The following is a 72,089-nucleotide window of genomic DNA, read 5'->3' on the forward strand; positions in this document are numbered from 1 at the left end:
AGCAAGCTCAAATCCATGATTGTAGCAGGGAAAAGATCAAATGTATGTCATGCCTGTCATTTGCCTGTTTATTCTCAAATCCATTCCCTTCCATTACACTGCTCAGCTCTGTATCACAAGGGGCTGATCCTGCAAACTACATTTTTCTGACTCTCTTCTCAACCAGGAGACACTGACAGGATACTGAAGGGCAGGCAGATGGGAGATTTCAGGGTGTTTTCTTCTCCTATTCTCTCTTAAGGCAGCATCTTTGGCAGTGGCTGCCTCCTTCAGGGTTCCAACTCCCACTAGACGGCTCCTGCTCTGTAGTCCCACCTTTGCTTGGCAGCCTCCCGGATGGTTCCTGGGTTCTGGTAATATCCTGGGTCTCACAGGTTTGGAAGTGGTAGTGCCTTCCTGCTGTGGCTGGGTTGCTTCATCATCCCATGTTTGGCTCTTTAGTAATTCCAGTACCTGTGTAACTAGTTCCCCATATTAGATTCCTTCAGCCTTGAATGCTATTTCTAGACTGGACCTTAATCAACATATGTCTGCACTAATATCTACATAGAACACAATATAGTGAAACGTGTATATAAATTTACCAACAAAATAATTGCTCAGTAATTATTTGTTGAATGAGTGAATAAATGTGTCGAGGTGATACTTGAAAACTGGAGTGAAAAAGATATTTTAATCGTTCCAAGTTAAACTTAGAAATTCCTATTAAAATTTAGTGTAACTATAAGCTGATGAGAAAATTTTAGTAAGAGGAATTAGGAGTGCTAATAAGTTTGAATGGAACCACAGGATTAAAATGGTAGCATATCAGAAATTCAAAAATGAAGGAAGTCTAGAGGCAAGATTGCAGTCAATATTAAAGCAATTTTTTTTTTTTTGAGGAAGATTGGCCCTGCGCTAACATCTGTTGCCAATCTTCCTCTTTTTCTTCCCAAAGCCACAGTACATAGTTGTGTATCACAGTTGTAGAGTTGTAGCTCCACTATGTGGGCCGCCACCTCAGCATGGCTTGATGAGTGGTGAGTAGGTCCACGGCCAGGATCCGAATCGGTGAATCCCGGACTGCTGAAGTGAAACGCACGAACTTAACTGCTACGCCACTGGGCCAGCCCCTAAAGCAAGTAGTTTTTTAATCTTTTTCACTGTGCTTTGCAGTAAGAAATAGATTTTATACTGAGAATGAGTACAATCATATGTACATGAGATGCCTACTGTATTTTCTATTCATTTTCTTCTATCATATCCTATCCAATGGGACATGCACAGTTTGAAAAACATCGATCTAGGCATGTTATAGGAGCCATGACAGTCTTTGCAAACTTATCCAAAGGACTAAGCATAACCCATCTTTTGTTCACCCTTTGTCTTTCTCTATAGTGGCTATCTATTGTTTTTGTTAACTCAGCATGGATTCACCCACTTTCTGGTAATGGCAGCATAATTTTCCTCTTGGAAACTAGTCCTCTTCTTATCTCAATCCACAGGGTTCAGGTCAATTTCCTGCCCACCTCTCCTGTCCCCCACCACTAATTCTACCAGCTCTGGGGGAGGCATGTCAGCTGATTCTGGTCAAGCAGATTAGCCATCTCTCTGACCACAAAGACTGTCTCAGTAGTTGGCACCTATGCTAAGCAAGGCCAATGAGCTCTGTTACCAAAAACAAGTCCTTGTTTTGCCAGACTGGAGCCTGGTGAGAATCAGGCTGTAGATCCTGGAACCCGTCATATGGAGAGAGCTACCTAGGAGGAAAGCTAACAAGAGGAAAGAGGTGGAGGACTGATGACGACATTTGTGACCCTGGATCCAATCACCTTTTCCCGTGCAACAGTAAATTCACCTTCTGAAATTCCAATGTAAGAAAAAAGCTACACTTGAAATGATATTTAGTATGTGAAATGACTTAAACTTTATTAAAAATTTACATTTTCACATCTCTTCAGTATCCTAAATTTATGAACAGATAGAGCAAAAACAGACAGAAATCATCACATAATCACTTGTATCTTAAATGGTACTAGTATCTAAAATTATTTTTATACAGGAAAATTAAGTTTGTTGGACATTTCAATGTCATTATCGAGTCTCAATGTTTTTTCAGTGTCCACATATTTTTAGTTTTGCGGCTCTGGGAGCCCTATTTCATTTATTATGAAAAATACACTTGAAAAAAATACAAATTATTTACATTAGGATATTCACTGAAAAGTACAATGAAGAAAACTAAGGCTACCCCCCTCCCAGATTTAATATTTATTTTTTTCTTAACAAGTATATAGAGATATCATATAACATAGATTTATTTAAAGCTATTTATAGAGGATAAGTTTTAATGTAAAATAACTTTTTAAAATATAGCATCTTTTTCAGTTTTACTCAGTATTTTTAAATGTCTGCATAGTTTATTGATTTGAAAAAAATTAATTCAAAGCACAATGTCTATTGAAGGCTGCCAGTACAAAGAATTATCCATAAATGAAAAGTTTACGCTTTCATTTCATACTGAAAATGTTACAGTAGAAAAATAAGTAAGATAAGTGATACTCCACATATCTCTATCATTCACTGGTCACTGCCACAATGTACAAACAAGTGTGTGCCTAATTATACAATTTATCTCTATTAGATGGTCACTGATGTTCATTTCTTGGTGTTTTTCAAATACATTATGTGAACATCTAGACAACAGTTATTCATATTCAAATTGCTCTTTAAAAGTGAAGACAACAGTTCTTAATGGCAGAATTAAAACAGAGCAAGATCTGACAACACTCCAGTACCTCTAGGAAATCCTTATCAATCTCACATGAATGGATTTTGCTTCAAGCTGGGAGCTCTGGAGTTGGCAGGCAAAGTCATCACTTCTACAATATTTCTATGAGGAAATGATTGATTTGGGAATCTCGTGCTTTCAACTATTATTAGCACTAATTATTGCTTGCAAATAGTTTTACACAAAGCAGGTGCGTTGAATGATCCTATCTTAAAATACCTGACAGGGAAAACAGCAAACATCACAGCTAGTTTTACTTCTTGTTATTTTGGCTTTGAGCCTACAAAAACATTTCCAGTTGAGGCTGTGACAAAATTGGTTTCTTCTCCTCAACAGCTATACATAGAACACTAAGTAACTTCTGGAGATTGGAAAACGAGTTTTATTGACAGGTAGGCACTTTTGAAATCAGTACAAAAAAGTAATCTGAAAAAAATTACATTCGTATTTTTTTTCTTAGTCAGTATATCTTAAACATAACATTGTAGGAGCATTAACTACCCTTTTTGCTATAACTGTTAAGAGTTTCATTCCTGAGATTTTTGGAGTCAATTACAGTTCTTAAAGTAAAGCAAAGAGGAAAGAAATGTTTTTCCCAGATGGGAGGCTGAACTATGGATCAACACCTCAGCCAGTTACTTTCTGTCATTTTTCCATACATCAGATTTTTTATTTGGGATATATTTACATTGCAATTGATTCATTAACTACTGGCCCCCAAATATACCACATCTTTAAAGAACTGAAAGATGGTATATAAGGAAAAGTTATTGTTACTAAACATTTGCCATTGTAGGTAGTCTCCCTCTTTAAAGTAGGAACATAGAAACAAAATGAGTTTTTTACATCTGGTTTGATTTAAATAATTCAAGTATCTCCTTTAAAAAATGATTCTGAAAAATATTAATATTTATGAACCACAAATTTAAATATATTTTCTTAAAGGCAGAATATTCCTTGAATATCCTTTGTTTTAATCATTACTTAGACTATAAAGAGCAAAACCTGGCTCTGGTCTACATCATATTTTTGATAGTTCCTAATTTTTTTTCTCTCTATATAGTTAACTAATCATTTAGAAAAAAATTAACATCAAACGCATGAAGGAAAGCTTCAAACGATAACATTTCATTTAAAAAGCTATATTCAAATGAAGATATGGTCTGCATATGTTATTTGTGCTTATTTTCAGTTATGGCTATATAACTGAAAAGTTATGGATATATAAGATGTTCACTGAGTTTTTGTGTGAAACGGAGTTGTATCATAGTCTTGAAAATGAATTCCCTTAGAAGTTGTGATCTTCATAATAGCGCCATTTAAAGCATCATCTTCAATGAGTGTTATTAATCCATTGGCAATCATTGATGGGCTGAAAATAAAGAAACATTGGTGTTTTAAAACTAAAGATGAGGCATAATTATCACTTCATTTTGAATTCTTTTTGAAGAATCTACTACCTTTAACATGTAATAGGGAAATGTATATCATGAAGCTATTGCTACCTCCATTTTTTATTCAGTTAGATATTAACTACATTATATGATAAATTTAGTGGTAGATTTCCATGCCTAACCTTCTGTCATTTTGACAGGAAGGATTTGTGAATTTATATTTGTTACATATATTGAGAAAATAATTATTTTCTCATCTTTGCCCTATCAGTAGAAGTATGTAGAGTAGAAGTATGAATAATTATAGCTAACATTTACTAAACGTCTATTATATGTTGCTGTTTTAAGTACCATACATGTACCAACTTATTTGTGGACTTTTAAAAGTCCCCTAAGTTTGTTTTAGTATTATCTCCATTTACATGTGAGAAAATTGAGGTGCCTAGAGGTTGACAGATAAGTTCATGGTGAGTGGTGGATCCAGGACTTGATTCTAGATGGTCTGGTTCCTTCAGCACAATAGCTATGACTCTGTACAGTGAAACTCTAACAGCTCTAACTCAGACATTGTTCACCAAACACCTGTGTGGATCAACTATTCCTTATGAAAATGGTTGAAGTCAGGGGGCCATATGAAATTTCACAAAGGGAATATGTGAATATTGCTTGGAACTTAGGCAGATAATGTATCATTGCTTCTAAAGGTAACTAAGCATCACCTTATAAACATCTGATTATGGCTAAAAAACATCTGATTATGGCTAAAGGTATTGATGCATTATTTATATCTCAAAGCACAATTCATAATGTACAAACATATTCTATTCAGAAACCCAGAAAAAATATTTTCTTTCAGAGAGTTCACCAAACCAAAACTTTGAAGCTTGCATTACTTTCTCAAATTTAAAAGCTTATTTTTTCCCTTTTTATTGCTTATGTCTAGATAATACTTTGCTCTACCATATAAAGGAAGAAAGGTATAGTTTTACTTACTCCAAAATTCCATAGAATTTCATCATATCCTTGATATGATCCTTATATTCTATATATTGTCCCATGTTTTCCTCTTTTTCAATGGATTCAAGGATGGGCGTATTAACAAAGCCTGGGCAAATGGCATTCAGTCTCACACCACTGTTCATAAGATTAGCTGCCATCTGCCAATTATAAGTAGAAGGTTGCAGGTTTCAGTAGTTTTGTAAACGTATAGCATAGGACAAACTGATAAAGCTATTTAAAAGACTCTGATGTGAAAAATACTAGTCAGATATCTTTCTAGTTATATAACAATGACAATGTTAAGGTTGACTGATAGCAGAAAGTAAAAGAATATATATCTAAAGTGCTGAATTAATCCCTGAAAGCCTCACTTACTTAATTTTTTTAAATCAATACTATTGGGAAACTCCTGAAAATACTTAATTACCTAAGCTGCTCTTATCTACTGAATGCTGCAGGACCTGAAAGTAAGAAGCTGAGGCTTAGAATTAATATCACAAAGTGTTTTTTCAAAGATTGGGGTTGTATAACAGAGAATATTTGCTTAAAAATCACTGTTAGTGGAAAGTTTTAGGACTTTGATTGATTCTACATATACTCTTAATAATCTGCACTATCCAGAAGACGATTTCAGTATTTTCAGGTTAACATTCTTTGGCTTAATTTTGAACCTACTGATTTTATTTGAACTATTTGTAAAACAAAATGTAGTCAATCCTCATGATTTGTGGATTCCATTTGCTTACTTGCTAAAACTTATTTGTAACCCCAAAACTCAATACTCAGGGAGCTTTGTGGGGTCATCTGTGGACATGCAAAGAGCATTGAGAAATTTAAGTTGCCTAACTCGGATGTTGCAGCTGAGGTCAAACAAACAACGTTCTGCTTTCTTGTTTCAGCTCTTATAGTATAAACAAGTGTCCTTTCTGCAGTATATTTAGTCCATGTTTTTCTCATTTTCCTTGGTGATTTTGCAATTTAAAATGCCCCCCAAGCATAGTGCTGCAGTGCTGTCCACTGTTACTAAGTGTATGAAGGCTGGGCTGTGCTTTATAGAGAAAACACTTAGAGAAGCTTCCTACAGGCATGAGGTATAAGCACTGTTGGCCTTGAGTTCAATGTTAATACATTTTAATTAAGGTATCTTTAAATAGAAATTCACATAAAACTAGATTACGTATTGATTGGTTGATCAAAATGTTGTGACCAGAGGTTCACAGGAACTTAACCCTGTATTTCCCCTAGAAGCAGTGGTTCAGTATTTGCTATTCAGTGTTTGCAAGTGATTTTATAGAACTATTGCAAATAATGAGAACTGACTGTACAAATTTCCAGTCTTGTAAATATAAAATTTCTGGTCTTTAAGATTTAATCTGCTTTTTTTTTTTTTTGTGAGGAAGACCAGCCCTGAGCTAACATCTGATGCCAATCTTCCTCTTTTTTGCTGAGGAAGACTGGCCCTGGGCTAACATCCGTGCCCACCTTCCTCTACTTTATATGGGACGCTGCCACAGCACGGCTTAACAAGCGGTGTGTCGGTGCACACCCAGGATCCAAACCGCCAAACCCCGGGCTGCTGCAGCGGCAGAGTGTGCGCACTTAACCCCTTGCACCACCAGGCCAGCCCCTTAATCTGCTTTTTAATAGCTTTATGTCTTTGCAAATTAAATAAAAATTTCCAATCAATTTAAATTAAGATTGTTGAGAGCTGCTTCTTTTCCTTTTGAAGAAGTGTGTGAACATTTACCATTTACCCATTGGTTTTCTCCATCCCTATGTTTCTTCTCTTGTTGATATTTTCCTCTTCCTCTGTCTGGCCCCTCTCTTTGTCTCCCAACTGTTCTTCCCTCTTCTACCCTTGCCCTCTCCAATACATTCTCCAACTAGCAGCCAGAATAATCTTCTTAAAATGGAAATCTGATCTTGTCACTCTTGTATATAAAAGACTTATTGATGGCTGCACTTAGAATAAAATTTAAGCTCATTACTGGGGCCCCTAACCCCCTTTCTGTCTGGCTCCTGCTTACATCTCCAGTCATCCCTCATCCTACTTTCCCCTTGCTCATCCAGCTCCATTGAAGCTGCCCTGTTTTCAGTTATTATGAAAACGCAAGCATTCTCGCGTCACGCTATCAACGCATGTGGTCAATTAGGTCTAAAATATTTTTCCAAGCTCTGTGCACCTTTCACCCTAGGCCTCCGTGGAGACATCGTCCTTGACCACTCTACCAAGTGAATGCCCGCCGCCCTGCCCCTCCTGCCCACCTTCATGCTCTCACTCATTTTTATCACATTCCAGCAATAGGTAATGTCTGGAGCACACTGCATACTCTACTTAGGAAGCCTGAAGTTAATAATGAAGCCTGAAGTTAATAATGTTTAAATTGGGGGTCAATTTTATTCTTATTATTTTTTTGTGTATGTGAGGAAAATCAACCCTGAGCTAACATCCGATGCCAATCCTCCTCTTTTTTGCTGAAGAAGATTGGCCCTGGGCTAACATCCGTGCCATCTTCCTCTACTTTATATGGAATGCCGCCACAGCATGGCTTGACAAGTGATGCATCGGCGAGCGCTGGGATCCGAACCTGTGAACCCTTGGCCACTGAAGTGGAGCGCGCGCACTTAACCACTGCACCACCGGGCCAGCCCCTGGAGTCAATTTTAAAAATAAAGAATATCTTCCCATTATTTATCCTTAGGATATTTTTCAATAACACATCATGTTTAGAATCTACTTCATTTAAAAAATTCTTGATTTGGTCCTTCATGTGATCTGAAAACTATTTTTTATAATAAAGATTGAAGTATAATATTACTTTTGTGTCTTTTAACCAGATGTATTGAACTCTGCATTTATTCCCCTGTACTTTATAGAATGCATGTCTCATATTGTACAGAAGGAGAAAAAGAGATATCGCGCTTGTTATGTCCTCACCGCTGCTGAGCGTGTGAATCCAATTATGCCATGCTTCGAGGCACAATAAACAGGCTGTTGTGCAACAGGCATGAGCCCTGAAACAAATAAAAAATTTAAACAATTTTATTAAAAAATAAGCAGACAAAACCCAGTAATTGCAACATAAACGAATAATTTGTGCCTGTTCCCTTTTAAGATCAATCTAGAAAATACAATAAAACAATCACCAGACAACTTTGTAAAACTCACTAGTCGTAGCATAGTTTATTCCTTCCCTGACCTCTACCGTACTGTCCAGAATTTATGGTAGGGAAGTTATAGCCTAGGGATGCAGCCAAGAGTGATATTAAGTTTTTCTGTCTTCCTGACTTTCTGTCAAGAGAAGTCAATGTAATCTAAAACACAAAAATGATCATCTTTATTTATTTATTTATTTTTTTGTGAGGAGAACTAGCCCTGAGCTAACATCCGATGCCAATCCTCCCCTTTTTTCTTGAGGAAGAGTGGCCCTGAGCTAACATCCGTGCCCATCTTCCTCTACTTTATATGGGACGCCACCACAGCATGGCTTACCAAGTGGTGCGTCGGTGCGCGCCTGGGATCCGAACCTGCGAACCCCAGGCTGCCGAAGCGGAGCGCACACACTTAACTGCTTGCGCCACTGGGCTGGCCCCAAAAACGATCATCTTTAAATCCAGTAAGTTACCACCTAATTTTCAGTTTTTAAGTCCAGATTTTAAAAAGTATATATTTTAGGAGCCGGCCTGGTGGCGTAGTGGTTAAGTCATGTGCTCCACTTCAGTCGCCTGGGGTTCGCAGGTTAGGATCCCGGGCATGGACCTACGCACTGCTTATCAAGCCATACTGTGGCAGGCATCCCACGTATAAAGTAGAGGAAGATGGGCACGGATGTTAGCCCAGGGCCAATCTTCCTCAGCAAAAAGAGGAAGATTGGCAACAGATGTTAGCTCAGGGCTAATCTTCCTCAGCAAAAAAAAAAAAAAATAATATATATATATATATATATATATATATATATATATATATATATATATTCTACATTTTTTAAGACTTCCAAATGGCTGAGTTTAAATTGCTTAAATGAGATTTGGAGATTATTATTTGTCTTTGCTATAAATTAGTATGCATTTCCCTGTCACCAATGGCACTGAATGATGCCTCTAAGTGTTTAAGAATATTAAAATTTAATTTGGGCCGGCCCTGTGGCTTAGCAGTTAAGTGCGTGCGCTCTGCTGCTGGCGGCCCGGGTTCGGATCCCAGGCGCACACTGACGCACCGCTTCTCCGGCCATGCTGGGGCCGTGTCCCACATGCAGCAACTAGGAGGATGTGCAACCATGACATACAACTATCTACTGGGGCTTTGGGGGGAAAAAATAAATAAATAAAATCTTTAAAATTTAATTTCTTTTGATTTTGGTCTGTAGTAGATACCAAGATCTTCTCGCCCTATGAACTGAGAAAAGAAAATAAAAAATAAAAACGTGGTCCTATTTTATTTCCATTCATAATTATGTACTTAACAACAAAATTCAAGCAATTTTAGAGTTGGTTTAATTTTCCATATATACACAATAGTAACTGTTCAAAAATATGATTAAATTCATAGGTCTGGAGAAAAAGTAGTACTACAGCAGGTAAAGCATCTTCCCCTACCTACTGGCTCAACCCTCCAAAAAGGAACAAAACAAGAAAAGCCTATTTTACTGTAGTGACTATTACTATCAAGCTTATTTCTCATAATAGTCAATTCTCTATCTAATCAACAGTGAAACCTTTAACTAGAGCCATTTGTATATTTCGGTTTTTAACCAATTTCTTGAATTAACTCATTTTAACATTTTAAAAATTTTTGATTTCTCTGAGTCAGGAAACAGTGATCCCTGATTACTATAATTTTATTAATATCAAATGTCATGCTAACAATAGTAAATTAGTCTGCTGAGACATGCTCATCTCCATCCAGCTAACTAGTCCTAGAACACCCACCAGTCAGTTGAGCATGTGGTGCCAAAGTTCAGCAATAAATGCAGACCTCAACCACTCCCTGGGTGCCTGCCAGGTCTCACTTTATAAAGAATGTTTGCTCAAGAGCAGTTTAAATCCCTGAGGATGGTAGATCACACGTAGTGGGTCCACCCAACGATCTCCAAGTACTGTAACATGTGGCTCTTTCCTTGTTTTGTTTTTTTTTAGATTAAGTAAAATATATAAGTTAATTAAGTTCGTTGGTGTCAGTCAACAAGAATTTATGATGCCTCCACAGGGTAACCAGGTGTATTAGGAGTTTGAGATAAAGGGAATAAATAGGTACAGCCAGGCATTGCTGCTTCTTGCTCTTCGAAGCTAGTCATCATTTTACTCCTTAAATGTTTATGAGACAAAAGCAGTGCTTGTAGGATGGTGTTCATGGACTGCAGGAAATGCAGAGTGAACCTTAATTAGAGATAAGCTAGTTGACACAGCCAGAAAAAGCGCAAGGACGCTGTTCACAAATGTTGTCAAAGATGAATTTGGAATGAATTTTTGTTGCATATGTGGAAGTACTGAACTTCTGAACCCAAGCTAGTTCAAAGTGTCACAGAAGTGAAATAAATCAAATACTGTTATGTTAGTTCTGTTTAAAAAGCAAGCACAAAGCATACACTTTCCTTTCAAGGTAGAACTATAAATGCAACCAGAATGTGAAAGAATTTGTCTGCATTTTTAAAGTGGCGCTTGCTTTTATGAATCTTGTTGTAACATTCTAATGACATTTTCCCTGTTATCCTGCAAAATGTTTACCTTGCATTGCTTTCACTTTCTAATATTAGATCAAAGCTGCATAAATCAATTTCAGACATTCAGAAATCAAGCGTCCTTTTTTCTTTTTTTTACAGTTTTCTTGAGGTATAATTGACATACAATAAACTGCATATATTTCAAGTGTACGGTTTGGTAAGTTTTTTTTGACATATGTATACACCCATGAAACCACGACCACCATCAAGATAATGAATGTATCCATCACCCTAAAAGTTTCCTCATGCCCCTTACCATCCCTTTCTTCTGCTTTTCCCCTCCCCCAGGCAACCACTGATCTGCTTTGTGTCACTAGAGATTAGTTTGCCTTCTCTAGAAGTTTATATACATGTAATCACATAGCGTAAACTCTTTTTTGGTCTGACTTCTTTCACTCAGGATAATTACCATGAGATTCATCTATGTTGCAGTGTGTATCAATAGCTGATTTCTTTTTCTTTTTCTTTTCTGAATAGTATTCCACTGTAAGGATATACCCATCAATTGCATATACATTCACCTGTTGATAGATATTTGGGTTGTTTCCAGTACTGAGGTATTACAAATAAAGAGAATTCTATTTTTCAATTATTTTATTTAGGCAAGTTGTAGTTAATTTAGTTATTAAGTAGAGAGTTTTTCTATATCCCCCAGCACATGTAGATTTTAACTGTTGCTTCTGATGTTTTGAACAGATAGGGTGGGTTAGTGATCTGCGGTACTTTTTCCTCAACTTGCCAACTGACTTTTAATGTAGAAATGTACTATTTTTACCTCAGTTTGCTGCTTTGAAAAGGGAAGCTAAATGGTGGGAGAAAAGCTTTTTTTTTTAAAGTTTTTATTTTTCTTTTTGACAATGATTTTAATTGGGGTGGAAATATTTAAGAAAGCCAACATTTTCTATTGGATCTCAAGACTCATTTTTCCTTTATAAGTATAATATTATTGCTATTGTGGTTTAGCTTCAGTATTGGTTAACCATAATTCTGTTATTTACCTTAGACCCACAACAACAACATATGTTGTTTCTGTGTGCTTCAAAGAAAAATGGTTTCTGAGGCTGGTAATCAGGGTTAGCACATGGAACTGTGCAGGGTGTGTATGGTATGACTCTGGGGACACCATTCACATGGTAGTTTGTGTAAACTGTGCCCCTAAAAGTTCCTGCAATTTACAACCTGCACAACTATACATGGCAGCCCTCTGGTAGAGGAGGATGACTGAGCAAAAGAGACTGAGAAGGACGAACCAGTGGAGGTAGGAAGAAAACAAGGTAAGCATTGTGTCACAGAAATTAAAGATGGAAGTATTTTAAGAAGCCTAGAGTAGAGTGGTTACTGTTATCAAGTGCAGAATCAAATGAGAATCTCTCTCTTTGAGATATGAACATGTCTTGATATCACTTGTCTAAAAATAGCACCTCTCTTGGTCTCATATCTTTCTCCAGCTACCACTCCATTTCTCTTGACAACAGGAAGTACTCAAAAAGAGTTGTTATATTCATTGTCTCTATTCTCTTCACCTCCCATGTGCTCCTCAACTCACTCTAATTAGGCTTTCATCTGACCACTCAAGTCAAACAGATCTTATGGAGGTTGCCAATGACAAACAACTTGCTAAGGCTAAATCTCTTGTCTTCATTTTGCTTGATACCTTCCTCAGCAGCAACCAAGACAGTTAATTATGCTGTTCTTGAAACACTTCCCTCTATGCTGGTGACCTTCTCTCTCACACTCACTAGCAGCAACCTCCCCACATCCTTTGCTGGCTCCTCCTCAGTGACCAGACCCGGAAACATGCTGGAGAACTCCAGAGCTGTGCCTGGCCCTCTTTGCTTTTCTATGCACACACTCTTTCCCTAAGTGACCTTATCCTCTCCTGTGGATGAAATTCATTCTCTCCATGTCTCTCTCTCATACACATACACACACACACACGATTCTCAAATTTAAATTCCAGATCTCTAGCCAGGATCTCTTACTCTGTCTCAAGCTCCAGAGAGGGAACTTTGGGTTATTTGCTGACATATTTCCTATTAGTTTTCTTTCCTTAAAACATGGTGTGTGCTAATTCAAAAGGTTTTATAGGAGTGAATTCATTTTAGAAATATGTGTTTGGTACCAATTAAGTGCCAAATAAAATGAAAACAAGTTTTAAATACAGTCAATTAAAATGTATAAAACCAATGGGGGGGGGCTGGCCTGGTGGCGCAAGCGGTTAACTGCTCGCGATCCGCTGCCGTGGCCCAGGGTTCTCCGGTTCGGATCCTGGGCATGCACCGACACACTGCTTGTCAAGCCATGCTGTGGCAGTGTCCCATATAAAGTAGAGGAAGATGGGCATGGATGTTAGCCCAGGGCCAATCTTCCTCAGCAAAAAGAGGAGGACTGGCATCAGATGTTAGCTCAGGGCTGACCTTCCTCAGAAAAAAAAAAAAAAAAACTAATGGTAGGACCACTATTTTATCATAATGTTACTTCTTGTAATATTTAACCATTAAAAAATGTCCTTTTAGTGGAATTCATCTAGAAGGATTATAGTGCAGTGGTTTGGACTCTGTATGCCAGACTGGCTGAACTCATCTTGACTCCACCACAGTGAGCTATGTTAACCTTTGGAGGGGTAACTGCTGTGCACCACGTGTTTTTCTTCTGTGAACTACAGTAGTTAAGTAATAGTAGCTACTGTGAATCTTGAATGAGCTAACTACATAAAATACTTAAAACAGTGCCCGGCATATAATAAGTACTACTATTTGCTATTATTTTTATATAAATATAAAGTTAATTATTTTTCCTTAAGATGAAACATCTCAAAGTCTTATTTTATTGACTTATTTACCTGTTTATCCACATGGTACCTTTTTATGAAAATGTATCTTTTGCACTACAATGCCACAAATCTGGTACAGTGTCCTAACTTGGTTTGGTTTCTGAACCTTGGCAAATTGTGGACTGTTGCTAATCCTAATTCAAAAGCATTTATAGAAGTACATTCATTTAAGAACAATGTATTTAGTACCTTTTAAGTACAAAGGATAATGAAGTAGTATTTTAAATATACTCTATTGAAATGTGAAAAACCAATAGGAGGACCCCTGGTGCACGGGTAGGGTAGAACTTCATTGGTTGAACTGCCAGATCACCCCATCCGACTTCACAGAGAGTTTTGCCAGTATAATAACTACAGGTCCAGTTGCTAGAATGAATTTGGGTTTTTTAAATTTTGCAAATTAATTCCCATATGCACAGGGAAATTATTTGTCTTAAGGTTAAAGGATTTAAGAACAACAACAAAACAAAGGATTGTGACAAGGAGAGAGCAGTCTCTCAAGAAATGTCATTTTGTTTAATGTTGTGAGAAATCTTGTGTTAAAAATGGATACTTTATATTAAAAAAGTTAAGAACAAGTTTTTCAATACTTATTCTGGGCCTGGCATTGTGCAAATTTACTTATAGAATTGCAAAATGGCGCTCTCCAAAATATAACACATCTAATTAGTAGCAGGTTTATGTCTGTTATAAACAGACATAGATTTAGATCGTAGATTTAGGAAAAAGTTATCACTAAAGGGAGAACTTCTACCCATAGAGAAATATTTTCTACAGCCACTCAGGATAATAACACCAACAATAATATTATTTGATGATAATAACACCAAAAGCACTGACAAGATAATTATAAAAAAATTTTAAATACCTGAAAATTACATATGCAATTATAGAACAAATAAGGAAGTCATTTAGAAAAAGAGAATATCATTTCCATCTGCACTTTAGGTCAATATCTTGAATATTCTTTCTACTTATATTTACAACAGATAACTTTAATCTCTATATCTCATAGAAGGTAAAAACTCAAAAAGATTTTGTGCATATAACTGAAATCTGCTCAGACAGGGCAATTGTACTGAATTCTCAAACACATTTTCTTTTAAATGGATAGAAACCATGTAAAATAGACTATACAGAAGTGCTTATGAAATTCAACGTGGGAAAATAAATTGAGAATTTAAAGACACTGTTCTTTGCATGATAAACTTGAGCTCAGCAGCTGTGCCAAAAAGCAGAAATCTGAAACCTTCACATTTTCTTCATAATCAAAACAGAAACTGTTTACCCACCTGTCTGTTTTTAGCTGTAACTTCTCTAATATGAGAAAAAAAGGGAGAACTACTGAGAATCTACTTATCTACGTTCGTGCAGAAAGCTGACCAAAGTAACTGGTGGACTTCCTCATTATGTGATGTTTCCACATACCAGAACACCTTATCTGATGTGGCTTTTTTCCCTTAGTCTCATGTTTGCCATTAACAAATCATGTTTTAAAGTGTGACATGACATAAAGAGGGGCATAAGCTTTCATACAACTACTACGTCTTCTATAAAAAAAATCTTTCCAGGGGCCGGCCCGGTGGCGCAAGCGGTTAAGTGCACGCGCTCCACTGCGGCAGCCCGGGGTTCGCTGGTTCGGATCCCGGGCGCGCACAGACGCACTGCTTGGTAAGCCATGCTGTGGCGGCGTCCCATATAAAGTGGAGGAAGATGGGCACAGATGTTAGCCCAGGGCCGTCTTCCTCAGCAAAAAAAGAGGAGGATTGGCGGATGTTAGCTCAGGGCTGATCTCCTCACAAAAAAAAAAAAAAAAAAAAAAAAAATCTTTCCAGGGGGCCGGCCCGGTGGCGCAAGCGGTTGGGTGCGCGCGCTCCGCTGCGGTGGCCCGGGGTTCGCTGGTTCGGATCCCGGGCACGCACTGACGCACTGCTTTGGCAAGCCATGCTGTGGCGGCGTCCCATATAAAGTGGAGGAGGATGGGCACGGATGTTAGCCCAGGGCCGTCTTCCTCGGCAAAAAAAGAGGAGGATTGGCGGATGTTAGCACAGGGCTGATCTCCTCACAAAAAAAAAAAAAAAAAACTTTCCAGAAAGGTAACTTTGTCTGTTAAAAATTAACTTTGTTAATTCTCAGAAAGTTGCTCCTAACGTTCCACCAAAATCCTCCTTCTTAAAAGTTCAGTCATCGCCTGTGCTGTGATCAGAGGAAACTGAGATGAACTTCCTTAGCCACTCAAAGAATATCCATATGCAAACTAGAGGCTGGCTCCTCGAAGCGTGGTCCAAGGACCAACATCAGAATTTCAGGACCCACCCCAGACCTACTGAGTCAGAGTCTGCATCTGAACAAAGTCCCTAGGTAATGTCTATGTATGTTAAATTCTAGAAGACTAATCATTTCCTAACAGTCTTTTTTTCACCGTGGCTAGGAAACCCTAAATCTTTTATCCATTCCTCAAAAGGCCAATTTATAAATATTTAATCTTTCCTACTGATTCCTTTTAGTCTGTGTCTTAATAATTTCAAGTCATAAGACAGCAAAATGAACACCATGAAGAACTTTGCCAGTCCTAAACAAGAAAGGTGGCTCACATATTCATAACAGCTGGCATCTGACCAATTAAAAGCCAGATAACGTTAAGTTCATCAATTCCATGACATACGCTAAAATATAGCAAAATAAAATTACTTTTATTATTAATTCTAGTGCTAATTCTCACCACATTTTCCAAGTAAGGTAGCCTGTTTGGGATTAGTTGGTCAACTATAAATTGGAGATGATTAAATTGACCTCTACTGTAGGGACTGGTAAAAGTTAAATGTGATGTAATATAGCCAATAGTTTATCACAATGCCTGGAAATTGGCAGGTGCTAAATATGTTAGGCCCCCTTCCTTATATCAAGAATATTTGCAGAGAGTGGTACCACATGATTTTCTTACTTTTGGCCTGGAGATGAAGGAAGGTGATCAATGCTTTAAGTCACCTGAAATTTCTGGTCTGTTGTGACATTCCAGTCCAACTACTGCTCTTCAGGCCATGGGAGTACCCACGCCTTGCAACTCAGTATCATGTCTCTGTTTAAATAGCCCATGCTACGCTAAGGATTTCATTCTGCCACATTGATAAGAGATACAGATATATAGCTTTTGGGGTAGAAACTTTGCCTAATTACTGTTATATCCCCGTTTCCTTTCTGTAAATGCTCAACATGTGTGATTGAATTTGTTACTTAAAGTGGTAACTTTAGCACTTCCTCATTAATACAAACTGCAAGATAATTATATTATTTTAGATAAAACTTATAGCTCAAGTGAGTACGTCACTGGCCTGGTATTGAAGACATGCTAAAAAAAAATTCTATATTTTTCAAGTGTTATTTTGAGACTCTAACATTCTCAACGCAGAGTAAATAAGACTGTCATAGGATCTCTCACAAAATCTCCTGCCACTGAATGACATGCTTAAAGGCGCAGAGAAAGCCCCTAGTGAGCACCAAGACCTCAGTAGTTGATGGTGTAGGCAGATCAGAGTGGACTGGTAGGCAGATGCCTTTTCCTGTGATAACTACATTGTCCTTTCCACAATTTGAAGCAACTAAGGATATAAGAAGCACACTTGATTCTTAAGGGATGTCTTATGGGAGCACAGCTGTTTAATAATCTGCATCAAACCAGATCTCACTCTTTCTGTTGTTTCTTCCAACTTTTTCTTTTATAATAGTTAAGGATGTGACAAAAGTCAGTGCAGATTTATATATGATGTTTACAAACAAAAACTCGTGTAGCAGAGTCCATGTGGTTAACAATGATCAGAACAACTCCTGTGACTCTGGACAGGCGCACACCCTTCCCTCACTCTGCTGAGGAATCACTCTCCACTTGAACTACTCCTCTGTTTGTCAAACTTATTAATTGCATCTGATACTTGGTCTGCGTCAGTGGTCATTACTCATTGACTTCTCTGCCCAAACCAGTGTGTCGGCTTAAAGGTTTACTATGACAGTGAAGGACTCCACTGAATTTATGCCAGAGATCACGAGGATAGACTGTGGTTGGGTTTAATATTACCCACAGCTATTCCTTTAATAGAGTGAGCAGTGGGACGAAAAACAGGAAAAAATCTATGAGGAAGAAAAGTTTGGAAAACACAAAGAAGCAAACATTAGAAATACTTTTCCTACAATTTTGTCAATTATACCTCAATAAATCCGGGGAAAATAAAGAAATACTTTGACTCTGGTAACTCCTCAAAGACTTTTTTGGTCATCTGACCTCCACCAACATGTTATGACCTGAAGTGTATAAAATTATTTGTAACATTTCTAAGGAAAGTGTGAAGACTGAGAGATCCACATTTATCTTCTTTTGCTATTAAAAAATCCTGAATTTCTATCAAACTAATCTCATTACGGGAAGAATAGAAGCTCTTAGTGAGTGGATAAAGTACAAGACAATACATTTTAATACTCTTTCTGAGATGAGGGCACCTTGGTGACAAAGCTCTCGGAGGGAGGAGAGATAGCAGGGCTGTCCAGATTGGCCAGTGGTAACTAGGAAACAGTATAAATGCACCAGGTGTGGGATCAGTGCCCTCCCTTCATAAGAAGGAAGGTACCAAATCAAGCAGAATGGACAAAGATAAACTATTTAACCATTATAAATAGAGTTACCCTGCAAGTCGGGAGGAATATCAAAGAGACAAGCAGTCTGGCATGCTATGATATGCATTAAATGTTGAGTGCCAGAAACTGATCTTATCATTGAATTTAAATCCATTCACTGTTTTATCTGCATGATTAGAGAAAGATCCACACATGGCTCCAAATATTGGCTCTGAGATAGGTAGGAAGAGAATTAACACCCAGGGGTGGGTAATGTGATAAAGCAAGCTCTCAGCCAAGAAAGCAAAGTGGATGTCTAATTGTAATCCTTAAATCGCTCTTCTCAATGGCGTGTTTTGACTTGTGACTTTGCTAAGCTCCCCAAATGTTCTCAGGGATTTACTATGGATGTCAAATGGGGCAAAAACTTAAAAGATTAGTTTAGTACTGTAGTCTTGAGATTAAAGCTGTGCCCAGGAGGCTGAAGATACTAGCAAATTACACTGCTTTAACCACGTTATAGGAATTGAGTTTCTTTTACTTCACAGTTAGGCTAAGATAGACACAGACAGAGAGATAGATTAACAGACAAACTCATAGATAGATGAGAGAGAGAATCTAATGGTTAAGACATAAGGGGCCTTGTATCAGGCTGCTTGCCTGTGAATTCCAGCTCTACTGCTTCCTTACTGTGTAAGCTTGTGCAAAACACTTTCCTGTCTTGGTTTCCTCATCTGCAAAATAGCTACTATAGAATCTGCTTCACAGGGATGTTATAAGTATTAAATGAGATAATGCACACACACAGTGTTTAAAATAGTATCATGCAAAGAGTGAGTGCTCAATGAATGTTGTTACTATATATTTAAATATTTTTATTGGATAAAAGGCAGTACTACATTGCATTTCCCTATTTATTCTTTTTGGGGGAAGTAAGCCTCCTTTTATGGTACAGAATCTCTCCCAGAGAGTCCTAAATTGATCCAACCCTGAGGCCTTCCAGCCTTCCTGAGAAAGAAATCAGTGCCTCCAATGACATAATGGCAAGGAGCTCCCTGGAGTGGTCATGGTTCTCCAAGCTTTGCTAGCCCTCTTAGCCTTAAAAGAGAATCCATAGAATTATTTCTTGATCACCACACCAGGTTTTTTCACATTTATATTTTTAATAAAATATTACATATTTCTTTTTAATTCTCCAATTGTTTATATATTTTTTTCTCATGATTTTATTTCAAAATAGCGTAGATTTAGCCTTGACAATTTGCCTTTAGGGTTTCAGCCTCCCAGAATCTAAAATTTGGCCCTCTCTGGGGCCAAATATCTCTGTAAGTATTGCCCATGCTCTCACCTTTTAATGTATCCTTATAATTGAAATGTTATAATTTATAAGTAGATGTCATATTAGAAAAAATAACCAGATGACCCTGAATAATTTACAGAACTAGGTCTATAATAACTTTAGGGATGTCATTTTGCCTTTAAGTGACCCAGAAAAGGAGAAGCTAGTCTATTTTTGAGAACTTTTAAGGAAGAGAATTTTTGTCTCCACTGGTGCTAGGTTTACAATAGTTTAAGGGCCATCTGACAATGATTCCCAGAGGCATGAGAAAAACGCTGAGAATCCGATACTGGTGTGGTCACAGGTACCTCCAAACCTGACTCCTCAAATACTACAGGAGCCGGGAGGTGGAGGACAGGGTGAGGGGTGGGGAATGCCTAGTCTGAAACCAACCAGATAATTTAAGAGAGTCTCACTATTTTTGGACATGAATAGTTTAGACTTGCTGTCAATACTGATTAGACGTCTAAAACTTCATAATTTCACTTGAACTATTCAAGAACCACCGATGACTATTTTTTCTAGAACTTTAAAAGTAAAGCCACCTGGCTAAGTTGCTCCAAAAGTTCCTGCCAAACGTTTATAGCTAATATTGAGAAATGTGGTAAATCACACTGCCCTAAATAAAACATAGTTTGGATTGCATGTTGTGGCAAAGATGATTTCCCTCCACTGAAATCCATTCTTTCCTCAGGCACACAGCTAGACGACATTTCCCAAAATCTCATAGTTAGGTGAGCCATGAGATTAGATCTATACTGGAACATGAGCAGAAGTCACTTTTGCCATTACTGGGCTGGGGATTTTAGAAGAGCAGCTGTGCCTGCTCAGTGTTCTCCTTCTCTTTCTGTTGGAGAGAAAGGAGTCCACCAGTGCCAGCATAACCTTGGAAGCCCCATGTTGAAGAGCTTCTGCCAGCCTGCTTTTCCAAATGACTGCATATAGAAGAGGTTCCCTGCAACATGAATCTTACCCTGGGCTGCTACGTTAGTGATCAATAGGCTTATACTATATTTAAGCCATTCCATGTTTGGGTCTATTTATTACAGCAGGTTAGCACTGAAGGGTGGCAGAATATGCCACCCTAAAACATCCCACTTTGGCATAAGGATTATTTTGAGGTAAAAGCACCTGAAAAAATAGCAGGTGCAAGTAGGGCACTCTGACCTTCCCTTTTCTTCCTGAAAGCTGGAGCTAAAACTCCAGTGTAAAAGATGCCCTCCCTATACTGGGAGGAAAGAAACATTCTTACCACCAGAGACCAGGAGTCCAGGCCAAGAGAAGTCCATACAAGCAGACCTTGTTAAAATCAATTGACTCTTATCTTCTTTTAGTCTCCCCATATATTTTAGTTACTTTTCCACAATTGCCTCTCCTTGTTCAACCTAGTTTATAAACCCTTAGGCCTAGCCACCTCCTGGGGTCTTCACTTTCCTATGGAGGCTCCCAGGTACATGTAAAAATCTGTATGCTCTTCACCTGTCAATCTATCTCATGTCACTTTAATTCTAAGGCCCAGCCAGAGACCCTAAGAGAGTGGAGGTAAAGTCTGGCCTTCTCTATAGCATATCCCAACTACTATATATGCCATATTTTAAAATTACATGCTCTTAGTAAAATCACATGCGAGTAGTATACCTTAAATTGGTTTTCGTACTTTTTACTTTGTCAAAGGTGCTTTCTTTCACATGCATTAGTGCTTAGGAGTCTCACAACAACCTTTGAAAAACAGTAAATCTGGGAAAATATATATAAACGTTTTTTTAAAATAGTACTGCAGTAAGATAAAAACTATAAACATATACTTCAAACTTTTGATATTATGCAATAGAAAATTCCATAGAATCATTAAAAAAACAAAAAAAATTAAACAGTTTCAATTTCAAATCCAAGTTGATAATAAATATGTTTTGAAGATTGATTTTTGTGGTCCAAATTACTAATAAGAGATTATTATTAACATAATAACTGTCCTTACCTGCTAAAGATGACATATTGATAATGATTCCGCCTTCACCTCCATTTTGCTTACTCATGTAATCCAAACCAAGATAGGTTCCACTGATAACAGAAACCTAATCCAGAAGCATAAATAGGAGAAGCAACAGAGCCATTATACTTTACCATATAGTCACACACCAAAGTTGTTATTGCTATCCCAGACACCTAGGGAGATTTCTGCAAATATTATCAATGAAAGATTTTGACATGGTTTTCTTTTTTTAAAGTTAGTCATTGACCTGGATTTTCTTTTGTTTGTCTAAAGTTGTCTCTGCAACTTTATCACATCTCTGCAAAACTTCACTTCACTTAGTTGCCCAATCTGAGATTTTATCATAAAGGTTGTATTCCAAATAGTGTTTTGTCGCTTGAACTCAATTCTCAGCATCTTCAAGAATTCTATACATTCTTTTTCTTTTCTAACTATTGAATACAAAGTTTATTTACCCTTCTTAGCATATGGTTCTCATGTCCAGGTATTCCACATTCATCTGGTCTGTTTAATTATCTTGGCTCTTGGAGTATACAATAGTAGATACTCTGAATTTCCTACACAGTTATCATTTCTTTCTTTTTTTTTTTCCTAATAAAAACTCTATTTTGCATTTGTATCCACCTCTTTCCTATACAAGACATAGGAAGGTGATCTCCCCAGCTTTAGTACAGACATTAAATTAATCCAATTCAGTCATGGCAATCTCATTCTCCTTGCCAGCGACTGGTTTAGGAGCCAGCATGTGACCCATTTCTGGACAGTGAGACCCTGAGGAGCAGTCAGCTGGTGGGGTCTGGGCTGGCAAAGGGTAGTAGAAGAGGATGCTGCTGAGAAAATTTTCTTTGCTCTTAAGAAAACGAGGAAGAAATGATTACATTACTCCTTTTTCATTGCTTTGTATGGGTGTGATGGCTGGAATGAACAGTTCTATTGCTAGCATCCTAAGATGAAACCACCATGAAGGATGGCAGGTGGAAAGATGAAGAGAGACTGGGTCCTGATGCTATCACTGAACTGCAGTGTCAAGCAGGCCTGAACTCTGTGTTGCGTGAGATCACATAACCATTTTATCCAGCTTGCGTGGGGGATTTCCTGTTACTTGGACACATGGTCTTCAGTAACTTCTATCACTTCAGTTTGTTCACCACTCCTGCAGCTGTTTACTCCTTTTGCTGGTTTACTCTGCTTCACTACTCATCTCCACGTGTAGGCACCTTTTCTGTTTTATTCTAACATGTAAGAATTCATCACTACCAAAACCAACTTGTGATATGAAACTTATATTTGAAAACTTATCTTCCCTTTTAGATTTAAGAACTCCTCTCCCTTCCAACTCAGACTTTTAAAAGGTGAAAATTTCCTTTTGACTTTTTATCTTAATTCTTATTTCTTTCATTTACAATACTGCAGAGAAAGTGATACAATAGATAATGAGTCTGAAACTGAGGGCACATATTGGTTTTACCCTCTTTTTAGTTTAAAAAGTCGTTTTGGAGTTTTCTTGACAAACATTCAGAATTGCCTCTCTACCTTAGTTCTAGAACAAAAAAGTAAATTGAAGATTCTATTCACTTAAGCCATGTGTCAGTTTGATATCAAGTAGGCTTAGGGAGAATAAGTAAAATCTCCACATGAGTCCCTTTAAAAAGGAGAAACAAAACATTAATGGTTTATATAAGAAGAAAAAATGTAGATGGCTGAAATTACTGAAGTCAGTTAGATTCTGCTAGTTTCTGCCCAAGTCTCCAGCAAGTCTGAACAGAATTTCTGTTTACGCATATTGGCGCTATGCTTTTATTCTCAGGTATTTACAGCTTTGCTGACACCCGCTTTTATGTTTTCAACATCTGCAAGATGTAGCCAGATAGGAAATTTGGGACTGTTTATTTTTAACTTTTTTTTTAAAAGCAAGATTTATTTCCAGGTCTTTGGTGAGGAGGATAAAGGATTATCTTCCTATCCATTATCAGATTAAGAACTGAGTAACTTTTCAAATGAAAACGTTCTTAGGATAAATCTACAAGACAAGGTTTAATGCTTTGGCTGTACATATATGATATTTTCACCTCTTTTCTTTTACTATAACAATCTCTTCTTTATCCCAGATTGTATATTAAAGGAAGTATTAGAAAACCATAGATAGAATAAAATGTTTCTTGTTAATATTCTAAATATATTTATGTCTTTTGGAAATGTTTATATATTTCATAGATTGGGTCATTATAATATCTAGCATCTAGAAAAAAAAGAAAATGAAAATTATAGACATGTTCTAGCTACAAACACAAAGTAGCTGGAATCTATAGTATTATTTGAGTCTGTTTTGTGAAAGTAGTTAAAATTTTGTACTTGACTCTCAAAGAAAATCCTATGTCTAATTTCATAGAGAATAAATAAAAATTCAATTATTAATAAAATGATCTAATCAACACATGCTTACTCAATATTTTGGTTATGAAGACATAATTCTTATATGTTACACTGAAATTGTAATTATGTTGTATTCTAAATCTTAAATTATGTTTTTCATTAATTAAATTATTCTATAACTTAAAAAACACTCTCTTAAATTCCCTTACACTGGGAAGAATTCTCCAGTAATAAAGATAAATGGACAAATGGTAATAGCTTATTTAATTCTTTTTATCATGTCTTCCTATAACATATATATACATACATATATGTATATATGTTCCTATAACATACATGTATATATACATAAAACGTGTGTGTGTATACATTTGCTCCTGAAATTTCCTAATATGTCATTTCCCTTATCTCCCTCCACTCTGGGATTCCTTTTAGTTTATTATGGTTCTTGTGCTACACTGTAATTTTTTTAATTCTGTCATCTAAATCATGAAACTTTGTTTTTCAGGTTTCTTGTCTTTTCTCCAACCCAATTCTCAAGGAATACTAATTTAGATGACCATTTTTTCTGAAATTTTTTTTATCTTTTATTTTTTCATGTTCAAATTTTTTCCATTTGTGCTTATTTTGGGGGTAAATATTATCGTCTTCCCCCTTGCAGATGCTACATATAATTTAGCAAGCTCTGCCTAACTATAATAGGTCAACTGGATCTTTAGATATCACAGAGTAGCAATAACACAAAGTAGTTACTAATTCAATGTGTAATAAGCATCCTTGGGAGCCAAGAAAAAGGAGTATGTTTGACAATAATGTTTTGACAACAATGTTTCTATCAATGTCCTCAATTCTTCAATTAGAAGTAGAGTGGGACAGAGGACCCCAACTCATATAGAAATGAGATAGTGAGAATGTAGAAATGTATAGGTTTTTATACCCTGGAGGGGAAATGCAATTTATTGAGTGAATATTATGTAGTAGTACTGTGCTGGATGCTTCATACAAATTATGGTTTATTTAAGCTTAATCATTCTCAGAGGTACGGAGATTACCTTCCTCCTTTCACAAACTGGGAAATTCATGAGTAGAGAAATGAAATAAAAGTTCATGAATTCTAAATTCAGGACTGAAATCTAGTTTTGACTAATTCTAAATGCATACCCAGTCCAGTGCAAATCTTTAGTCAACCCTTGTATTTCTGAAAAAAACAATCACTAGCAATAGCCATCTATTTTGTTTAATTTTTATTTGAATATACTAAGAGATTCAATATATGTTAGTTATATGTCCAAATTAGATGATAAATCCCACTTGGCTGGGATGAATTGTTTAGATTTATGAAATCTTCAAAATGTAAAAGAAGTACATTACAGAATGGCCTTATCAATATTCAAAGTTAAGTCTACCTCTGGCCAATTGTCAGAGTAACCTTTGATAGTTATACAAAGACTCATTCTTTGCTGAACATTCTTTGTGAGCTCTGAGCAGCTACAAATAGGCTGCTAGAGTTGGCTTCAGACCGAGGAGGAAGCACAGAATAGCCTAATAGAAACAAAAGATGGGGAAGAGGTTTAATGTATCTCTTGTGTGGGAAAAGTCGTGAGTTCTGCTGAGTGAAGAATAAGGAAGGAATAAATTTGGTAAGGAGTAAAAGTGAAAGAACAGATGATATTGTTGGTCAACACTGATGTATTAGGAAATCATCCAAATAGTGTATTAAAACACAAAAATGAATATCCATGTATGTAAAATATCATAGAATGGCAGTTTACTTATACAATAAATATTAATTAAACATCTACTCTGTACACAAAACAATAATTTTCTGCCTTGAAAGAGCTCATAGGATACTAGCATAAATAAAATAATTCTAATAAAATTTAAAATTGGTACGCCCTCTGTGAATGGAATAAATATGTTACATAAGATTTCAGAAGAGAGAGAGATATGTGGTGAGGTTCTTTAACTAAGTGGTTACTTTCTGACATGGACAGGAACATGGAAAAACATGCAAAAGAACACACATGGAGTTGTATAAGGAGGCAAAGTACATCCAGAGCAGAGTCTAAAAAAAATTTTTATATAAACCACACACAAATATTTGAATTATACTAACACAGATAATCAAGTTGGAAGGACAATGATTGGTCAGAATCTAATCCATTCTTGCAATAGGTGTCGCAGGTAGAAGAGGAAGTGACATGCTTTTAAGTTATACAGGTTATATCTTATTGTCTCTATGTAAAATTAAATAAACGCCATCAGTCCCTGGAGTTAAGCTAAGGAGTGACCTATGTCAGCAGAGTCCAAAGAAAAATAAAGGCCAGTTGAACTTCAAGGAGGAAGGATCCTAGAGAGTGAGTTGTAATCAAAGCAGTCAAATAAAATTCCCCTAGTCTTCCAGAATTTTCTATTTGCAGATAACGCAGGAATTTTCCAACTTGGAGCAGGTGTTTATTCATCCAGGCTATATTAAAGCAAACATGCCCTCTCAACCGGATGAAGACAGATAATTAAAATCCTATTGCCTTTGTAATAATCTTTTCATTATTTTCAGGTTTCTTTATATTAACTCTAATCATTGCACACTGTCTTCTGACATCTGATTTCTCAGGAAAGACACGTTATGTGTCCATTCTGAATGCATTGAATATAGGAACTCTATACCCTAGTGACCTTTAGCTATAAAATATCTGTAGATATTACTGAAGAAACTATTAAAAATATCAGTAGTGATGCTAAAGGGAGAAAGCTGCTGTGCAATTTGTGCCTTTTCATTAGCATAGCTAAATTAAAAAATTCTTGTCACTTTACGTGGTTTTGGAGAGCGGCATAGTTTATAAAAACATATTCTTAAAAATTCCTGAAGCTCCCAATTGGTTGTATATTCAAATTTTTTTGTTTTATCTGGCAGCCAAAGGATGTAATGAAATATGATTCATAATAAGTCAGGGGTAACCACTGAAGAGTAAATATAAAATGTACAGTTTTCTTAGCAGCAGAAGAAAATTAAAGCTATCCAGTGGAATTTAAGAAAGGAATGTAAAAAAGAACAAAAACAAAAAGAAAACTTAGTAAACATAACATATGAACTGCAGTGGAAGAAATAAATCCTAAGAGAAGAGTAAAAATAAATCTAAGTGGCTTAAATTCACAAATATAAAAAACAGATGTTCCCAGATGTGATTTAAAAAGTAAGATCTCACACTATACTGTCAGCAAGAGACAAATTTAACATAAAAGGTTACTTACATTTTCAAAATAAAGTAACAAAAAAAGATAAGCCTAGGTAAATGTGAACCAAAAGAAAACATGGGTACCAATTTCATATATGGAAATATAGAATAGATCAAAAACATTATAGGTTGCAAATTAGGTACAACTTTAAAAAAATCAAAGGTCAATAAATTATAATCACCAGCAATTTATGCTCCAAATATTATAAGTTTATAATATAGAGTCCAAACTGACAGAATTACTGAAAGAGGGAGGCAAATTAACATTTGTCATTTGAGAGATGATTGCATTCTGTTCAAAAACTGCCAGATCAAGGAGATAAAAGTAAGCAAAGAAGTAATTGACATTCAAACCAAATAGGAATATCATAAGAAAATTATAAGATCCTTTCACTTATAAGCAGAGAGAGACAAATATAAAATTAAATTAGGTATTAACTAAGCAAATTCAAAGGTGTATTAAACATTGATATACCATGATAAAGTAAGATTTAGCCAAGAGATGTAAGTATGGTTCACAGTCAAAAAATACTTCATTTCACTACATTACTAGCCTAAAGTAGAAGAAAATCATAGAATTGTCTCAACTTAGGAAAAGCAGTCATCAGGTTTCTCTAACCACACACACACACACGCACATACACACACCCGTGTGTGCTCCCACACTTATCCCAGAAGGCTTTTGAGGGAAACTTGACAAATAGCTTTTAAAGTTATTTTGAAATATGATATCTAGGAATACTTGAGACAAATTTTAAAAAGAACTGGAAAGAGGGTGTGTATTTTAAAATAGTACCTTTTGTTCTCGGTTAAAGAATTTTAGGCACCTGTCAAGTTTGGGGAGCAACTTTGTACCCTTATCAAAGCGGTGCTTACAGATTTAGCTCTTTTGTGAGGTAATGTAATTCTCATTACTTCCATCAAGTTATTACAGTTAAGTAATTACTCATGGGAATGTCAATTCAAGTCAAACATTTATTGACTAAGCACTATCTTCAAGATACCGTGTTGATTACTGAGAAAGGAACCAAGGAAAACATAACACAGTTCCTGTTTTTAAGGAGTTTATAATAACCTAGGAGAATATCATGAAGTCGGGGGCCATTCCCCGTATGTTTATACACACACAGAGGTCCCTCTATACTTTATACATGCCTGCTCAGTGAGACTAGTAAGAATGACCTTAACAAAGGCAGGGTAACTCCATTCACAGCCCAGCTCTGACATTTTGCTTTAGCAAAATGCTTTTAGGTTTGAGTTTTACTAAGCCCCAATACCTTACATCAAGTGTGTTTATAAAATGAGGTAACCAACAAACTTGTGATACAATGGATAAAACAGAAATTTTATTTCCTAATTGTACATTTTTATAATTTAAGAGCTAAATAATCATCAAACATTATGGAAATTACACAAACACACTGATTTTCAGGATAAAAGTCTTAACAAAGTCCAATAGTCACTTTAGCCTTGTTTTCTGTTACAGTTCTGGAATTAAAGATTTATTTTTTAAATAAATAAGCCAGGGGTTGGCAAACTTTTTATGTAAAGGGCCAGATGGTAAATATTTTAGGCATTGCACATCATAGGGTTTCTGTCACAATTATTCAACTCTGCTGTTGCAGCATGAATGTAGCCAGAGACAATATGTAAACGAATGACTGTAGCTGTGTTCCAATAAAACTTTATTGACATTGAAATTTAACTTTTGTATAGTCATGCACCACATAACAATGTTTCACTTGATGATGGACCACGTATATGACAGTCGTCCTGTAAGATTAGTACCATATAGCCTAGGTGTGTAGTAGGCTATACCATCTAGGTTTGTGTAAGTACACTCTGTGATGTTTGCATAACAATGAAATCGCCTAACGACGCATTTCTAAGAGTGTATCCCCGTCGTTAAGCAATATATGATTGTATTCATATATCTCATATTATTCTTCCTTTAACTTTTTTTCAACCATCTAAAAATGTAAAACCCATTTTTAGCTTGCAGGTTATAGAAAAACAGGTGGTAGGCTAGTTTGACCTGTGGACCGACTCTTAAATTATGCAATAAACCATTTTTTTCATATTTCCTTTTACTATTTTAAGATAGATTTATTTTCATAATTAAAAGTCTTGAATGTCTTCCAATTTATAAAAGGAAATGCTTTTTTCCTAGCTTTCTGTAACTTCCCTTTTTCTATATTATAGGTCATTGTAATGTTTTCATGAATATAAGAACCTTTTTCCTTTAAAAAGAACATATCGTTAAATAATTTTAGGCAATAAACATAGCTAAGATAGCTTACCAAATTAATTTGCAGCGTTTTTTCCCAGTTTTTCTCATTATTCACTCCAGCATTATTGACCAAAATGTCCAATCTTCCAAAGTGGTCTACAACTTTTCTAAAAGTATCTAATTAAAAAAAAGGGCATTATAGATACATTCATACTTTCCACATGTACATTTAAATCATATCCTATGCCCTGAAATGAATTTTTCTTTATCCGCCCTCATAGTGAAAATTACGCTCTTAGACTGTAACTTAATGCCTCGCTTCTCCAAGTGTTGTTTGTGAGGCAGCAGCATCAATCAGCATTACCTGGGAGCTTGTTAGAAATGCAGACTCTCTGGCCACCACAGACCTACTGAATCAGAATCTTAACTTTAGTAAGATCCATAGATGATTTGTATGCACATTAAAGTTCTATAAGCAGTAACGTAATGGAGTAAATTTTATCAGAGAACTGAGCATCCTAAGCTAAGAGCTCTTGGAAGTCAGTGTGGGCAGCCAGTATCTGTCTTGAAGAAGTTACTGAAATTCTGTGGCTTAGACTATGACAAACATGCTTTTCATTTAATAAGCCATATTATCTTCATAAAGCGTTATATTAAACACAAGTCTTCTCGCGTATTCAGATCCATTACGATCACTTCAGGGAGTTTTTGATATCCTAGTGAGTAAAAGTCTACTCTTCATTCAGTTGATTTTATTTGATTACTGTAATTTTATGTTTACCATTTCAGTCTTTTACTTTTCTATTATTACTGCTCTGTATTACTAGTTTGTATAAAAACTATGTTCAACCAGGGTAAAGTTTGCATAGATTCTGAGGCCTGAAGGTCACCCATTACATTGTCCAACCACATATCCAGTCCTTGACAATCCTTCTTAGCCAGTTCATAGTAGGCGTTACCATTTTTGCACTGAGAAACACATTATTTCTCAGAGAAGACTTTTACATAGTTCTATTGATTTAAACTTGCTTCCCTGGGCCTTTGAACTATTGGTTCTAGTTCTATTACTTGAGACTATAGTTAACAATTGTGATTGTTCTTCCAAATGAGAGAAATGTGTTCTCAGGTCTTGAGGCCAACATAGGAGTTCCTTGAAAAAAGCAGATCCACACAAACTTTATTTTGATTGAAACAAAATCATAGAATTATTAACAACCATCAGATATATTGAGGAGGGCATGAATTAATCAGTTCCTAAATGGATAAATTATTGTGCAACTTAATTGCCAAAAACAGTGCCAAGACTTTCTAATACACACCCTTTACAGCACCCTTTACTATACTGGAATGGGAGACAACAACAAAATAAAAACTGTTTACTTTTTCATGGAATTTTTAAACTGCTTTTTACGATTTCAAATTGATTCCAGAAAAGGTCCTCCAGTAGAAAACATCTAAGGAATCCTATTTGTTTTTTTGGCATTCCATCCTAAATATGTTCCACTCTTCAGAAGTCACACCTTATGGGAAATTAAGTTGTTAAATCTGTATGTCTAATTGCTTCTTCAATTTTCTCTCCTCATTCTGGTCTCCACTGCATTCTTTATACTCTGCTCTTACCAATGTATAATACACCATCTTCTTTCTGACATACCACTGAATTCTGGGCTCAAGCGACTGACAATCTAGCTCTTGCTGACATTTACATGCTGTGGTACTCTTTAAAATTCACGTAAATTCTCTGTGTTGCATTTTTTTCATTTGTAAAATGAGTTATGTCTAGATCATCTCCAAGAACCTTTTCACCTCTGTATTTCTATGATTTCAATGAAGTCTCCCTTGGCCCATGTCTAAATAGCTTCAAAAGCTGTAGGCAGCATTAAATCCTGAAATCGAAAGAGTCAATGTCATAATTTTCTTAAATGCAAATAAATGCTGATGTCCAGACAACATGTGGGTTTCTCATGACCAACATGAGAAATGAATGACCTTCTCCTGGTCACTCAGTATGTGTCTGAGTTTCTTCCTCTATAATCATTTATTCTTAAGGAATGTGTTTACAGCCAAGGTACTAGTTTTAAACACTGGAAAGCAAAACAATTGAAGCTAAATGTCACGTGAAACTACACAAACTCAGAAATAGCTTTCAGATGATCTATACTGTTCCCTATTCCATCAGCATGGATGTTGAGATTTGATATGAGTCTATCCTTGCTCCAAAATATCATGTGCAATTAATAAAACTTTATCCTCTGGCAAAAATCTGTGTTTACGGATCTCTTCTACTCATGCTTGCAATCCATGTTATAGATCTTTATTAGCATTTTCAGATTTTAATTACATAACCTCCTTTAAAACAATTTCCCTTAACTGTAGGGGAACACTGCCTTGTAACATAGAACTCCATTTTCACTCTCTTACAGAACATCCCAACATTTTCAAAGAAATTCACACTTCAGTGATGCTTTAAGAACAGGAGTACTAGAGTGACTTTTATGGAAGTTTTTTGGTCCCTTGATTAAACATGCACCTAACAACTGATTCAGTCTTTCAATAAAATTTTGTGAAATACAATTATTTTATTTTTCTATTTTTTGGGCCCAATCTATTTGGGCCTCAGACCAAATCTCTTTATTGTCTATGCTAATATTGTCCCTGATATTTACAAGTAGATTGGTCTATTTTAACGGAGTAGACAGAAACAGGAAAGCACTGAGGAAAGTCTGATAGAAACTTTTCTTCTGCAGTTCTAACACCCCAGTACAGCTATTATTTTTAAAGTACTATCCCACAGGGGAAAAACCAGAGAGAACATCTGGTTAAAAGCATCTAGCACATCTGTGATGATGATCCTTGATCTTGCATTCTAGTATGTTTAAAAGAGAAACACAGCCACATTTGATTGTCATTGGACTCTGTGTCTTCCAGCTTTCTGGGAGAAGTTGTTTGTCACAGTCCCTTAGCCCACTTTAACTTTCCAAGTTCCATCTGCCATTTCAATCATTTAATAATTACTGTAGCAGCATTGTCTTGGAATACACGAAGTTATTTTGATTACATTAAGTGCTGCCAAATGACTAAAAAGAATTTCTCAAGCAGTTTTGCCTGTTTTCCCCCCTTAGTTTTTATGGCTATTGGGATGTCAGTAGGAAACACAACAGTCCCAGCTATCTTCGAGGTAGCTGATCCCCAGGAGGTAGTCGAGCTGCCTGCACCGAGGCTGGCTCTGGCCCGGGCTGCCTGCAGGTTATTGCTTGCTCGGGGCGCGTTCCCCGTTGATGGGTTGATTCCCCTCTCTTACCTCTCAGTTGTTCCTGGTTAGCCACATCGCACTGGATGAAGAAAGTCTTCTGAGGTTCAAACTGCTCATCCAGGGCAGCTTTACACTTTACACCTGCTTCAAGATTCCAATCGACCAGCGCTACCTACAGACAAGAGGAGAGGAATCGAGGTGCTGCGCAGCTCTTGAAACAGTCAGACGAAGAGTAAATAAACAACAGGACGCTGCTCTCTTGAACCTGAAATTCAGCAAAGTTCAGGTTCTCTCCCAAGCGCTTTCGAGGTCTGCTCGAAAGCCTAAGCCTTAAAGTAGTTTTTGGAAGTGGCAAACTGGGCACTTCGGGGACTGCCTCCTCTTCTCCCCGGGAGCCCCTGGGCTGGGGGGGCGAGTCTCAGGGTGGGCAGACAAGTTTCTGCGGTCGGGTGCCGCACTTACCTTGGCGCCCTTGTGCAGCAGCGCCTCTGCAAACGCTCTGCCGATGCCCTGCGCCGCGCCGGTCACCAGCGCCACTTTGCCGTTCACGTGCATGGTGCGGCCGCTGCTCGGGCGGTGGGCGAGCTCGGCGTCTCGGCGCGGCCGCAGCTTTTATGGCCCCCTGCGCGCGCGCGTGCAGCCCAGCTGGGCGCTCTCCTGCGAGTGGGCGGGGATGAAACTGTCAAGCCAGCGCCGGGGAACCCACGACTGTGTCACCTGGCTCTGAGCGCTCCCAGGCGCCAAGCTTCGCGATCTTTGCCTTCCTGACTCGCAGCCAAGGCCAGGTCAGAGCCGCCCCTCAGCCTCTGGCTGCGTGACTGGTGGGGAGCTGACACGAAAAGCAGAAAGGTTATTTCTAGAAAAGATTTCCCTTCAGTGCGCTCAAGACCACCCTGATAAAAGGAGGGCAGAGGAGAGACTTGAGAGCCTGAATTCCTCCTCCCGCCCCCAAGTCCTCCCCTCCCATCCCCCCACCCATCAAAAAAACAGAAACAAAGAAAAAAGCAAAATTTTAGGGATGTTGCTCTTTTGTCTTACTCTAAGTGTTTGTCTGAATTCCCATCTCATGGCCATTGGGGTGGGGATGAAGGGAGCGGAGGTAACTAACACCATTGTTTTTTACTTAGTTGTGTTTTTGACAAACTTGTACAGATATTAGAGATGAGAAGTCAACTGAGCTCTGGCCGGAAACCCCTGAATCATATCATTTCGAGGCTGGGACTTTAGGAATCTTGTTGGCACTTATGTTTCAGATCAGTGTCCATTGTGTGTCATCTTGAGAGCGCCCTGCAAGAACTGTCATCACTGACTTGCGCAGGACTTCCAGAGTCGCTGTTACCCTGGTGAATTGTTGGTTCAAGGAATGCTTACTCGTTGAATCATAGCAGCTTTGGAGGCTCCTAGTTAAGTGTGGGACAGAGGTTCCCCGTCTTTCAGGAACTGAGTACAAGCTGTGTGCTCAGATGCGTTCAGCCAGGGCTATTCCGCTGACCTAGTCACTTTTTTTTCATGTTATCACCCGCAGGCTTCAATTTTAATGCTGTAAGCGTAATACCTGGTTGGCATTTATTTTCACGAACAAAGAAGTCTAAGCACTTGGGGAGATGGAAGTCAGGCAAAAGGCTTAAACTAACAGCAGAATGAATCCTTTGTGTACTTATTTGCTGTTTACAGAAGGAAAAGGGGGAAGGTGACTTGGTTGGCTGTGCAAGCCTGTTTGGGGAGGCCGTGTAAAATATATGTTGTCAGTAAACTACTGATGCAGAAGTCTTCAAAGTTGATTTGAAATTATGTCTTGAAAAAATGTTGAGAAATTAAGATAGGGAGAGAGATGGTTTATATTCTATCATGATAATAAAAATTGTAATGTGAAGAGTAAGTTGAGGGATCATATTGAAAGAGAACAGCAGAGGACAAAAAAAAAAAAAAAAAAGAGGAAATAAGCCAAAATCCAACACCTCCAGTGGCAGGAACAGAACACAGAAGAAAAAAAGGAACTTTTTTTTTCTTCTTTTTTTTTTTAATCAGGAAAGAACTAAGAAAAGAAGCCAAGACAGAACCACTAGGGTGACAGGGGAATATGTTGGGAGAGCAAAGTATTGCAGTGCATATGGGGAAAAATAGTTTCAAGAACAAAGGAGTGGTTAATAATGGAAAGTACTTTGCTGAGCACAAGGATATGCAGGATTTCTTGTTATTTTGAATTTTTCAGGGCAATAATTAGTGTAAGTAAATTTAGAAGGCACAGAAACCAAATGGTTGAAATTTAAGGAGAAAATGGCTAGTGAGAAGATAGATATTGCAAGGGTTCGAGACCAATATTACATGAAAAGAAATAGATTGGACAGTAGTTGGAAAGATTAGAGGGAAAATAAGTTTTTCTTTGAAGGAAGAACAGAACCAGCCCTGATGGCTTAGTGGTTCAAGTCCGGTGTTCTCTGCTTCGTCAGCCCGATTCAGTTCCCAGGCATGGACCTACACCACTCGTCTGTCAGTAACCTTGCTGTGGCGGCAGCGCACACAGAAGAACTAGAAGGACTTACAACTAGAATATACAACTATGTACTGGGGCTTTGGGAGGACAAGAAAAAAAAGAAGAAAGAAGGAACAGGAGGACTGATTCAGCTTAAAAGGCCGGGAGTGGATGAGGGTGAGAATAGGGGAACAGAAAGCAGTGTGGGGTGGGGGTGAGAGGTAAGGGCATCAGATTTGGATTCAGACAAAATGGGTTTGGATTTTGTCTCTGCTTCTGACCAGAGGTGTGATCTCGCACAAATTGCTTCAGTGCCTCAGATTCCTTATTAGTAAAGTTCCTGTAAGAATTTGGTGAAAATTATTGGGTGGTGAACATGATGTAATCTATGCAGAAATAGAAGTATAATGATGTACACCTGAAATTTATACAATGTTATAAACCAATGTTACTGCAATAAACAAAAAATTTAAAAAAAAAAGAATTTGGTGAAAATTAAATTAAATAACGCATATGAAGCACTGTTATAGAGCCTGGCGCAAAGTGATAATACATATTAGTTCTAACTCATTACTTCTGGATTATTAATAAATAATACATGAGAGGTAGAGAAAAATGTAAGAAGCAGTTTTTCTTAGTACATAGGAAGGCCTGGGATCTAGGGCACAGTTAGTACCTCTTCACCCCTTTCTTTCTTCTCAGTTTCCACTGTCCCTGCCTTGTTCACCCCTTATATTTTCTCCTGTGAAAGCAACAGCAGTTAGCCTTCTGAATTATTTCTTTGCCCTTAAATTTCTTATATCCAATTCAGTTTTCACAGTTCTCCCAGTATAAGTTGTTTCACAGTTCTCCCAGTATAAGTTGTAAAACATAGATCTGATCATGTTTAGAATTTCTTGTTTTTAAAATCCTTAAAATATGGGCCAGCCCCAGTGGCCTAGTGATTAAGTTCCATGCTCCACTTCCACGGCCCAGGTTGGGTTCCCGGGCTCAGACCTACACCACTCATCTGTCAGTGGCCATGCTGTGGCAGTAGTTCACATATGAAAAAAAAAAGAGGAAGATTGGCAGCGGATGTTAGCTTAAGGTGAATCTTTTTCAGCAAAAAAACAAAATCAAACAAAAAAAAAACCAAACAAACCCTTAAAATAGCTAGGCTGCAGGGCATTGCATAGGAGGTGGTCCCTGCTCCGTATCTTTCTGTGGCCCCTTTTTACTCTCTAGGAAGCCATGTCAGTTAAAACCTACCGCACTCTCCAAGTCTCAGGCCCTTGCCATACAATATCTGCTCACCTGCTATACTTCCCCTCCCACTTTCTTTACTTGTCTTCCAACTCAGCTATGAAGACTCTACCATGGAGACACAGATCACATTATTCTAATTACTTTGCAATCTCTGAGTGTCTTCAAGGAGAGCTGTGTCTTTTTCTCTGAATATCTCCAGCATCCAGCCCAGGGCTACTCAAAGTGTGTGCTCGAACATGTTGCATGAAGAAGAGTACAGATAAACAGGAGATACGTGCTTGAGAGAAGATGGAAAATTTGAACTGGATGGTGAGATTTCCCGTAGACTGTGGTTACGTTTTTATGCAACTTGAAAGTAAGACTGGAAAAATACATTGGTATGGTATTTTTGAAGAAGCATGTTTTGATATTTTAGCATATTTAATATTAAATGTACATTTCAACTTAAAAATATCTACAGGACATTACATATAGTGTATTCTAAAACAAAAAAAGTACTCTTTACCCAGTAAACACATCCCCCACTCCCCTGTGGTTTCTGATATACGTTCCTCAGCTTCTGTGTTCATAGCATTATTTAGCTTCATTTACATTAGCTATATAATTCTATCGTCAATGTAAATTGTGTAATTAAAAACATAATTCTTAGCTAAAACTAAGTTAAATCTGAAATAAACCATCGTTCACATAATTTTGTGAAAGCATTCCTATTTGTAGGTTATATTTTATTTAGTTTTTCGAAGGAAGTTCTCTTAAAATGAAAACAAAGTGATGCAACATTAAATAACAGTCAAATTAAAAAGGATGATTTTTCCTTTAAGGCAATTGCAGGTATTGGGTATTGAACATTTACTTAGGGGCAGGCATCCCATAAAGGCTAAATGCACAGTCTCTGGAATCAGACTGCCTGGGTCTGCGTTCAGCTCCGCCACCTACTAGCTGTGTGACCTTGAGCAAGTGACTTAACTTCTCTGAATCTCAGCTTCCTCATCAGTTAAATGAGGATGATAATAGTACCTATTTCATAAAGTTGTTGTGAAGACTCTACTGAGTTAAATAAATTCAAGTCAAACACTTAGACCTGTGACTGGCACGCAGCAAATGTTATATAAATGCTATTATCGCTAAGCACTCTACATGTATAATTGCATTTATTATTTACAACCAAACTGTGAGGTAGTTATTACTGTGGTCATTTTACAGATGAGGAAAACAGGTTTGGGGAGGTTAGGGAATTCGGCCAAGGTCACTTATCTAGAAAATTGAAGGAGGTGGCTTTGACTCAAGGTGTGGCGACTCCTGAGTGGTACTTGTTTTTCTCATCAAACTTTTTATTTTGAGATAATTATAACTGAGCAGTACTTTTAGCCATGATTGAACAGTGATTTCTATAAGAAATATGTTAAAAATAGAGAAATTCAAATCAGATTCCCTTGATCAAATATATATTTTCATACATACACTAGTCTTTGTTGGCTCAGTTCTGACCTGTTGAGACAGGCCAGTCTTAACTTGATTTTCCTCCATCCCATGCCCAGGGGTGAGCACAGACATCCCAAGATGCACCTCGTCACAGGCTCCAGCTTAGACAGAGGCAGATCAGTCACCTGACAGATGTAAGCGTGTTTAATTTTTAAATGATCACATAAATCAATACAGAGATAGGCTTTTTCTTTATTGAAACCAAAAAGCCCTGCTGAAATAAAGCAGTTTCTGCTAATATTGGGGTCAACGATTCCTGTCTTGGCTTTGCCTCTACAAGCTACAATAGAGGAGCTGACTAATTTTGAATATCTGCTATGTTCTTGTTCTTTTGTATGTTGTCTCATGTAATCCTTTTAGCAATCCTGCAATGTAAATATTATTTTTGTTTTATAGATGAAGGAACTGAGCCTCATGGAAGAGAAGTGACATGTCCCAAGATCACACTCTGAAATTTAGCAACAAACCTGTGTTCAAACTCAAGTCACGGAGCTCCAAAGCCTTTGCTCTTTCCACCACATTTGGCTGTCTTCGGCAAATTCATGTTCAAATGCAGTCTTTTCCGCTTTGCTAATTGTGTGATCTTGGGCTGGCTTTGATTAGCCAGCCCAAGATAGCCCAAGCTTGGTGGTCCTAAGTTTCCTGAACAGTTAAGTGGAGACTAAGTTGACATTCCGTAAAGCACTTAATACAATGCCTCATATTTGGTGATCAGTGAATTATTATCATTAGGTTCTTCCTTAATGTTCATATTTATTTATAGATTTAGAAATAAAGCCTTAGTTAAAAAATAGAAAAACAAAGATGACGAGGATAGATTTCCAGCTCCAGAATACAGATGAGATATTTCTAACTTTCATAGTGTATTAGTCTGCTAGGACTGCCAACACAGAATACCACAGACTCTGTGGCTTTAACAACAGAAATTTATTTTTCACAGTTCTGGAGTCTGGAAATCCAAGATCAAGGTGTTGGCAAGTTTGGTTTCTCCTGAGACTTCTCTCCTTGGGTTATAGATGGCCGCCTTCTCCCTGTGTCCTCACCTGGTCTTTCCTCTGTGCATGAGCCCCTGGGGTCCCCTGCCTGTTCAAATTTCCTCTTCTTATAAGGACACCAGTCAGATTGGATTAGGGCCCACCCTAACGGCCTCATTTTAACTTAATCACATTTTTAAAGGCCCTATCTCCAAATACAGTCACATTCTGAAGTGCTAGGGGTTGGGACTTCAACAGATGAGTTTGGTGGGTTGGAGGGACACAATTCAGCCCATAACGGAGGTTTTCCAATTTGGAAATGGAACTCTATTGATTAAACTATACTAGGGAATCTTATAGATGCATTAAGGATTGAGCCAGTCTTGTGATGTGTAACTGACAAGGCATCACCTATTCCTGTGAATAGTAAGAACTGGAAGGCAGGGGAAATAGGAGAAGAATGGTCAAGGTTACACCTGCCCAATATACCTGTCTGTGATCTGTGACAGGGAGGGAGAGAAAAAGAAATTCTTCTCTTGCAGGTAACTGAAGATTGAGGGAGAGAAATCTATGAATAATGGCTACGCCATGTGCTCCGATATTGGCTGGCGTCACTTGTAAACAACTGCTCTGGAGTAACTTCTACTTAATAGGGTATGCTTATATAATTTGCATGATTTATTCAACAAATGTTTCTTGGGCACCAAAGATATGCCCTACACTAAGGACATGAGGACCTGCACTAAATAAAACAAATGGTCCCACCCCAGTGGAGGTTGTAAATTAATGTGGCTGGGGAGACAGACAGTAATTTGGACACAGGCAGGTGTATGAGAGCACAGGTCAGAGGGACTTTACATAATGAGGTGGGACTGGGGAGAGACAAGTCTTCTGTAGGAAGTGTTATTTCTCCTGAAATCTGACAGATGTTTAGGAGTAGTCCAGAGAGGAGGGGAAAGGGTAGTAAACAGGGATCTGAAGGTTCTAGAGCCTAGAAGAAAGGGAGAGCACTGTGTATTCAAACAATTAAAAGAAAGAGGAGAGCTTGGGATGGTGATGGGGTATAAGAGAATGGCAGAAGATGAGGCTGGAGAAAAAGGCAAAAGCCTGACCATTAAGGACCTATTAAGCAGTGAAAGGGATTTCAGATTTCACTCTCAGAAAATAGCAAGTCGCTGAATGACTTTAAAAACTAGAGACTTCTCCGATTTGGGTGTTTGAAAGATTGTCTTAGTTGGACTTGGAGAATGAGTTGTAGGCAGGAGCAAGGCAAGCAGATCAACTGTATTTATCCTGTTTTATTGTTACAGAATCTAGGGGTTTGGGAAGAACAAAGGAATTCGAGCAGCTATGGTGGGGAGAGCAAGGGAGTGGAAGGCTCCATCGTGACGCCAACCACAAGAATCGACGTGACAGGACAGAATCAAGGGGAAGAGTGTCAGTGAAACCTCTAATGACAGTCGCCCATTCATGTTGGCATTGGATTGTTGCCTGTTTTTGAATTTGTAGTACTCTTCATAATAATGATAAAAACATGCTGCATATAATGCTGGATGTTAGGGCTTGTACATTTGGTTTTTAAATTTAGGGGAGGAAATTTTTTTTGTACTTGGCTGAGCTGTTTCATCTCTGGGAGGTTATTATTCTTTCTGAACTTTTGGGTAGTGTCTTAGAAAATCTTTTAGGACTGGCTCATTTTTCTATTTGACAATTTAACCGTCTTGGTCAGAGAAGTAATCAGATTAGTCTTTTTGCATTTCGAAGTATGATGGGGAGAATGAAATGCAAATTTCCTGCATTTAAGGGATTCGCTGTACTTTTTAGACCCTCCCATGCACAGTGGAGAGAACAACTTCATTCATTCTTGTGGTTATCCAATAGGAGGTCTTATCAGACAGGAGGACTTCTGGAGGATCCCAGCAAAACTGACTTAAGCCTCAATACAATCAAATGTACAACCAAAGTCCTCTGTGGAGGAAAGATTCCGAGAGTCTAGACAGTGCATATGTTGCTAATGTGCCATTAGTGATTTGAGATTTTTTTCAGCTGATGTCAAAACAGATCCTGCTCTTCAGTATCCAGTAACAATAGAGGATAACTTTCAGAAGCCCATTGCCTCGATTTTGAAGAGACTCTTTTAATATATGATTTTCCATGTTTCATAAATTCTTAGAATTTTTAAGGTAGTCAATTTAACAACCTTTATAAATTAAGGTCAAAAAACATTAATCAGTGAATCTATTTTTGGTTCTGAGAGATAGAACACACAATCAGATTCAGAAACTTCTAGGATCTGTGACTTGGAAGTCAGGAGAATTTGCCCTAGTATAGGCTGATATGAATGAGCTGTATGGGCATATGCAAATAAAATCCTGGGTTTTCTCATCTGCCACATTAGGGCTTGGGTAAATTGGAGAGCTCCTCTAAGGGAGCTGGTTGCTCTCCCTTCTCCAATCTCCTGCTTCCCTCCTCCTTTCTCTCTCTCTCGTCTCCTCTTCCCACCATGTTCTTTCTAAACCAGACTTAGAATTCCTTACAAATAGGAAACCAAGAATGGGAGTACGACAGGGAAGAACTGCTCGTTCTGGGGGATTTCTCCCTTGCTCAGGAGCCTCTGTGTGTGAGGGTGCAGGACTCAACTCTCAGAGCTACTTGAGCCTGGGCTAAGGTGGGAAATGAGAGAAGCCGGCATGGATGGTGAGATAGAGGAGAGCGGAGCCAAGAACATAGATTGCAGTGGTTCAGTGCACTCTTGAACTATTGCTGAAGATCAATGTAGCTTTATAACAACATAGTTCAATCATTAGAAAGAAAAACATATAAAGGCTGGATATAACATCTGCTAATACTATGCAATTTGTAATGTATGTCTCTGTTGTATTAGATCAAATAACACTAACAGTAATAAATAATGTGTGTTAGGATATGGAATCTGAACTTGCCATCTTTATGTCCGAGGCCTATGAATAGACATGTTTATTTCAAATGGGGACAAGTAAGTTAACTTTTAGGATGAAAAAAACATAATCAAGTTATTGTTGTTGATCTGGAAATATCTCGTATTTATGAATTGGCTTACTCAAGGTGATCTAAAAATAATAAGTAACATTAGTGCCTTATAATTTATTGAGTACATTTCATGAACATTCTCTCATTGACCTAGGAACACACTGTAACTTCTGGGGTTATATCTGATCAAAGCAGCCTTTCATCTTTTCATTTGCTCTTTGACTCACAGAAGGCCACAAATAATTGGGAAAGTTAGGGCAAGTGTATTTTTATAGATACTCCTTTTTTAAAAAAAGTGTTATTGTTTGTTTTATTTTGTTTTAAAATATATTTGGCCATATAAAGATAACTCAAACTATTAAGCTTTTTAATTGAATCCTGACACTGAGGTTGTCTTGTCAAGACTTTTGCTTTTGTGTAAATATCCTAGCTTGCTTTCACTCAGCTTTGGAATTTAGATTTCCTAATTGCTGTCAACCTTTTGAACCTACAAAGGTCGGACCTTATATTTTGCTGTGTAAATAACAGTACAAGTTAAAGATAGAAAAATTCCTACTGATAGGCCTATAGGTTTTAACTGTAACTATGCAAGTAACCTTGGTATCATGTGGAATTGGTGGCAATAGTTTGTCTTAGAAAGAATATGAGAGAGAGGAGAGACAGAGAGGCTAAGACCGAGAGAGGAAGAAAGGAAGGAAGGAAGGGAGAAAGGGAGGGAGGGAGGGAAACTTTAGCACAAGATTCCTGAACAGCTGTCTCAGTCCCTTGCTTGGGAATCAAGGTCTCCTTCTGCTGTGAAGCACAGTGACTGTCCAGGAAGGGCAGCTCTGAGTAATGGTAACAATGGCAAGTGACTGGCTTGATAGTCAGATAAGATCAAGTGTCTTCTCACTAACCCACTGTGAAGGAAGATTCAGTTTTCATACAGTTTCGTTGCGTGGAGAGACTAGCACTACTGGTAAACTTCTTTAAGACCAAGCACTTTGGAAATTTGCCTAATCTGGTTTTTGGAGGCAGTCCAGACTTGAATAAAGAAAAGAAAAAGATATCTCTTTCCTCTATATTTCTCATCTATCTCACTATTTCTCATTTTCCTTAGGTACACTGAAATGGAAGCTTGCTAATCCAGTTTCTTCTCTAGATCTCTCCTCAATGCTATGGGTAATTTTAGGCAAAATATGCTAACTCCTTATTTTGCATAGCAGTTTTTTCCCTCCCTCTAAAACAAACATATTTCTGCTACATACCATTTAAATAATTTATAGGGATTTTGTGAGGATAAATGAGATAATAGATCATGGCAGGTGACTATACTTATTCCAAAGAATACATTACTATGTCTATTGGGCATTGCATTGATTTTTGGGCAGTCACTAGTTTATTAATCTCTATTAGAGAGCAGAACAGCAGGGCTTCTGTGTATTATTATTTGGGGAGTTAAGATGACAGTAGTATTCCTGACATCATGGAGCTCACCTTTAGTTGAAGGAGACAGAAAAAATAATTATTGCGGGTAGAGATAAGTGATACAAAAACAATAAAACAGAATTGGGGTAGAGTGACATGGGTGGGGGAGGAGGAAGGATTCCAAGAGACCCAGTGGTGAAGAGAGGCCTCTGAGGAAGTGACATTGGAGTTGAGAGGGAATAAGAAAGAGCCAGCTATATGAAGATTGGAATAAAATTGAAAAGAAAGGCACAAGATTTGAAAAAGAGTTTTATGAAGATCAAAGCCTCTTATGAGCTGAGATTTCTAAATCATGGGGAGGGTAATATGTGAAAGTATGTGAAACAAAACAAAACAACAACAACTACATATATATACATGTAGAGGAGATAAAGTAGCTGATGTAACAGATGGTAGTGAATACTTGAATATCCATAGCTTCTCTGATGCTATTTCATTTTTAGTCTTCTTTATCCAGGAGAGCATTATTTGAACTAGAAAGAACAAAGCAAACACAGACTGAAGATCACAAGAGGTCTAGAAGATTGAAAGACATCACCTGGGTAGTTTTAAAATGAGTTAATTTTTAATCCAAACAAATGAAATTCTTCAATGTCTAAGCATTTGCTTTTGTGATTGAAAAGCTGCTGTGAACAAACTTGGAGGAGAATGTGACAGGTGCCAGAAAGCCAGAAATGCACAAATGGCTATGTTTTCAAAAGCAAGTCAAGATGAGGGTGGGGGAAGTGGGGTTGAGGAAAAGGTTAGCGTAGATCAATTCCAGAAATTGTAGAGGGATGACTTTCACATCTACCTCTAGCATAATTCTATGCTTGAATATTGAACCAATTATTTTCAAGCTCTTAGTGAGGCAAGATGGTTACCACTAGGAGCCAGCCTGGATTTAATAAGAATTTCTCATGCTAAACTAATCTAATATAATTTCCAGATTGAAAAGTCAAGTAGGCAAAATAATTCTAGATTTGAGAAAGGTATGTGAGGAAAAAGTGTGGTTTAATAACTTGCTTTGTAAAGTTAACATTTTTCACATTTCATTCAGTTTCAAAAAATACACAACTACATTAGAAATGGCAAATGTCTTTGCTGACAGTAATGTGTCATAGAATTTCATTAATAGTTCTCCGTCCCTCTCTTTCTTTTTAGAAATTTACATTTCAAGTGAAATGTGTAAAGTAAGTGGCAAACATAAAATGTTTTTAGTAAACGGAATATCCATCTTTTAAAAATAAACTAACAAGGGGCCAGCCCGGTGGCGTAGTGGTTAAGTTTGCATGCTCCGCTTCAGTGGCCCAAGGTTCGCAGGTTCAGATCCCAGGCACGGACCTACGCACCACTTATCAAGCCATGCTGTGGCAGGCATCCCACATATAAAATAGAGGAAGATGGGCACAAATGTTGGCTCAGGGCCAATCTTCCTCACCCAAAAATAAAAAAATAAACTAACAAATTCTAAATTTGCCTTTGAAGAGTACAGGATAGGATAAATCTATTAATAATGAATATATAGTTATGTTTATATCGGGTAAAATAGTATGTGACCCTATGAAACACTGAGTTTATTCATTCTTTGAAAGTGGAAACAAACTGACGAGATGTGGAGTTAATCAATATTAAGTCTGTTATAAATAAAATTATATACAGAGGTGTAATCTGTCAATTGTGCTAGTGAGCTGTAATGTTATGCATGTGATTTATGAGTGAGTTCACTTGATTGGATTTTCAATTACTTTTTATTTTGAAATAATCTCAAACTTAAAGAAATGTCCAAAGAATAGTGCAAGGAGCTTTTTTTCCCAGAACCATTTGTGAGTAAGTTGTCAATATGATGCCCCATCATGTCATAATATTTTGGGCCAAGAAGCAAGGACATTCTCCTACATAAAAGCAGTATAACCATCATAATTAAACTTTAACAGGGCTAAAGTGTAATGGATCAGTTGCAGAACAATGCCAGAAAATGCTTTTCTTGTTACTTCAAGTTACAAATACTATATTATTATTATTATTATCATCATCATCATTATTATCAATTATAGCTTTATAAATGTTTTGGTACATATAAATTTGTAATTTATTTTTTGATCATATTTTGTAAACACATATTTTAAATATCTTTCTGACCTGTTAAATTCAAGTGATCTACAAAGAGAATATAATTAACTGAATATTGATTGTTTGAATTATACTGCCACTGACAAAATATTGCCATTATATTCATGACTTTGCTAACAATATGCAACAAAATGTTCACATTTAAACATATAAATAAATCAGTCTTAATTGTATTTACATAACAATGTAATCCATAAAAAATATACATTTTACTAATTTTATCATTTTGTCCATGGCAAGTGAAGTTATTCATAAGATGTGTAAAAATTTGGCACATGAATTGAAATGCATTTGCTATGCTGTTTTAACAACATTATTTTAAATGACAAAATATTATTCCATTGAAAGAATACACCAACATACTATAAGTTTATTTATAATATCCTGTTGTTGAGCATTTAGGTTATTTGCATTTTTACATTTTTCATTTTGACTTTTCTAATTATTTCCTTAGGTTAAAGTCTTAAAAGGTAAAATTTCTTGGTTAAAAGAATTTGCCAGATTAACCTTCCAAAAATGTGATACAAATGTAAATTCCTACCAACTGGTATAAGAGTGACCATTTCTCTACTAACTACCTAATACTGTCATACTTTTAAGTCTTTGCTAAATGTGGACAAACAAAATTAAATAGTTGTCTTTATTTGAATTTGTATATCTTTATTGCTAATGAGGTTGGATATTTATCATGTGCTTATTGGTCATTTTTAGTTATTTTATTCTGTGAATTGTCGTCTCATTCACCTTATCCATTTTTTATCATATTTTAAAATATTTTCATTTTATGTGATAGTTATTAAAGTTATGAAATTACATTTTAGAAATGCATTCTGAAGAGACTATGCGTTAAATGACATGATGTCTGGGATTATAGGTAAAATAACCTGGTAATGTGGTGGAGACCAGTGAAACAGGAATGGCCATGAGATGATAGATGATGGAAGATTGGGGAAGAGTTCATGGAGCTTCATAGTACATACATCCCATTTGTATATACATATGAAAATATCCATGCCCAGAGGTAGGATGTGTTCTTGTATCAATAACTTTATGTGTTACAAGGGGTGGATTAAAAAGGGCCAGAAGAAACTTTTGGTTTCAAGGGTTTCAAAACATCAAATTGTACACTGTAAATATGCAGCTTTATTTGTAATAGCCACAAATCAGAAACAGCCCAAATGTTCATTAACAGATGAATGGATAAACAAAGTGGTACATCCATACAGCAGAATACTCCTCAGCAATGAAAAGAATGGACTATTCACATAAGTAACATGTATGAATCTTAAAATAATTATGCAGCATGAAGGAAACTAGAATAAAAAGGCAAACACTTTATGATTCCAATCATATAAAATTCTAGAAAATGCAAACTAACATTGTCAAAGAAAGTAAATCAGAGGTTGACTGGAGGGCCAGTGAGGGCAGGGAGAGATTATAAAAGGGCACAAGGTAAGTATAGGGGTGATACATGTGTTCATTAGCATGATTATGATGGTTTCATGGGCCTATATGTATGTCAAAACTAATCCAATTACACACTTTAAATATGTGCAGTTTATAGCATGTCAATTATACCTCAATAAAACTTTTAAAAAAATGGTTCAAATAAAGTCCAGAATTACTGTTTGTCAGAAACCAGAAGGTTTGGCAGCCCTGTATTGACTTGACCATCTCTCTCTTCATGCCTTGGGAAGGGCAGCCCTCCATCAGTGGCAGGAAATATAGGCAAGCAAGAAAGACTGTTTCGGCTAGGCCAACAAACATTCTAGCTGGGTGATAAAGGCTACATCCCTGGTTTATGGGATTTCCCTTTTCTCTATTTTCATTTTCTTGAATGTGCTGCAAAGCCCTTGAGGTGAACAGTCCAGAGGCTACAGGAATAAACAAACCCTTGTTTTTTCTCTGACCATGAGCTCAACTCCAGGAAACACATCAGTATGAAGTATACACACTCATCTCATACAGCCATAGTCACTGGAACATCTGTGGATGCACTTTCAGAAGAGGCACATTCTATCTAGTTTGGTACAGTCTCCTCCAGAACCCTATTAATCACACACAGTGTTTCTGTACCAATTATGGTCTCAGCGTGGCCCCTGTAGTCTTACACAGGTGACACTAGCAAACTGACATCAGAGCACACAGTTCCTTTGCAGCTTCCCCTCGTTAGTGCTGGGCATTATGTGACATCCTCTGGGAAAAAGGGAATCAATTCATCCTTCTCCCCAAAGCACTGGAGGTTGTCACAACAACTACCTTAGGGGGACCTCTGGATCCACAAAAAATCCTGGCATCTAGGCCACAAAATAGGACCACAAATAGCTGTAGTCTTTCCTAGGTGCCCTTTGTCAGCAATGCAAATTGGACCAAAACTGGAAGAAGGTAAAATTCTTTGCAAGTTGCCAGCAATATCTAGACTGGGTCTTCTTGGCCAAATTTGGGTCAGGACCATGCCCTAAATAGTCAGAGAGGAGGGAATGAGGCCCTCCTAAGGGCTCAGACTCATGATTTTTCCAGGGAATGGGAAGGAGAGAAGAAACATCTACCTTCCCTTATTATACTGGGGTGACTAATATACACAGTGGGGACCAGCCAGGTGGTAGAGGTGAAATGGCTTATGGCACAGAAACTGACAGTGACATAAATCTGGCAAGGATCCTGGCCTAGGCGGATTAAAAGTGCAGTGCAGCTCATTAAAGCTTCCCACAGTCCTAGAACTAGTGGGGAATCTTCCCAGTGTGTATGTTCAGATATATGGGGTTCAATTCAGGTAGACGGCTCCCTCACAAAGGCTCTCTTCCAGTGTTGTTTTACTGAACAAGGAGTCCTTTCTCCAGTGTGAACTCTCTGGTGTTGAACAAGGTCAGATTTGAGGGTGAAGAATTTTCCATATTCATTGCACTTGTAAGGCCTTTCTCAAATGTGAACTCTGCATTGTTGAATAGGGCCAGAGCTTTTTCTAAAGGGTGTCCCATACTTGCCACACTCATAAGGCCTTGCTCCAGAGTGTGAACTCTTTGGGGATTACTCAGGATGGAGTTAAGCTAAAAGATTTTCCACATTCACTGTAGTGGTAAGCCCTGGCTCCCGTGTGACGAATGATGTTGGAGCTTGGCTAAAGAATTTCCCATACTCATAAGACTTTTCGAAACTCCATTGTGAATTCACTGATGCCGAACAAGTTTGTATTTGTAGCTGAAAGCTCTCCCGAATTGGCTGCACTTATAATGACTTCTTCTGCTGTGAAAGGACTCCCCACACTTGGTGCGGCTATGTAACTTCAAGTGACCTGATGCTAGAGAAGGCCGGTGTTGCCCAGGGAAGTCCTTCCCAACCTCCCCAGGGGTGAAGGGCAGTCCTTCACAAAGGAGGCCTTGTCCACATCCCTTCTCCACTGTGCTCCTTCTGGTGCTGGTGTAGGTTGGCACTGAACCAGAATTGTTTCCCACATGCCTCACAAGTGTACGATTTCTGTGCTCAGCCAGGTACAGAACGTCTTTCACAACCAGGACACCCATCTCACAGGAATGAGCCTTCTGGATGGATGGGCCTGGTGGTGCCATCCTGTCCTGTGACATTTTTCTACCAAAACACTCAGTGCAGAAGATGCCACCTCATGCCCCGCTCCACAGCAACAACCTGGCGAGGTTATAGGTGCGAGGTTCTCCAGCATCATGTGGCGCGGGTTGTCTCAGACCCTCATCAAGGAAACCCCGTTCCTCCTGGGAGAAGTCATTAAAGGTTAGCCATGTTCTTAAAGGTTACACTGAGGCAGCTTCTGCTATGGGAGTCTATGGGTGCAGCAGGCTATTAGCTGTGCCAACCGGGGAGGGGACACTGGAATCAGAACTGCTGTCCCTCGCTGGCCTGGAAGTGTAGTCACCCCAATGGGGCCCAACCCTCAGACCCTCAGACCCGCCTCTGCGCAGTGGGGACAACGCCCCCCCCCCCCATCGCTTTAAGTCAGACTCAGTGTCTGGTGATGATGATCTCTCATGTATTTTCTAAAAAGTGATTTTATTGATGATTTATAATAACATAGTGGGTAAATCTACGGGCTTTGGAGTTAGTTACACAGCTTGGGTTCAGATTCTGGCACTGCTACTCACTCTATGAATTTAAGCAAGTTATTTCATCTCTCTGAGTTTCAGGTTCCTCGTGTAAAAAGGAAGATAAAAATAATGCGTACAAAAGTGTGGTAATGAATAAATGAGGGAATGCATGTAAAGCAGTTGGCCTGACGTTTGACACGTTAAGCATACAATAAATATTAGTTGCTTGCATTATTGTTAGTAAAAGTTATATATGTTACAATGAGATTGCTTCTGAAAGCCATTCCAATTTTTAAATTTCATAACAGCACATTTGAGGTCATCTGAAGAATGTATAAAAAAAGTATACATTTTTGCAATTATTTTTCTTTCAATTTCCAATTTAAAAGTTTAGAGAAATCCTAGCAGGGCATCCAAATTTATAGACTTGTCAAAGATATTGAAATGAAAGAACAGTATATTTCAACTAAACTACTTTACATAGCTGGTGTGCTTATCTTTAAACAACATTAAAAATTGAAAGAATGAGGGGGGTGGCCCAGTGGTGTAGTGGTTAAGTTCATGTGCTCTGCTTTGGCAGCCCAGGGTTCACAAGTTTGGATCCCGGGCGCAGATGTACACACCGCTCATTAAGCCATGCTGTGGCAGCATCCCACATACAAAATAGGGGAAGATTGGCAACAGACGTTAGCTCAGGGCCAATCTTCCTCACCAAAAAAAAAAAAAAGAAGAAGGAAGGATTATTAAGGAACTCAAAAGTTAGGGGAAAAGTCCACAGTTTCCTTGATTTACAGAGTAATTATTTTTAATTCTGAATCACTTAAGAAAGAAGGATCTAACATGTAGGGCTTTCTGTTTTTGCATGTATTATATTACTAAATACTTACAACAACAGTTTGTAGTGGTTATCATTATTATGCACATATAACATGTTCATGTGGAAACTGAGGCTCACAAAGCTTAATTAAATTGCTTAAGTTGTTAACATTAGTAAACGTTGTATCTTGTATTTGAACCTAAGTCTTCTGACTGCAAAAAATCATATTTCCAGTACCCCATCCTCATCCAGCCAAACCTTGGCAGTCCTGACTGCATGGTGTTGCTTAAACAAACAAGAAATCTGAAGAAATGCAAAGACCTTCTTAATATTTGAAAGAAATCCAGCCTAACTGGATTTTTGTTTTCAAAGCACAATGTTAAAATGGAAATCTTTGTAGAGAAAAACTTATATAAGCTGATTGTCAATTAAAATTCTTGAACTAGCCTATAGTACTGCAGCTTATCAGGAGTGTTCATTAGCCCTTTCTTTTTGACAACATTTAGACTTGGTCGTGGTCTTAAATTCTCTTTATTTCCATTTTAAAAAATTGGTCTTGAAAGCATTTTGGTAGAAAATAATTATTAACTGCAATTTTGTTTCTTTTGAAATCAAGTTTATTTTCAAGTTTGAAAATCCTGACTCATAATTTTAAAAGAAAGAGATTATTATTAGGAGTAGGAAGACCTGGTTGCTAAAATGGTTTATCTCTCAACTAGCATGGGAATTTTATGATGGGAAGTCAATGAATAAGCAAAAGAGTGACGTGAAGTGATTTAGGTTTTAAAGTAATCTCTCTGCGCTGTGGAAGAATAGATGTAAATTGCAAGAGCAGACAAATCAAAACCAGTTAGAAAGTAACTGTAGCTGCGCGGCAGAAGGATACACTACGTGGTAGCAATGACGATGCAAAGAAGTAGATAGATGTGAGGAATATTTACAGTGAGATTGGGGATTTAAAGATGGTTTAAAGTGTATATGGGTGTGGTCGAATTGTGATTATTATCTCACAATAAGAAGAAAGAAATATTGAATAAATGTCAGGTTATTAAAATGGGGAAAATAAAGACTTTCTCGAACAAACAAAAATTGCAGGAATTTGTTGCCAGTAGACGTGCCTTGCAAGAAATGTTAAAAGAAGTTCTTTGGAGAAGAGGAAAATGATATAGGTCAGAAACTCAGATCTATATAAAGAAGGAAAGCGTCAGAGAAATGTTAAGTAAAGGAAAAATAAAAACCTTTATTTTTCTTGTTCTTGATGTAATAGATAACAGTTTGTTCAAAAATAATAATAGCAACAGTGTATTTGGTTATGTATGCTTATGTATATATTTATGCTTAAGTATGCTTATGTATAAGTGAAATGAATGACAGCAATAATATAATGGACACAAGAGAGAAATTAGGATTATAGTGTTACTGTAAGGAACTTGCTCTGGGTGTGAAGCAATATAGTGTTATTTGAAAGTGGACTTGGGTTAGTTGTAAATATATATTGCAAAATCTGGGGCAGCCACTAAAAAGAGTAAAGAAAAGAAGTATAAGTGATATGCTAAGAAAGGAGAGAAAATGGAATCATATACAGTGTTCAATTAAAACCACAAACGGCATAAAAAGAGTGGAAGACAAAACTAGGAACAAAAAATAAGGACAACAAAGGGAAAATACTAACAAATATGGTAGATATTAATCCAACTATATCAATAATCACTTTAAACATCAATGGTCTAAACATACAAGTTACAAGACAGAGATTGTCAGATGGGTCCAAAAACAAGAACCAAATATATGTTGTCTATAAGAAACTCACTGTAAATATAAAGATGTACAGATTAAAAGTAAATAGATGGAGAAAAATATACTAGCTAATGCTAATCAAAAGAAAGTGGGAGTTGGTATATAAATTTCAGACAAAGTAGACCACAAAACAAAGAAAGTTACCAGGGATAAACAAGGGCATTACATAACAATAAAAAGGTCATTTTTCCAAGAAGACGTAACAGTCCTCAATGTGTATCCACCTAACAACAGAGCAAAACCTGATAGAGGGAGGCAAAAACTGATAGAACTGAAAGGAGAATAGATGAACCCACTATTATAGTTGGAGACTTTAGCACCCCTCTAACAGGAATGGACAGATCTAATAGGCATAAAATCAATAAGGACATAGTTGAACTTAACAACACCATTAATCAAGTAGACACAATAGACATCTATAGACTACTTGACCCAGCAACAACAGAATACACATTCTTCTCAAGCTCACATGAAACATTCACCAAGATAGATCACATTCTAGGCCATAAACATACTTAACAAATTTAAAAGAGTAGAAATCATACAATGCCTGCTCTCAGACACAATGGTATTAAACTAGAGATCAATAACAGAAAGATAACTGGAAAGTCCCAAAATACTTGGAGATTAAACAACACATTTCTTTATAACACATCAGTCAAAGAAGATGGCTTAATGGAAATTAAAAAAATAAAAACATTGAACATAATAAAAATGAAAACATAACATCAAATCTTGTGGAATGCATCAAAAGCAGTGCTTAGAGGGACATTTTTAGCATTGAATGCATGTATTAGAAAAGAAGAAAAATCTAAAATCAATAATTTAAGTTTCCACCTTAGTAAACTAGAAAAAAAAAATAGTAAATTAAATCCAAAGTAAGCAGAAGAAAAGCAATAACAAAAATTAGAGCAGAAATCAATGAAATTGAAAACAGGAAATCAATAGAGAAAATCAGTAAAACCACAAGCTGATTCTTTCAAAAGATAAATATAATCAATAAACTTCTAGCAAGGCTAACTAAGAGTAAAAGAGAAAGGACACAAATTACTAATATCAGAAATGAAAGAGGGGGCATCGCTACAGCTCCCATGGACATTAAAAGGATAATAAAGGAATACTATGAGCAACTCTATGCCCACAAATTTGATAACCTAGATGACATGGATCAATTCCTGGAATGACACAATCTGCCAAAACTCACATAAGGAGAAAAAAAATCTGAATAGGCCTGTATCCATTTTAAAAATTGAATAAATTATTAATAACCTTCCAAAACAGAAAGCACAAGGCTCATTGGTTCATTTTTGAATTCTACTGAACATTTAAGGAAGAAATTACAGCAATTATCTATAATCTCTTTCAGAGGATAGGAGCAGAGTAACTACTTCCTACCTCATTCTATGAGGGCAACATTATCCTAATACCATAGCCAGACAAAGAAATCATAAGAAAAGAAAACTACAGACTGATATCTCTCATGAACATAGATGTAAAAATCCTAAACAAAATATTACCAAATTGAATGCAACAATGTATCAAAAGCCTTATACACCACAACCAAGTGGGATTTACCCCAAGTATGCAAAGTTGGTTCAACATTTAAAAATCAATGAACGTAATCCTTCCTATCAATAGGCTAAAGAAGAAAAATCACATGATTATATCAATAGATGCAGAAAAAGCATTTGACAAAATCCAATACCTATTTATGATGAAAACTCTCAGTAAACTAGGAATAGAGGGTAATTGCTTCATTTTGATAAAGACTACAGAAAACCTATAGCTAATATCATACTTAATAGTGAACAACTAGTTTTTCCATTATGATCAAGAATAAGACAAGAAGAATGTTTCCTCTCACCACTCCTTTCAACATTGTACTGGAATTCCTAGCTAATGCAATAAGACAAGAAAAGGCAATAAAATGTATACTGATAGGGAAGGAAGAAATAAAACTGTCTTTATTCATAGACAACGTGATTGTCTATGTAGAAAATGCTAAAGAATCAATGAAAAAAACCTCTTGGAACTAATAAGCAATTATAGCAAAGTTGCAGGATACAAGGTTAGTATACACAAGTCACACTTTCCTACACACCAGCAATGAACAAGTGGAATTTGAAATTAGAAACACAATACCATTTATGTTAGTATCCCTAAAAATGAAATATTTGGGTATAAATCTAACAAAATATGTACAAAACTATGAAACCTCTGATGAAAGAAATTAAAAAAGAATTAAATAAATCATGCTTATGAATGGAAACTCAATATTGTCAAGATGCCAGTTCTTCCCAATTTAATCTATAGGTTCAATGCAAAATCCCAAATAACATCCCAGCAAGTTATTTTGTGGATAGCAATAAACTGATCCTAAAGTTTATATGGAGAGTCAAAAGACTGAAAACAGCCAACACAATATTGAAGAAGAAGAACAAAGTTGGAAGACTGATGTTACCCAACTTCAAAACTTACTATGAAGCTACAGTAATCAAGACAGTGTGATATTGGTAAAAGAACAGATGAATAGGTTAATGGAATAGAACAGAGATCCCTGAAATAAACCCACATAAATATAGTCAAGTGATCTTTGACAAAGGAGCAAAAGCACTACAATGGAGCAAAAATAGTCTTTTCAAGAAATACTGCTACAACTGGACATCCACATGCAGAAAAATGAATCTAGATACAAATCTTCACAGTACCTCCACAAAAATTAACTTTAAATGGATCACATGCCTAAATGAAAAATGCAGAACTATAAAATTCTTAGAAGATAACATAAGAGCAAATCTAGATGACGATGACCTTGAATTTGGCAATGACTTTGTAGATCCAACATCAAAGGCATGATCCATGAAAGGAAGAATTTATAAGCTGGACTGTATTAAAATTAAAAATTTCTTCTATGTGAAAGGCATTTTCAAGAGTATGAGAATAAAAGCCACAGACTAGGAGAAAATATTTGCAAAATACACATCTGATAAAGGACTGTTATCCAAAATTTACAAAGCACTCTTAAAACTCAACAATAAGAAAACTAAAAACCTGATTTAAAAATAGGCCAAAGGTCTTAATAGGCACCTCAAAAGGAGATATAGAGATGACAAATAAACATATGAAAAATTGCTCCACATCATATATCATTAGAGAAATGCAAATTAGAACAACAATGAGGTACCACTGCACACCTATTAGAATGGCCAAAATCCAGAACACTGACAACACCAAATGCCGGTGAGGATGTGGAGCAACAGGAATTCTCATTCATGGCTGATGGGAATGCAAAATGGTACAGCCACTATGAAAGATAGTTTAGTTTTTCACAAAACTAACCATCCTATTACCATAAGATCCAGCAATTGTGCTGCTTAGTATTTACCCAAAGGAGTTGAAAATATGTTCACAAAATAATCTGTACATGGATGTTTACAGCAACTTTATTCATAATTTCCCAAACTTGGAAGCAACCAAGACGTCCTTTGGTAGGTGAATGGAAAAATAAACTGTGTTACATCCAGACAATGGAATATTATTCAGTGCTGAAAGGAAATGAGCTATCAAGCCATGAAAAGACATGGAGGAACCTCAAATGTATGTTACTAAGTTAAAGTAGCCAATCTAAAAAGGCTACATGCTGCATGATTCCAACTATGTGACATTCTGAAAAAGGAAAAATCAGTGGTTGCCAGGGCTTAGGGGAGAGAGAGGGATAAACAACATAGCACGAAGCACTTTTTAGGGCAGTAACACTATTAGGTAATGGTACTATCATGGTAGGTACGTTTCCTCATACATTTGTCCAAAGCCATAGAATGTACAATATCAGGAGTGAACTCTGATGTAAACCATGGCTTTGGATGATAATGCTGTGTCAATGTAGGTTCATCAATTGTAACAAATGTACACTGTGGTGGGTACTATCTGGTTGACTGTGAGGGAGGCTATGCATACATGGGGGTATAGGGTATATGGGAAATCTCTATACCTTTGGCTCAGTTTGTTGTTGTTGTTGCCATGAACTTAAAATTGCTAGTCTTCTTTTATTCCCTAAGAATTACTGGTGACTATGAAACAATTGCTCCCTAGCATATGTTTGCACTCCATTTGACTCTGCTCCTGAAGTTCTGCTTTTGCTTCTCTGCCCTGACAAATGAACAAAAGAGAGTCTGTACAACCACCGTATCCAGTCATCCTCTGGCTTTTTCTATAAAACTTCGCCTAAACCAACAAATCAAAAATTTTCTTCTAAATCTTTTCTATGTCCAACAAGTCCAAATAAGTCTACCATTTTCTCTGTACATACCTGAATTTTTTTGTGAATTAATTTAAAAAACCTAGTAAAATGTTGGATATTATTTAAGATATGATGGAAGACAGTTAAATCAATATTTGTCCAAAATATTCTGCTATAAAACTATTTTTTTTCAAATGAGTATTCAAAAAATGGAATAGAAATTTCAAAAAAATATTATATTTTTCAACTTTTCCCATTACCTAAGCATTCATTATTCAAAATGCACCATTATAATCTTTTTGAGGCTTTTAAACTTTAGACCTCCGGATCTTTGGACATTCTACTTCTTGCCTATCAGGCCTCTCTTGCCTTCTCTCTATTTCTCATCTTTTCTAGAATCCACAATCCATTACAGGCATACCTCATTTTATTGTGCTTTGCAGATATTGTATTTTTTACAAGTTGAAGGTTTATGGCAACTCTGTGTGAAGCAAGTCTATCAGCACCATTTTTCCAAAAGCACTTGCTCACTTCAAGTCTCTGTGTTACATTTTGGTAATTCTCATAATATTTCAAGCTTTTACATTATTATTGTATTTGTTATGGTGATCTGTGGTCAGCGATCTTGGTGTTACTATTGTAATTGTTTTGGTGTGACACAAACCATGCCCGTATATGACAGCAAACTTAGTTGATCAATGTTGCATGTGCTCTGACTCTTCTACTGTCCTTGCCGTTCCCCTGCCTCTCTCCCTCTCCTTGGTCCTCCCTATTCCCTGAGACACAATGTTGAAATTAGGACAATTAGTAACCCTACAATGGCCTTTAAGTGTTCAAGTGAGAGGAAGAGTTGCGTGTCTCTCACTTTAAATCAAAAGCTAGAAATGATTAAGCTTAGTGAGGAAGGCACGTTGAAAGCCAAGATAGGCTGAAAGCTAGGCCTCCTGCACCAAACAGTTAGCCAAGTTGTGAATGCAAATGGAAAGTTCTTGAAGGAAATTAAAAGTGCTACTCCGGTGAACACATGAATGATAAGAAAGTGAAACAGCCTTGTTGCTGATATGGAGAAAGTTTTAGTGGTCTGGATAGAAGATCAAATCAACCATAACATTCGCTTAAACCAAAGCCTAATCCAGAGCAAGGCCCTAACTCTCTTCAATTCTATGAAGGCTGAGAGAGGTGAGGAAGCTGCAGAAGAAAAGTTTGAGACTAGCAGAGGTTGGTTCATGAGCTTTAAGGAGAGAAGCCAGCTCCATAACATAAAAGTGCAAGTTGAAGCAGCAAGTGCTAATGTATAAGCTGCAGGAAGGTATCCAGAAGGTATAGCTAAGATAATTAGTGAAGGTGGCTACACTAAACAACAGATTTTCAATGTAGATGAATCAGTCTTACATTGGAAGAAGATGCCATCTAAGACTTTCATAACTGGAGAGGAGAAGTCAATGCCTGGCTTCAAAGCTTCAAAGTATAGACTGACTCTCTTGTTAGGGGCTAATGCAGCTTGTGACTTCAAGTTGAAGCCAATGTTCATTTATCATTCCAAAAGCTTAGGGTCCTTAAGAATTATGCTAAATCTACTCTGGCTGTGCTCTATAAATGGAACAACAAAGCCTGGATGACAGCACATCTGTTTATAATATGATTTACTGAATATTTTAAGCTCACTGTTGAGAACTACTACTCAGAAAAAAAAGATTTCTTTCAAAATATTATTGCTCATTGACAAAGCACGTGGTCACCCAAGAGCTCTGATGGAGATGTACAATGAGATTAATGTTGTTTTCACGCCTGCTAACACAATATCCATTCTGCAGCCCATGGAGCAAGGAGTAATTTCAACTTTCAAGTCTTATTATTTAAGAAATACGTTTTGTAAGGCTATAACTGCCATAGATAGTGATTCCTCTGATGGATCTGGGCAAAGAAAACTGAAAACCTCTGGAAAGGATTCCCCATTCTAGATGCCATTAAGAACCTTCGTGATTCATGGGAAGAGGTCAAAATATCAACATTAACAAGAGTTTGGAAGAAGTTGATTCCAGCCCTCATGGATGACTTTGAGAGGTTCAAGATTTCAGAGGGGGAAATAACTGCAGATGTGGTGGAAATAGCAAGAGAACTGGAATTAGAAGTGGGACCTGAAGATGTGACTGAATTGCTGCAATCTCATAATGAAACTTTAACAGATGAGGAGTTGCTGCCTATGGATGACCAAAGAAAGTGGTTTCTTGGGATGGAACCTACTCCTGGTGAAGATGCTGTGAAGATTGTTGAAATGATGACAAAGGGTTTAGAATATTACATAAACTTAGTTGATAAAACAGCGGCAGAGTTTGAGACAATTGACTCCAATTTTGAAAAACGTTCTACTGTGGGTAAAATGCTATCAAACAGCATCACATACTACAGACAAATTGTTCGTGAAAGAGTCAACTGACGCAGCAAACATCATTGTTGTCTATTTTAAGAAATTGCCACAGCCGCGCCAACCTCAGCAGCCACCACCCTGATCAGTCAGCAGCCATCAACATCAAGGCAAAATCCTTCACCAGCAAAAAGCTTACGCTTCGCTGAAGGATCAGATGATGGTTAGCATTTTTTAGCAGTACGCTATTTTTTAATCAAGTTACGTACGTTGTTGTTTTAGACATAATACTATTGCACACTTAATAAACTACATATAGTGTAAACATAACTTTTATATGCACTAGGAAACCAAAAGATTTGTGTAACTTGCTTTATTGTGATATTCGTTTTATTACAATGGTATGAAACCAAACTCTCAATGTCTCTAAGGAATGCCTATTTGCGTTACTTTCTTGCAATTACCTTAGTGCCATTGTCCAGCTATTGGATCTACACTGATACATCTATCCAATTTCTCTATTTTCAAATTCAGGCTGCTAGGGTGATATAAGGACAGATATAAATTATAATGATAAGAGTGGCCCTCTCTGCTGTTGTCTCTCTCATGCCCTACCGTAGCGAATTCAAGCAGCAGAACTCTCTTCTAACCCTTTATCTTTATCCTTCTTCCTTCACTCTCAGCAGGAGACGTTTTACTTTCTCTGAAATTATAAGTGGAATTTCCTCTGCTTGGTATCAACACATCTGTGACTCTACCTCCTTTCTCCTTGCTTCTAGATCATGCTAACAATGTTACTTCTTTGGCATTGTTCTAATCTCTCCATTTGTATTTTTAATCTAGTCCTTTGCCTCTTCATGGCAATTCTATTTCAGCATTTATCCGTTTTCTTTTCCCCTTATTTTCAGTTCCTCTTTCTCCACTAGCATCAATCCTGTGGCATGTAAATATTTTTAGTTTTCTTTTCTGTTGAATTTTAAAAACAGGAAATCCCTTGCTGTCATGTTTTGCCAATTTATTTTGATATTGGTGTATATTCATTATTTCAGATTCATCACGTCCCATTCATTCTTCAATCCATTAAAATTTGTCTTTCCCTTCACTTATTTTTTTATTGTCTGTTTTCCTTACTTCCAGAGTGGATACACCACAAAGGCAGAGGTTTTGGTCTGATTTTTTTTTTTTTTTTTTATGTTTTCCTAAACAGCTGAAAGAGTTCACTCTCTCTTTTTAAAGAACTCCATTTCCTGGGACATAATAGGCCCTCAATAAATATTTTTTTAAATGAATGAATGGGTGATGGAACTAGCCACTGAGAGTAGTGAGAGGAAACAGACCCATCTTAATTTTTCCCTTAAGATGATGACACTATCCATGCTGCAGTGTCCGTGTACACACAGACACATTTTGGACTATATAATCTTTTACTTCTTTTCCCCACCTGACCCTCTTTATCTCTTACTTCTTGATACATTTTCTTGCCTTGAGTTTCCTGATCTTGTGCTCTATGGTTTTTGCCCTCTAATTTTTAAGACTTTTCAGGAGTTTTTGCAAGGTCCTCTTCTTTTGTTAACCTGTTGGTGTCAACTTTTAATGTTAATGCCTTCCCTTATCTTTGTACACTTTATAGACTCCCTGAATAGGCACATTCATTCCCATGGCATCAATTTTATCTTAGTGCAGCTCCTTCTCAAATCCAAAGCCTAGTTCTCGCAGCTGCAATACCATCTATATTTATCACTCTTTTTCATCTCCAACTGCCCACAGAATCAAGTCCTCCTCCCGTGTCCCGTATCTGGGTGAATTGTGGGAGGATCTCGCCACTTTCCCAAGTCAACTACCAAGGTGATATCCTTACTCTTTCTTCCTCTTTTCTTTCTTTTTCTAATCATTTTTCTTATCTAGTCTATTTTAATTCCACACTATCTTCAGACTGACAATAAAAGCAATAAGTTTGTGGACAATTTCTACTTTCCAATAACCTTAAACTTACCCATTATTGTAGAAATAATTGTAGTGTATTATAATTGTCTGTTCATTTGTCCCTCCCACTCAAGAAAGCATAAATTCTTTAATGGTAGGAACTCTGTGATATTCTTTGTTGTATTCCCAGTTCCTCACACATGGCCTGGCAGTTAGTGTACAATTAAAAAACATTTGTTGGAAGGATAAGAGATTCTAGATAAATTATAATTTTCAATGATTTAATTATTTCAGTATCTTTGAGTTTAATAGTATTGAGTACACAATAGCTGAAAATATATGTCAGGGCAATAGTTTATTTATTTTGTATTTAATTTAATTTAATTTATTTTTTTTTATTGCAGTAACATTGGTTTATAACATTATATAAATTTCAGGTGTACATCATTATATTTTGATTTCTGTATAGATTATATCATGTTCACCACCCAAAGAGTAATTACAATCCATCGCCACACACATGTGCCTAACCATCCCTTTCGTGGAGCAATAGTTTAAAGCCTTATCATGAAAGAGAAAATGGACTAGGCATTATATATTTGAGTCAAAAATATACTATTTGGTATATTAGTGTAAGAAATTCATGTTATAAAATTTCCACATAGAATCATCAATAAATACTACTACTACTACCAAACATGAAACACTTCCTTTGCATGCACATATACTTTAAACATTAGCAGATAGAGGGTACGGCTGCTGACAACTAGAAAAGTACCTTTAGATGTAGGGAAGATTCTCTAAGGAGAGACCTGCCTTGCCAAGTAACGATTATTGGCAGTATGTCAGAAATGGAAAGAATCTAAGAGGTTTAAACTATAGCTTGGCCAAATTAACCTTAATATGCTGACGTTAGAGTTTTTAAATATTCTAATGGCAGTTGTAAATCTCAGAAAAATTTAACCGTGCTCAGTAACTTGAAGCAAAATCATGACTCCTAAATGTTTTACTTTTTTAATTAATTAATTGTTTTGTGAGGAAGATTGGCCCTGAGCTAACATTTGTTGCCAATCCTCCTCTTTTTGCTTGAGGAAGATTGTTGCTGGGCTAACCTCTGTGCCCGTCCTCCTCTGCTTTATGTGTGGGACACAACTGCAGCACGGCTTGATGAGCAGTGTGTAGGTCTGCGCCCAGGATTCAAAGCCGCAAACCCCAGGCTCCCAGAGCAGAGCGTGCAAACTTAACCACTATGCCACCGGGCTGGCCCCCTAAATAGTTTATTTTTTAATATATTTTCAAGTGAATAGACTTTAATTTTTAGAGCAGTTTTAGGTTTACAGAAAAATTGAACAGAAAGTACGAGTTCCTATGTACCCTTCCCCACTTTTCACCCCCTTCCCCCTTCACATTTCCCTTATTATTATCTTGCATTAGTGTGGTACACTTGTTACAATTGATGATCTAGCATTGATACATTATTATTAACTAAAGACCATAGTTTACACTCGTTTTAGTCTTTGTGTTGAACAATTGTATGTGTTTTGACAAATGCATGTCATGTATCCACTATTTTTTTTTTTTTTTTGCTGAGGAAGATTGGCCCTGAACTAACATCCATGCCCATCTTTCTCTAATTTGTATGCTGGACTTTTCCACAGCATGGCTTGATGAGCAGTGTGTAGGTCCGCATCCGGGATCTGAGCCTGCAAAACCCAGGCTCCCAAAGCGGAGCACACAAACTTAACCACTACACCACCAGGCCAACCCCCATGTATCCGCTATTACAGTATAGTACAGAATAATCTCACTGTCCTAAAAATCTCCTGCGCTCCATATATTTATCCCTCCCTCCACCCAAACACCTGGCAACCATTGATGTTTTTACTCTCTCTGTATTTTGCCTTTTCTAGAATGTCATGTATTTGGGATCACACAGTATGTAGCCTTTTCAGACTTGCTTCTTTCACTTAGCAACATGCATCAACACAATTTCAATGAATGCTTTCAATGTACAAGGCATTGAGCTAGAAGTTGGAGAAATAAGAAATCATCCCTATAATGATGTTATGACCTTATAGGGCAAGCAGATATGTAAATAAATAAATTAAAATAGATGGGGGTAAGCACAGAAGTCTTATTGAAAATACATAGAGGTAGCTCAATAGAAAAAAAGAATTATCTGTAGATGGGGGTAAATGGAGGGTAGTTTAGTTAAGCTTCCCAGAGGAAATGAATTCTAAGCTGGGTTCTGAGAGTAACCCAAAATCTGGTTAAGATTTTGGCAGAACAAAGGAGTCATCCTTCTCTAGTTTCTTTGTTTTGACAGCTCCAGGAGCCATTTGTACTAAATAGATTTCATATATACAGCTGCTTGAAAACCACTTTCCTTCTATACATCCTTGATATAATCTAGGATTATACTGGCAATATAACCTGGGCACATGACAAATAGAAATAAGCGAGCTCAATTGAAAAGACTTGCCATGCATATGCAAATAATGATGTTATTCGCCCAATCTGCTTGTACTTTGACTTGTTTTTCTGTCAGTGATGATAAATTTGTGACCAATATGGCTGGAATTAAGGGTGTTGTCAGAGACTGTGAAAGACAGTCATCTGTCTCACACTAAACATATGACCTTCTACGCCAGAACAAACTGTCAAATGATTTAATTGTTGTTTGTTCCAACATAAACATATGCACAGATCAACGCAATATATGTCCACAAATATTGCTGATTTATCCTTTAGGCAAATTTCTATTCTGATAAAATTAGTACATTAAAATGATTATAGATTATTTGAAGCTTTTTTTTCCTTAATTTCCATGCCCCCTGATATGTTTTGAGTATCTAATTATGAATATGAATTAGATGAAAGCACTCAATAAATATTTGTTGGATAAAAGCGTAAGTACGAGGTTTATAATCCAGAGAATGAAAGACGTGAAACTAAATATCACATTGAGATTTAAAAAAAAAAACACTTTGATATTTCCTCTAATTCCTTATTCATACTCTCTAATTTAGGCCATATAGTCTGGATCACTGCAAATAACTTTCAGAACATGAGGGGGTCTTATCATCAACCTATTACTTTAGGTAATTGAAGTCATAACTCTTTGGGTTGTTGTGCACAGTAATCTCACAGGGAAATTTGCAGATGATGGGTACAGCTTTAATTGGCTCTTTGCCTCAGATCTTCTGAAAGACTCAACCTTTAGTCACGCTTTAAATAAAAAGAAATGCAGAGTGGCTCAAGTCATTTCCTGTACTTAAAACATTTGGCAAAAATGAGTTCCAGTGTTGTTAAAACTGATGTGTTCAATTTTGGCAGCTTCTTTTGTCCTCAGGGTACATTGTAACATCTGCTGTTCTATAGTGCATATGCTAATCACGAGAAGCCTTGTTTTATCATTGTTTTTTTCCCAATCCTTAAATATATCTAAAACTAAAACTCACACAAGCCTTTTAGGGTGAATGATGTTGTAAAATTATTTTTGTGGCCAAGTGTGGGAAAAACACATTTTCTCTTCATTTAAATCCAAAACATATGAATTAAACACCTACAGAATAAATTTTCCTTTTTTTCTATGAAAGACCTTAATAAAATGAAGAAATAAATTTCATCCTTGAATTGCATCGTTGAAGAAGGCTTGTGATGAATTTGGAGGGTAGCAGAATACACCACCACAAAATATGCCCCTTTGGCATAAGGATTATTTTGAGCTGAAGGCAGTTGAGAAGAAGCAGATATAAGACAAAGCTCTCTGCCCTCTCCGTATTTGCCCAAAAGCAGGAAATAAATATGTAAAAGCGTTCCCTCTCCCCTTTCTACCAGTAAGAACAGAAGTTAATCACCAGAGATAACTCTAGAGCCTAGATAACCCCAGAGGCGGCACCAAAGGAATCTATATAACAAACTTTGCTGAAACTAGCCCTTATCTACCCTTAGTTTCCCTATATATTTGCCTTTCCACAATTTACTGCCCCTAACAGCACGAAGTCTTTTTCTTTTGTCTTGACTTCTTTATAAAATTATTATTCTTTTGTTAAGATGCTATATAAACCCAAGCCCTAACCACCCCTTTGAGTTACTCGTTGCTGGGTACTCCTGTGTGAATGCATGTTGTATATGTTAGTAAACTTCTGTTTATTTTTCTCTGGTTAATCTGTCTTTTTTCAGTCTAATTTAGTTCAGGGCCCAGCCAATGAACCTAAAATAGACAGACGGAAAAGTAGTTTTTTCTTCCCCTGCAGTCTTAACTCCCATTGATATGCCTAGAGTAACAGTTCTTACTAAGTTTTTTCCAGACCTGAGCATTACTTGGTATCTCTAGCTGGGAAAGATTAGCCCCATTTGGCACAGACAGACAGAGAGGGCCCTGTTGCAGCTGTTTCTATGATTACAAAACAAACAGCTATTCTAGTCTCAACGAGCTGTATGTTGAAGAGAAATTACAAGCCACTCACTTGCTAATGAAAAAGTCTTGGGGTTTAAAAAGCAACATCTCTCATAACTTAGGAAACAAGTAGATGTTCTTTAACCACAGCATCCCACAGCCCAGTGCGTGCATGAGCGTGTAGGCGTGCATGTGTTATATGAATTAAACTTCATATAAGCAATATTTCAGGTGCATAGTTTGCTATTGTATCACATATCATATATATGTAAATATTTACTAAATAGTTGAATAATTTTTAGAGTAAATTTCAGTTTTAAAACTAGATTCAGATTTACAGAAATATTGTGATAGTACAGAGAGTTTCCCTATATCCTGTATCCACTTTCTCCTGCTAATAACATTAGTATGGTACATTTTTTACAGTTAATGTACTGATATTACTTTTTATTATAATAAATGCAGATTGTCTTAGTTTTTACTTAATGTCCTTTTTCTGTCCCAGGATCTTATCCAAGATACTACATTAGTTACACTTAGTCATCACGGCTCCTCAGGTTCCTCTTAGCTGTGACAGTTTCCCAGACTTGCCTTGTTTTTGAAGACCATGAGAGTTTTGAGGAGTACTGGGAAGGTGATTTGCATATTTTTTCGTTAATTACTCTCTTAAAAAGCGATTTCTTAGGCCATAGCCAGTAAGTAAATTTGCCTTTGTCTGAGGTTTAGGGATGCAAAAGAGTGACACTAATTACCTTGAAGTGAACTCAATGTCCCCATTGTCAGATCTTATTGGCAAAATCTTCCTTGGTATAAAAGACTGGACATTTTTCCAGGATTCCTGCTGTATAAAACAATATACTCGCCTTTGTTGGGGACTCTTTTTAAAATAGTTTTTGTGCAGATGTCCTTGTCAACTGTGAAGGTCCTTCTGTGATAATCTAAGTGGCAATGGAGACAATTATGGGCCTCTCAGTTGGTGACATTCAGGTATCATCAGGCACTATTCTGAATCTAAAGCATGACTGTTCTTGGATTCTCACATCTGATTGAAATACTGCATTATAACCAGTATAGGAAACATAGTGTGTTTGTGTGTGTGTGTGGTGTGTGTGGTGTGTGTTTGTATGTTTTGAGTAGAATATTTTTGCTCCTTCAAAAAATATTCATTGAACCCCTGTTCTCTGTCACTCACTGGACTAGTTTCATTGATGACTTAGTTCATGAGCCATTGTCACCTCTCTATTCCAGTGATTACCTAGCCTCCCTGTTCTCTATTCCCTAACTCAGTTTGCCAGTAAACTCTTGAAGATCAAATCTTAAAGAAATCAAATTATATTGACTTTACATTATAAACAAATTAAATCAGAAGTAAATATTTTTAAACTGTAAGTGAAAGAAATAAATTCTACACAAAGCTAGCTTTGTACCTAGATTATGATTATTATAAAATGTGTGAATGCAATACCTTGTGATTACAAATGTGAATCATTGAATTGGGAACAAAGTTTACAGATTTTGTGGGATTACTTCTTTTTCTTTCTTACTTCCAAGTCAGTTTGTTTTTCAAATGTTTTGTAAATCAAGATTTTTAAACTTTTGTATTGTAAATCAGGATTTTTTTAATTTTGTAAATCAAGATTTTTTTAATTTGTAATTTTAATTTTTAATATTGTAACCAATATTTTTAGTTCCATAGTTTTGGCAAATAGACTGCACCCACATTGACATCCCATATAATCAATAAACAGTATCCACTAATACACAGGACAAAAATGAAGGGTTTTGGATCTTTGCACAGAAGTTTAAAAAAAATTTCATTCTTAGCATACCATTTAGTTTTAATTATTTTGTGAATTCCAATAATTAATTTATGTACTTTTTATCATGCCTTTTGATAGATATAAAATGCGGTCTAGCATTAGAAATAGATCTTCGAAAATATCATACTCAGAAAAATGATAAGTATCTTGAGAGCATGAAAGACAAAGAGAAATTTGCTGTTTCCTTGTAGCTTCAAAAGATATCATGTGCTCCAAGGCTAATTATTTGCAAGTACCTTGGAAATAATATAATTTAAATATACAACATCAACATGAAATAAAGAAAACATTAGCTCTTGATTTTGGAGATATTTAAAATTAAAAATAAGTAATTTCTGCAGAGGTCCAACACGTTTGTTTTTTGTTTTTCTAAATTAGAAATGTTGTGGCATCCTGTGTAGCGTGAATCTTAAATCCTGCTTAGTTTGGAGTGTCTGTAAAGGTACAAAATTGTCATTAATAGGTCAGAAACTTAAATAGAAGGTCACAACTTAAGTGTTCTATGGAATTGTGTGGATGGAAAAAGAGAGCTCAAGACCTCTGTTTACCAATCATGTGCTATTTTTCCTTCTTATAGGAAGAGAGAATATTGATCCATTTATGTGCTCAGCTTTTAAGTATGTTAATGCCAAAGCTTTCGTCATCTTTTATCACATCTGTATATATGCATTAGGGAAGGATATATATATTTTTAGATTCCTGTGATTAAAGTTCTTTTGTTCAGGAACCATGGTAGCTCATTCTAACTCTCCCACATATATTTAGGGAGAGAATTATCTCTCTTTTTAAAGATTCATGTAGGACTTTGCCCCATACAAGAGCTAATTGGATTAAGCCCTAAAGAGGCTATGAGTAATTTTCTTTCCTCAATTATACGTTTGCCCCTCTGTCTCCTAAGAATGTGGTAAAAGTTCAGAACATCCATTTTTTCTGAAGTAGAGAGCCTGGAAATTCTCTAAGATGGTTTCCCTGTAGGATGTCCCACCAAAGCCCTCCAAATTATCCACTCTCTAACCTGAGCAAGAAATGCCAGTTTAGGGTATAGGACTCTGCAGACTTTAAATTTTCCACCTTCGAACAGAAGCATTGTGGATAAAATATAAATATTCATATAGCATTGAATTTATAAAGGTGTAATAAGAAATGAATGAGTATGTAAAACCCATTGACCAGTTTCTTTTGATCTCATGAAAGTACTCTCTCATTGAGATTAAAAGAATGGAAGTACCATCTAGCTTGGAGATGGGAGCTTCCCCTAATATTGTGAAGCTCCCAAACAGTAAGAACTATATTTCTCGAGCTCAACCAACCACAAAAAGGAAAGAAAAGAGAAAAACACATCTTATTGACTTCTTCCCTTATTCTGATGCCAGTAAGCCAATAAAATGATGCAAATCCTGACCTTGGCCCTAAGCTATAAGGCAGAATGTTTAATAATAATAGTTTATTGTATTAGTTTGTTAGGGTTGCCATAGCAAAGTGCCACAAACTAGGTGGAATAAAAGACCCAAAATTTATTGTCTCACAGTGCTGGAGGTTAGAAGTCTGAAATCCAGTACTCAGCAGGGCCATGCTCCCTCTGAGATCTATAGGTGAATTTTTCCCTGCCTCTCCCTAGCTTCTGGTGGTTTGCTGGCAATCTTGGGTGTTCCTTGGTTTATAGCTGCATAACTCCAATCTCTGCCTTTGCGGTCACATGGCATTCTCCCTGTGTGTCTCTGCCTTCATATGACCTTTTATAAGGAGCCCAGTCATATTGCAGTAGAAGCCCACGCTACTCCAGTATGACCACATCCAAACTTAACTAGTTATATCTGCAATGACCCTATTTCCAAATAAGGTCACATTCAGAGGTACTGAGAGTTAGAACCTCAACTTTTTTTTTTAGGGTGGTGGGGGTAGAGACACAATTCAACCCATAACACTTAATCATTTATTTTTTGTCACTTGTTCATTACATGGCCGTGACTTGTTCTGAAAAGTGGAGCTACATTTACATTGGTAATACTCATTCAGCAAATCTGAGTAGGCAATGTCTGAAGATACCAAGAAGAGAGGCTTCTTGTCCTTAAGAAGGTTCAAATTTAGTTGAGGAAACAGACCATTTACGATTGTTGTGTGTAAGGTGATAGTCCTTATAATAGCAATGGGGACAAAATGTTGTGAGAGCAGTGGATGGAGTGACAAATTTTTCTTGGCTTGAAGTGATTTTTATTTTCTTTATGCTTTAATGTTTTCTACAATGAGCATTTATTAGTTCAAGACGACATTCTAGCAAAGGGGATAGACAAAGGCATATGGTTCAAGGCATGTAAGATATATGCCATAACCAAGCTATCCACTAGTATGGAGGGAGAGATTAGATGGAGATTGTTTTCTGTACAAGAGCCTTCATTTATTCATCCATCCATGCATTCATTCAACAAATATCTAATGAGTACCTTTCAGGCACTGTTCCAGATGCTGAAGATATAATGTTGAAAACACAGACTACATTCTTGCTTTCAAGAAGTGTACGGTTTGGTGGGGAAGTAGACAAAAAAAGAGAGCTACGAATAAATTGTCATGACAATTTATAATGAAGAAGGCAAACTGGTGGTAAGAAAGCAGAGAAAGTCTTCATTAAGAGGGGATATTTAAACTCTGAGCCCTGCAGGGTGAGATGGTGCTGACCATGCAAAGAGCAGCGAGTTTTAAGTGGGACTTTTGTCGAAGAGGTTCGGTAGAAAATTGAAGAGTAAGGTTTGCTACTTGAACAAGTTTCAAATAAGAGATCTACATTTATAAGTTATCTACAGAAAGGTGATGTGGAATGGATTAGCACAATATTGATAGCGAAGGTCGAGTACAATAACTTCCAAAATCCTTTACCTAAGTGTCTGGTACAGGCAAAGAAGATAAAAATGGAACAGAGAAACAAATAGATAAAAAAAAATTGAGAGAAAATGAAGAGAGAGAAGGACAGTGAATTGTCAATAACAGTCTTGAAAGGGTCCAGACAAAAGTGCTAGGAAAATATAATTTGTCTATACTTACATGTAAATGTATATGAACTTGTAAATATGTACATGTTTTGCTTCAGCCATTCTATTTCTATACATTTGAGAAATTATAAGAAATGTATGTAAAGGTATATGTACAAAGAAATAATTTTCAGGGTGGTTTATTATAAAAAATAGGGGCAACTTAAACATTCAATAATAGAAAATTGGTTTAATAAACTGTGTATTTATAGAATAGAATAGTATGCAACTGTTAAAAAGTAGTAATTCTCAAATTTTTCATCTCAAGACTCTTTTACCCTCTTCAAAATTATGAGGGACTCCAAAGAGCTTTTGCTTTTGTGGGTTATATCTAGAATATTTGCCTCAGATCCAATCTTACTATTCTAATGGTACAGTCCACCTCTGGCTCCTCTTTACTATTCTAATGGTACAGTCCACCTCTGGCTCCTCTTTACTATTCTAATGGTACAGTCCACCTCTGGCTCCTCTTTACTATTCTAATGGTACAGTCCACCTCTGGCTCCTCTTTACTATTCTAATGGTACAGTCCACCTCTGGCTCCTCTTTACTATTCTAATGGTACAGTCCACCTCTGGCTCCTCTTTACTATTCTAATGGTACAGTCCACCTCTGGCTCCTCTTTACTATTCTAATGGTACAGTCCACCTCTGGCTCCTCTTTACTGTCCACTGAGACCAAGGTCACCAGGCACAAAGTAATGGCTTCTTAGACAAGCAGACAAGCACAGAAACATACCAACATATGCTTTCTATAATGAGGAGGAAGAAAATTAATATACAGGTTTAAAAAACTTCCTATATGACTTACCACCAAAAGTTGGCTCTTGAGAATTCCAAACAGACTGTACGGGTCAACCTGCCTCAAAACTTCAAAATCAAAATCTAAAATACTATACTGTCTTTTCTTCTAGAATGTATCAAAATAGTTCCAAGGAATTTATAAGTAATTTTCTATGTAAGAACGTTTTTCTGAATAAGGACGAATTGTAATGAACCTCCCACGTTTGCTACTGTTTTATGGTATCCTCGTGGCTTCTTGAGCAATAGCCTAAACAGGCCCAGCAAGACGCTCAGAAAATGGTTGCATGGGTGTAGCTACAGGCCAAACAGGAATGCAGAGAAAAGAACTAACAGGCCCTCCTGGTTTCTCAGAAGTGGCCCTGTATATTTTGAGAGGCCTTTGTTGGGAGACATGCACTTCCAAGTCTGTAGTGCCAAACCTGCTTCCAGCTCACTCCTCCTCTTATTAGGTTTTAATCAAATAGCCTTAGTGCTGTAAGGAATCTTAGTGCGATAAACCAGCATCATCCTAATGCAACCATCTTGTAAGATTCCTCACTCAGTGTTTGAATCCTTTGGGCAGCATCCCTCATTATTATTGACTAGGCTTCCTTTAACACCTTCAGTAATGTAAAATTCAATACCTACCCCAGGCAACCTGTTCTTTTATTGAATAGCTCAAACTGCTATGAAGTTGTTTATGGTGAGCAGCAGAGTATTTCCTAAACAGAAAAGATGTATTTTCTAATTCTATACCCTGGGATGACATAGAACAACTCTGTTCTTTCTTCCTCACGTTATTCTTTCAAATACTTGGAAGGAACCATGATATTTTGTGTAAATATTCTTGTTTTCATCACAGGTATTTACAGTTTGCTAATCACAAGTTTTCAAGGTCTTTATAATCCTCACCATTTTTCTCTGGACATTGTTTGAATTAAACAATTTCCCAAATCTGAACACGAAATTCTAATAATATGTGTGCTGTGTGCAGCAATGAATAGTCCCATCAGATTGTACATTCCTAGGGTGCTTACACTTAAACGAAAGTTTCAAGTATTTTTCAGATATGTTGTCTTACCTCTTTCTCTGTATTGTACTTTTTTTAGTATTTCTTTTTACTCAATATTTGAATTTTATTCCTAGCCCTGTGAAATCTAATAGTTGATACAACATAATAACCCAAAGACACTTTTGGATCTCAAATTTTTCATGCAAAAACTTGTCTGTCTTGACCAGCATATAGGAATTTGTTTTTCCTTTGTATCTGAAAATGATGGCACTGAAAGTATGCTCCATCATTTTGCACGGGCAAAGCTATGCTGTAGGCTTATGGCTGGTGCCTGTTTTCATTTCTG

At 36.9% G+C, this 72,089-nt stretch overlaps 1 protein-coding gene across 2 annotated transcripts; it reads right to left on the bottom strand.

Moving 5' to 3' along the window:
* Positions 1-3,518: 3,518 nt before the first annotated feature.
* HPGD (15-hydroxyprostaglandin dehydrogenase) lies at positions 3,519-33,510 on the bottom strand. Of its 2 annotated transcripts, XM_058550376.1 has the most exons (7): positions 33,208-33,507; positions 32,794-32,917; positions 29,563-29,669; positions 21,639-21,735; positions 8,102-8,178; positions 5,158-5,321; positions 3,519-4,142 (listed from the first exon to the last, which is right to left on the bottom strand). In XM_058550376.1, exons 1-7 carry the CDS (start codon positions 33,298-33,300, stop codon positions 4,004-4,006), a joined length of 801 nt encoding a protein of 266 aa, XP_058406359.1. In that variant the 5' UTR covers positions 33,301-33,507; the 3' UTR covers positions 3,519-4,003. The 2 variants fall into 2 exon arrangements, with proteins under 2 accessions (XP_058406359.1, XP_058406360.1); XM_058550377.1 differs by lacking the exon at positions 5,158-5,321 and having other exon boundaries at positions 4,013-4,142; positions 33,208-33,510.
* Positions 33,511-72,089: the final 38,579 nt, after the last annotated feature.

This window comes from Diceros bicornis, chromosome 11 (genome assembly GCF_020826845.1).
Source record: "Diceros bicornis minor isolate mBicDic1 chromosome 11, mDicBic1.mat.cur, whole genome shotgun sequence".
NCBI lineage: Eukaryota > Metazoa > Chordata > Mammalia > Perissodactyla > Rhinocerotidae > Diceros > Diceros bicornis.

Coding starts and splice junctions, on each gene's coding strand:
- HPGD (XM_058550376.1), bottom strand. CDS start 33,300: ATGCACGTGAACGGCAAAGTGGCGCTGGTGACCGGCGCGGCGCAGGGC. Junction 32,918..33,207: donor TGCTGCACAAGGGCGCCAAG/GTAAGTGCGGCA, acceptor TCTTGTCTGTAG/GTAGCGCTGGTCGATTGGAA. Junction 21,736..29,562: donor AAACGCTGCAAATTAATTTG/GTAAGCTATCTT, acceptor CTTCTGGATTAG/GTTTCTGTTATCAGTGGAAC.